Here is a 60,948-nt window from a genome sequence, read left to right as displayed (position 1 = left end):
TTCAATGTCATGCCTCAGTTTCCCTGTTATTAAGAGGTGCACATGCATGCATACAAACACGCTAAATCACTCAACATGTTTCCCATGCAGATTTTTTTACTAGTTACCTGCTGTTCACATAAGGATATTAAGGAGCTAGAAGAAATGCTTAATATTATTTTCCAGAACAGATGCAGGATCTGGTGTTGGCTACTACTGGATATTGCTTGTCTGAAAACATCAGATGAACAATCGATCAAAAAAACCAACGCTGACCTTCTTTTTCCCCTGCCCCTATTCTTCCTCCTTTGCCTAAGGAATGAATCTTAATGTCAGCACAAACTTAGTGTACACGTATATATATGTATATATATACACACACATATATGTGGTTTCCGAAATTACCTCAGGCTGGATTCAGTGACCCAGATAAACCCTTCCACCCTGCCTCCCCCTTGCTTTACAAGTAGGATTTGGGAAGCAGCAGTTTACATTTGTTATCCAAGACTATTATTATTTACTGTTGCAGTAGACATCTACCTGAACTAATCAGGACTGGGGCTCCATTACTGTGGATGTTACACCCACAGAGCTTAAAAAAAAATAAAAGAGAGTTGCTGCTTTAAAAAGCTGACAATCCGTCTCCAGACGGTATTCCACAAAGGCGTGTGCCAGACAGCAGAAAGAAAAGGGAAGGTGAGAAAGCGGGATAATGGAATGGCATAAACCACCTGTGTGCACAGGTTGATGGTTCTGATCCAAGTAAACTTTGCTGGTTTTATGACTCTTCTATGCTCACTCCCCCCCTCGGATTTTTAATGCTTCTCCATTAACTCTCCCCGCTGCTGGTTGGAAAAAGTGACCTGGGGCTCTGTGCACACAGACGTGCATGTCTACGTGCGTGAATATAGCATCATCACATTTTAAATCATGTAGTGCTGCTGGGTTTGTCCTGGACAGTCTCTTCCCAGATGTGCTGCTTAAAAAAAAAGCAACAAAGGGGTGGACGAGAAGGAAAAAGCACGCCTGTGTATGCATGTTTGTGCAGACAGACGATGTACTTGCATCTATAAATTTTCCGCGAGTTTGGGCCCTTTCCTTCTACATAAACCACCCTGCCTCCTGGGGTGTCTTCTCCTTAATTACGTCCACGTTAATTTAAGCACTTGGGACCGGCTCACCCTCTCCCCCGAGCCAGCAGCCTCCACAAACATCCTGAAAAGCAACCTGATCAGATGTTCCTCCTCTAGGCGCTCACACGGATTTTTCTCTCCCAAGCGGTTTGGAGCGGGCGAGCGAGAGCGCTTGGGTTTTCCAGCCTGCTCCTCCCACCAGACACAACCTCCCGCTGCCTCTCCGCCGAGCAGCACTGCTCACACGGCTCCGCCGCGGCGTGCGGGGCGCGGGCACAGCGCTCCGCTCCCGCCGCCGGGGGAAGCAGCGCCTCGGGCCGCCGCCGCCTGCGCTCCGTCCATGGGCCGGGGCCGCCGCGCAGCCCCCGCCGGGCCATGAGCGGGCTGCGGCGCCTCCGCGGGGGCTGCCGGCCGGCGCAGTGAGCGCGGGGCCGCGCCGTCCCTCCGCGCCGCTCCGCGCATGCTGCTGGGGCGCGTCCCGCGGCGGGGCAGCCCCGCGCCCCCCGCGCCGCCCCTCCGCAGCCGCCGCCGCCGCGCCGCGATGCCGGCGGCGGGGCGCGGGCAGCCCGCCTCCTGGCTCCTGGTGCTGGGCGCCGCCGCCCCCGCCCTCTGGCTGCGCTGCGTCCTCGCCGACTTCACGGTGGACAACGAGGTGCACTCCAGCTTCATCCACCGGCGGCTGCGCGGCCCCGAGCGCCGCGAGATGCAGCGGGAGATCCTCTCCATCCTCGGCCTGCCGCACCGCCCGCGGCCCCACCTCCACGGCAAGCACAACTCGGCCCCCATGTTCATGCTGGACCTTTACAATGCCATGTCCGTGGAGGAGGGGGCGGCGGGGGCCGCTGCTGAGGGGGGCGAGGGCTTCTCCTACCCCTACAAGCCCATCTTCAGCACCCAGGGGCCACCCCTGGCCAGCCTGCAGGATAGCAACTTCCTCACCGAAGCTGACATGGTCATGAGCTTCGTCAACTTGGGTGAGTGCCCGCCATCGGCGAGGCTGCGGGGCTGGAGCTGGGATGACTGGGCAGGGGACTGTGCCAGGGGGAGGCTGCAGCAGGGTCCTGGCCACCAACGGGAGGGCAGGGACTGGTGGCGCAGGTGGCCCCGGTACGGAGCTGTTTCCGCAGCGGGTCGGATGGTTGGCAGCCCACTTGGGCGAGGAAGGGCAGGTAGCGGCCCTTGGAAAGGCGGCTGCTTTGCAAGGCAGTAATTAAATGGCAGCAATCTGGACAGGGCTCTGACTTTCTATCGCAGCATTTGGACAGCCACAACTCTTGCCACGTTCACCCTGACACGCTAAGTCATCTTCTCCCTTTGATAGTTACTTGCCGCACCTCACAAATTGGATTTGCAGGTAGGAGTTGAACGGGACGATTAGCAGGTCTGTTCTGCATCCTGCACCGCCAAGGAAGACACAAAACCCAGGCAGGACCACAGGCCGGGCCGGCGCTCGTGCAGGATGCAGAGCTACCAGGGCTGCCGAGATGGATGATTCCGGAGGGGCCGAGCTGCTCACGCGTTTTCCTAATGGTTTGGGAGGGATTCCACAGTAAATCCTTATTTACCCCTGCAGCTTCTTCTGTTGACCCCAGTTTCTGCAACTAACTTGCCTCTTTTCACAAGCACATGTGGATGGGTTTATGCAAATGATACAAAAGTTGGCATGCTTTGTGTGCGGCTCACTAGGCCTCTCTAATTGGATGCCACGGCCCAATCTGAGTTCTGTTTGCTTGCTGTAGACTGCACACCCGTGCAGACTGACTTGGCCGGATTTGAGTAAAACCTTGTCGGGATGAGCGTTCTATTTTAAATATATAATTATAGACCTGGTTCACTCTATCCATTTTTAGACCTCATCATGTGCAGCTCTGAAACCACCACACGTACACATTGGGTGCCTGCAAGTTCAAGACAGAATCTGAATAGTATTTCCAAAACAAGATCAACTCAAACTTTGTCCCAAACAAAGGGACATGCAGAGATCAAGAGGAGCCCACCTCTGGCACGTAACTGGCCAGGGATTACAGACACCCCCATCGCCAGTAAATCCATTAACACCTTTATGGATGTCACTGTTCTGGACACTTGCACTGTCTGGAGCTTCAGAGGCAACAAAGATTAAATCACCACCTAAATCACCACATCTCTAATCCCAGCGCGCTTTAACTAACTGAAAAAGATCAGTAGCTGTAAAGGCTCTGTGACACACGTTAATAATTATTAGACGCGGTAGCCATGCCGGCACAACTCTTGCACGATAGGGAGACACGGGACGCCGTGGGAGATCTCCAGTTTGTATGAGCTGCACCTCCTTATTAACTACCATCAGCTTCACAGTGGGAAGCTCTGAATTACATCTGGCCTGGGGGCTGCGCTCTTCGAGAGCGCTGGTGCTTTCCATTTGGAATTACAGTGTTTGTCTAATCGCTGCTAGGTACTTAAGCTGATCAGCAAATGATACATTTAAAATCAAATATTTGAGCAGCCAGAAGTACCAATGGTGGTCAAATATTTGACTTCAGAGATAAGAGTGATCTTGCTAACACTGTTCTCTGTGGTTCTTGGGTCCTACACCGTGTACAACCAGAGTGCAGGGAGAGTCCCGAACACAAGACAAAGGATGTTGAAATAACGATAGTGAAATTCACACTTCTGTTTCCATTTGGGTAGAGAGAGAACCTTTACCAAACATGTAAGTACCTAATGGGAGGGAGTTTAGCTCTGGGGAAGCAGCTCTGCTCCTCGGCTCTGTTTGCTGCGTGGCTTTCAGCAGTGAAGCTGCAGCGCTCCCGTCCTGCACTTCCCATGGAAGGAAAAGTCACCTTTGCAGCCCATGGACGTTGTACATGAAAAGAATTATGTTCAGGTTCCTGATTATTTTGAGTACAAAGGAGTGAAATCAATCCATAAACTGTGAAATACACATGACATTATGGATATGTCTGTTTCTACCCGAGAACTTTTTGTAGAGCAGGTTTTACCTGTGTAAACTCCATAATCGATAATCAGCATCCCACTGCTATGCGATGACTATAGTGGATATATTAATTCATTTTGACCTGCTGGGTTTTGTAGTTGGTTTAGAAATCCACAAGTGTTCTTTATGCGAAATACTTAATTATCATTTTATTTAATTGCTGTCAGTGTGGTCAGTGAGTAGTAAGAGCGCAGGCAAAATCCAATCGTTTTAAGAAGGACAGGTGGAATTATTAGCAGCAGGGCACATTTCAGAGGTTTATCTGTACTGTTTTGTTCCCTTGTCAACAGTGCATGCCAGGACGAGTTTAAAAAGGACATAGATCTATAATAGCTTTCTTCATCACTGTGCACACCTTTCATCCCATTATAGTCATCGGTCTTTCATCTTCATAGGACAAAGACAGGCTTGTTTATGGACATTTAATGAATTAGACCAGCCACTCACTCCCGTATATAGTCAGATACAACACCTGCTTTGGTATGTACAGTTTTCTATGACATTCAGGGAAAATTAGAAGATCCATTGTAGAACTGATATTTTTCTGGAGACTTTTGACAATGATCCCTTTTAAAGCGGAGCTGAATTGCTAAATGCAGACTGGAGTAAACTGTGTCCTAGTTTTGTAAGAGATACTCTGCGAGCATTGCATTTCACAGGTAGGCTTTTATTACTATGCTAGAGCCATCACAATGAGGAAGTGTCACCACATAATACAGGTTCGTCTTAGAATGGAGGAAGTAAAAGTGAGTAAAGAAACACTACTTTCAAATTTCAATAAATAAAACATGCTATTCCAAGCTTCCAAATGCTAATCTACAAACCCACTTTTTTTTTACTTTGCTCATATTCTTCAAGAATCTGGTTGTACAACTTTAGAGTAAAAAATATTTTAAAAAATTAAAGAGTTACATTGCAAGATTTACTGGGCTATATATTAAAGAACAAAACCAAATCAAACAGCAGCCCTCCCCAGCTGATTTCTATGGAGATACTGTGTTTATTTTTTCCAGGGGATTTATACTGGATATTGGTAGGGAGGAACCAGAATACAGGTGCACCATTTCAGGGTTATGTTGCAGGGAGCTTTGTACTAAGCATGTAATGTTACTGTAAAATCTTGACAATTAATTAGATTTAGATTTATAACCAGTTAATTCACAGGCTACATTTTCTCTTCGCTTACACCTGTGCTAAGATGGATGGGGAATGGATTTGTGTCAAGAATGAAGTTCCATGTAAATGAAAAGAGAGTTTAGCCACAGTGGTCTAAGTCAGTTAATTACTGGCTAATTTTATAAAATTTATTACTATGATTTCAGTATTTGGAATTTGGTTTCAGATCCTGTCCAAGTACAGTTTACAAACTGATCCCTTTTAGGAGCTGAAAAAACGCAAAGCATTGTTTGCACGAGTTTAATTTCAAGTTTATAAACAGCAACTGTGGAGTAAACATCCTCTAGATTACTTAGACCCTCTCTTCTAAAAATAATTGGGTTGTGCTTATGTGGGTGATCTCGCCTTGGTAAACAGACTTGCTTAGAATATTTTTAAAGGAGTCGGCACAAGTGATATGCAATTTGTTAATTTGTCTCGTGATTGATTATAAAATGAACAACATTGTTTAATACTGGCAAAAAATAAGGAGGGGGGGAAATTAGTCATCCTTGGAAGGAGCACATGAAAGTGGCTTTTGTTAATGTATATCAAGAAGCTGAAGAGCCCCCAAGTTTCCTTCTATTTCATACCATCTGGCTATCCTTTTTGTTGACAAGTGTTTGGCATGGAGAACCATCTCTTTGCCCTTTAATAACAGGCTTTAACACTGTAGGGTATTAGAAAAAGATTCTATAACAGTTAAAAAATTTCCTTCGGGGAATACTTTATAAAGTGAGCACGGGCTGCAGGCATTTGCAGCTGTAACCTGGCTTGTGTTAAAATTTGGAAGGGGCTGCCTTGCATTCCAGCTCACTACAGGCCGTCATTGGTGTACAGCCAAAGGTTAATATAGATGTCACACAGTTTTTCTTTGGAGAGCCTCAGATATAAGAGTGCGCGTACAGCTGTGTTTTTAGTAACCCTTTCATAATCACTTCTTTTAAACCTCATTTTCCTGCTTATATAAATCAAAGATTTGCAAGGATATTTGACCTGGATTTGAACTTATTTGATCTTCACATATTTCCCACTTGAAACAAAGCAGATTAAATGTTAGCCCTGGATGCCTGGTCACGATCACATGGTTTGTCCATACATTAGGCCAAGCCCTCAGCTTCTTTTTTGTTTTTTCCCCTCCACCTAGCACTGTTAGGAGCTCTCAAGCCTGAACAGGTACCTCCTGTGATTGTTCGGGACAGTATGGATATATGCAACACTTAGTGGTATAGAATCAGCCAAGGTAGAAGGCTTGCAGCAAACTAAAGGTATAAAGCACACTGACCGTGCAGCCAGTAACCGGCAGATGTTCTTTCAACGTACGGACCTATTCTAGAGAGAAACTCATTTGTTTTCTGATTTTCAGATGCAAAATGGCAGAAACAGAACAGGAACTATTTACCCCCGCCGTACGGGTGCGGTGGTAGCAGAGAACGGAGCAGTGGGCCGAGGGCACACGTCCTCACGCAGGGGAAAGGGATGCGGAAATTGTCCCCGTCCCCTCGCGCGCCCTGGCAGCGGGTTTCTCCCAGAAACCAGGTTTTTGGTGTTTCCTCCGTTCCCACACAGGCTGTCCTGGGGAGGTGAAGCCCCCTCCGGGAACTGTAGTTTAAAAACCAGAACACAGCGGCTTGTGAAGTGCTTTGAAGGAGAACAAGGCTTGATGGCCAGATCTTGTGATGCTCGTCGCAGGAGCTGGGCACAAGTGAAGCGTGCAGGACCTGCACCCACCCGCGCTCGGCTGCTGTGTCCCCCCGTCCCCCTTTTGCAAAGGAGATTTAATGGCCTCTGGGCAGGCAGCGTGACACCAGGCATTAGTTTTTCCTCTGTAAATAAGCTCAAAATGCATTTGTGTGTGGTGGGGGGCAAGATGTGTGAGAGAAGGTTCCCCAAGTGGTTGGAAACATTAATTAAAAAAAAAAAAAAGATTATAACTATTAAAAGGCTGGTCGGAGCTGTTGACAGGCTCCTTTTAAATAGAACACTGCGATGTTTTAGTTTAATACATTCTGGCAGTGTCACCGGGGTTAAGGCTAATACTGGGATGTGTGGATCCTGTCATGTTATTGTCAGGAGGAATGCAGGGATTAGGTTTAAAAGTGGCGGTGGGTGAGTGGTGCAGCTGTGTACACTTATTATAAAAGATTTAAGTCCCACTGGTAAAATCAATATATTAAATTGCAAGAGCCTCTGTTTTTAATTAGTTTAAATCAAATATACTGTTGGTGCCATTATGGCTTCTATCCTTGAACCAAGTGAGGAAATGCTAATATTTATATGGAAACTGTTAATTTGCGGTTAAAATGATAACCCTTTTAGTTTTATGCCTCTAAATTGTTCTCACTGCGTGAATACCAGTGAGAAGTTGCAGTGATGGTTGAATTCATCTGAACAAGAACACCAGTAAGCAAATTTTGATAGCGTGCCAGATAAAGAGCCTACCTGTTGATACACAAAATGAAGAAACCACGATATTTTAAGCTCTTTCCACAGGTACAGTCCTCCTCTCTGGGGCCTGCATCAAAGTACTGGCTTGAATTTACTCTATATATATTTTAACATATATAAAAATAAAACATGCTGTTATATGTGTGCATTTCTTTTTGAAAGGGAAGGGACTTCTAAAGAAATGAGCGAACTGTTTAAATTAGTAGCAGGATGAAGATTTTCAGTCTACAACTGTTTGAAGTAAATGGGACTGCTCCCGAGGACTAATCACATGGATAAAGTTCTGCACATGCATATGTTTGGAAATGGAAACCCAAGAGAAAATTCTTGGCTAGGTCTTCATTGGTGTAAATTGTCAAATTTCTACTGAAGCTGCCCCTATGGTCTCATTTATACGAACTGTATGTCCAAAGTAATTCCCATAAACTCTCTGTTGATTTGCACTAGCACAATAGAGAACGGAATTGGGCCAAAGAAATGCCCCTGTGTTGAAATAACGAGCCTGCAGTAGTTTCTGCTAGAGCTTCAAACAGTTTTCTCTCCTAATCTTGAAATTGTTTTGGAGGGAGGCTTCCTTTGCTGCAAAAAATCAGAACACGAACTAGCTCCTATTAGTCACTGCTTATCATTATTAGCCCAATCCCTGTTGCTGAACTACAGCTGAATTCCCATCTTTGCAACCAACAGAATGTAACAAATAACGTTTAACAAAAATGGGAAACTGATATTTCTTAATACAAGACATATTTCGTACGGAGAAACTTCAGTGATGGAAGATTCCTGGTATCAAAATATCTGAATCACAGTACAAATAAACAGTGTGTTGTAAAGGCTGCCGGGCCAAATTCCGTGCTGGAGCAATTCCACTGAAGTCAGTGGCCTTGTGCCAGGAGATAAACTGCCATCTACCTTTTTTTTGTGTACATGTGAAAACCAGAAGCGTTTTAAGATTTTGTCAGTAAACATCTTTGCTAAGAAAAAGGTTGCAGGTAGCAAAGTTTGAACTGATCCTAATTCTAACACCTCTTTGGGAAATCCTTATTTTGTTGATGAAAGCTACAAACTTTGACAATACTCCGTTTTTTGGGGTATATGTTATACAATTCTATTTTTTATAGATAAATTTACCTGTTTTACAGCAGGTAATCTGAGAGGATCTTGGGTTGCCCCACAATACCATGCCTTGCCCGTTCTTTTAAACGTTTGTGTCGACTACATCTTGAACTCAGTGAAAATCCTTTAGTGATCCAGATTGAATGGATTGAATTAATGGCAACTTTGAGACTACAAGTTTTAGTGTAATTGCTTTATTGTTTTGGAACCAAGATACTTACAATCCAGTTCCTGTGCAAACATGTTTAACGTGTGTTAATGTGTTTCAAAACCAGACCCTCTCCGCAAAATTCTGCTTTTCATTAATTGACATCAGTAGCATGGTACAGTATTTCAAAGCACTGGCCAAATATAAACGGTGTTTCTAATTTCCTTACTTTCCTGTGTTTGGAATGCCAATGTTAATTTGTTCCCATGGAAGAGTGAGAGCTGCCAACCACAGTTTTATATAAATGACTTTACAGTGCAGGGCGGCCAACATTAAATGATACTGAGGAATTTTCATGACGTTTTGTATTAATGCTTGTGTGTGTATGTGTGAGAGAAATAGAGGGAGATACGTGGGATATTGAGCAGCCCAACCACTGATGATCAAGGCGAATGTTGGGCAAAATTTATCCTTTGAGTAGCTGTTATTTAATGTTTCTTCTCCTTTATATTACACAGCATATTCCTTCTGCACAGAAAAAACTGTTTTGCAGTGAATTTTGTTCCTAACTATCCAAACAGTTCTGTGGTTCCCCCACCTTGCACAATTTTAGTTATTTGTTAATAGATATGCAGAAGGACTTTTGTTTATGTTGCTATTCTGATCACTATGAAACAGATTGTAAGAATGTGCTGTTACTCAGCATGAGAAAATGTAAAAGTAGAAGAAGCTGCCACAACTAAGGAATGGAGGGATTAACTGATTCAATTAAAACTGCCAACACATTTTTTCTTTAAAAGAATAGGGGTAGCTAGATAAAATCATTTGCTTTCTTCAATAAATCAAAGCATAATCATAGTTTCTTTAGTGGTATGTACTCTCTTTGTACATGAAAAAACTGTGAAATTCCCTTTACATGAATTTATTTTAAACTGATGATGGTGAAAACAAGGCCTGTTTATGTATTTCTCCTTTTATTCCTGGAAGATGTTCAAAATACAAATTGCTCATGTTTCAGTGGATTCCTCTTAATGAGTGCTATGGTTTATCTCTCAGTTCTCCTGTTTTATTGGAACAGGTGCAGCGTCTGCCATCTGTGCCAGCCCCGCGCTGCACCAACAAACACAGTGGTGTTTTGGTTCACTGGATTTAAAAGTCTCCTGAGAGTAAAGAAATGAAAGAGAAAGAATTTAGAAAGTGCCTAGTGAGGGAAAGGCACTTCAAGTAATGTGCTTTGTCACTCAAGGCTTCCCGTAAATTACCTTAAACTATTTCTAAACTGTTTGAAAAATTTTATCCGTAGAGTATTAAGTTTCTGTTGCATCTCGGCGGTCACACGCTCTTTCTTTGTCGTCTTTATCCTACCACAGTGGCTTCCAAGTTGGACTCTTTTGTTGTCAGCTTGAATTAAGTTTTACAGGAGTAAGAAGATTTTTTTTCCTTGCCTGAAAGTAGAAGAATTGGAAATTTTCAGCTTTTCACTGTTTCTGCTTCTGCCTCATTTAAAAGATACTGCAAATAGCTGTCTGAGTTTAAACAAGATTATGTTGTAATTAGACAGACAAACTCATAATTATTTAAGGGCTAAACCAACAACAACAACCCTTTCAGGTTCGTTTTGACAGTGTTTATCCAGTGTATCTGGAAAGGCTTACAATTAAAGCGCCTGAAGGGTGGGGATGAGATTTTTCAGCATGCAGTCAGTGCTGTCGGGTCCACCTGGCCTGGGAAATTATGCAGGCTTTGTAGTAGAGAAAATCCTTTAACTTAGATCTTCATGGCAAGCTCTTAAAAGCTACCTTCCTTTAAAAAACAAAAGAAGGGAGGGAGAGAAAGAAGGGAGGGGGAGAGAGAAGGCACCGCTTTCCCTTTAAAAAACAATTAAAACGAGCAAGTGCCTTCTTAGGTTCTTTACGAGGAGGCAACGCCGTGGCGCTGCTCAGGCTGATAATCTCGTAGGACATCATTTTTAAAAGCTTTTTCTGTTGTGCACAATGAGCAGAACGTTTCCTCTCGTTCTGTTGCAGCCTCCCAGCGCGGTGCTGGTCCCAGTTCCACCGGCCCGCAAACCCACTGGTGTCACTGGGCAGTGTCCCCAGCCCTGGCACGGGGCCACCCCGGCGGTGAAGTCACCACAAGTCACACCATCGGAGGAGCTGGCACAGTGTCTGGACCACGTTTTGGGGGCTGTAAATCAGGTCGAGCTTTGGGTTGGTAATTAGAGCCACTGGGCCAAATCCTTCAGTCACCTTGTGGTGGTGGCACCGGTGGAGCCGCCGGGGTCCGCTGGTTTTACCCATTGTTCTGCCCACAGCACAGTGGCAGTAAAGCTTCTTAAAAGAGACCAGAAGAATCCTGGGAGAGCTACTAAAAATGCTCCTAAAATAATACAGCATCGGTAGTTGGGAGTTATAATTCCAACGGAGAGACCATTCCTTACAGAGTCAGGATTAGGGGCAGGGCTGGCGGGGCCTGAGATGCCCAGAGACTTCAGTGAGTCCTTCAGCACCCCAAGGGAAAGCAAGTCCAGGTTTTTCTCTTAAATGGAATATTAGAGATTACCGTAATTTAGAAATTCTGAATTCTGCCGCTTACAATTTAATACTGTTCAAATACTTTTGTATTGATACTTTAACAATTCACTTACGTCAGCCAAGTATCAATAATGCCACGCATGATAATAATTCACCACTAATGGGATTCAGTTCCTAATTGTGTCTGTTCTACCCACATGCTCAGTACTAGCAAGCTGCTTCTCGAGGTTAAAACTCAGTGCTTCTATCACTAAAAAGTATTCTGAACATTTTAATCTTGCTACTTTTATTTGTTTATTACTGTGCAGTCATTATAATCCCACAGGGACTTTTTAGATGTTAATAAAGAGTGCTGCACATCACTTTTCCTGAAGCTTGTGTGGCACTATAAACATCATGCTGAGTTTAAGGTCCCCTTTCTGACCATATCCTTAAAAAATCCAGCATTTGTTAAGAGAAAAAAGGGGATTTTTTTTTTCTTTTTAACAAAAAGAAATAGAGAAAAAAAGAGGTAACTTTAGCCTCACAATCTGCTAGCTACATAAAACAGTGAATGTTCAGTTGAGGCAGGGAAAAACCAGAACTGTTGGAGATTGGTTGTTTCCTTTTGGAGGAAACAATAAATGTGCCCACTTGTATTTTAACAACATCACTACTGGGCCCCTTAATTACACAAATATACTTGTAATAAACTGCAGAAGAACTGAAAAAGATCTTTCTTTTCAACTCAAAAAGAAGCTTTTGAGTAACCATTCTTTTAAATCTGAGCCTAAATCAGAAGATGAAGATATTTCAGCACTATGGGATGAATCATTTGTCTTCTGAGACAGGTGGAAAGGAGCAGCAAATCAGATGTGTGGTGTAAAACATCTCTTATTGGTGTGAACACAACTTTGACCACTGAATATAATAATTCCTGCAACTCGGTGGCATGCATTATAATCAAATTACAACAATTTTAGAGTCCACATCCACAGAAATCTCTGACCGGTACGCTCCATTACAACCTGATGCAGGGAATAGAGAAATACGTGGAAGAATCCAGAATGATGCAGAAACACGTTCAAGCAAACCTCAAATATTTTTTTTAGAAAACAGTAACTGTCGTTTTGCTCATTAGTCCACAAGTGTGAGATGAGAACTGTTTCACTGCACGTGTTACAGAGTAGGGGGAAAATCTAAGTCAGTGTGTCTAACGTGCCCAAAGTCTTTCCTCCCCATATTGGAGTTGTAGTCCCTCAAGAGATGAGTGACTTGCAGGCAAGAGCCCGAGCTGGAGAAGAACGATCTGTGTTCTTGCTCCTTGGGAGAGTCTTTCATAAATGCCGTACTCTCATTTTTAACAAACTGCTATTTTTAGCAATTGCACGCAACAGGATGTGAACTGCGTTCCCTCCATTCATACCAAACCGATGTGAGGACGCGAGGGCGTATTACAACAGCCCAGCTTTTACCCCAGAACTGCGATTGCAAAATTGCGCTTGAAGACACGCAAAAAGCCCAAACAGAACAGAAAATGCTGTTGTTAGGGGCTGGCTCAGGAGGCTGGGATGGCCCAACCACGAGAGGCTCCGTGTTGGGAATCCAGGCATGTGGTCCACGAGCTGCAGGGTGGTATGTGGGGCCTGGTGTCACCCATGGCTTATCTTGTACCAAAACAACAACAAAATTCCTCTTGTATCATAGGAATTGTGGGTGGGAATTAAACTGGAAAGAAATCTTCTCCTAACCTTCAGATGCTGTTACACTTGGGCCACCCACATTTAGATTATAAAGAGGACAGACGCATGCACACACTTTATACATGCAGATATATGTCTTCCTGAGGACATTTCTGGAATAACAGTTTAAATTTGCTGTCGCTTTAAGACACTGGCATTTTACATCTACCAGCAGAAATATATGTTGGTATCATCAACCTACAGATCTTTCATATTGACAGTTCTCAGGCCCGTACACCGAGTTATTAAAAAAATAAGCAGTCCCCTGCCTGTTTCTCAATAAATGTGATGCACAGCAAACATTCCTAGAAAGCAAAAGATCATATGTATAAGCTGCAAGAGCCATCCCAGGGAAAAGGGCAGCGAGGATCATTTCTGGGCAAGGAGCTCCTCTGCTGTCCCCAGCCCTGGGGACTGTGCTCAGTGCCCCTGGATCTCAGCTCTCTTGGCAGCACCGAGGAAACATGATGATCTCAAGGAAAAATGTGAAACAGGTCACAAATTCCCACTTTCATGAGGAAGGGCACACTGGAGTGTATTTTTAAGCAGTAATTCAAGTTCTCTAATGATTATTCTCCAAAATATTTCCTCCCATCTCTCCAAGCACCGTATTTCTAGCTAATAATCGTGGTTTATAAACTGTGTTAGTATCACTGGACCTCCCGGGTATGGAACACCTGAAAAACCTGCAATAGCTGTAGCAGTAAGGATGCAGGGCGAGCTCTGCTCCCGCAGGGATTTCCCCTCCGGGGCAGATGGACCTTTCCCCAGAGGAGTTTGCTCCCCCCTAATCTGACCAAGAAAGGTGCAGATGTTTGATATTGCATAGACAAGCCCCAAAGGTCCAGCTGATTGCGGGCTTATGGCACAGCTCGGAGTGTGGACATTCCAAGTTGAAATTTTGCTGATTACAGTCAAAGGCTGAGATTCTTATCTGGTGGCCGCGTGTCTGATATCGACTGGTTATTTTGTAATACCCCACAAACTACTTTCTCAACAAAACCAGGATCTGGGATTTCAGCGGACAAATCTAGCAAGTCATATGGTTTAAAACCTGGAAAACTGGTTCTTGACTTATTTTCCTTTTACCACAAAAAAGGCTCGATTCCCGCGCCCGCGAGTGCACCGTGTTCCTCCCAAAGCTCCTGTGCAGGTGGAGACCCACATTCTGGAGTATTTGGGGGGACACTGGTATTGTTGTTGCAATACAATATTAAAGAAGGATTAGTTAGATTTATGTTATTTATTTGGGCAGCTGTTCAGTAGACAAAAGGAAGGCTGATGCGAACAAATAAGCCTTCGGAGGCGACCATGCAGTCACTTGTTGACTCATGTCCCTTAGCGTGGCCGGTGCAGAAACGGGCACATTCTTTTGACAAAAACAAGGCATTTGAAGATTCCATCAGCTGAACTTTCTCTTTCAAGTGTTGCCAGTAGATGCACAATATATACATGTGTTTTTAAAAGACTTTTATTTTGAACTCAAGATGTGAATCTATGGTATTAAGGAAAGCAGAACAATCCTTTATTTAGCTGCACCTGCACCTTAATGCCTAATGAGTTTAGTCTGATGGAATCCAGACCTCAGGAAGGATTATAAATTCTCATTTGATTTCATTTACTTCCAAAATACCTTAAACCAGCTGTACCAGTCCAGAATCCAGTCCTTCTTTCTATATCAGTTTTACAAATGTTGTTGAATCTTTTGCTGTTTATGTAACTTTATGCTACATAATAATACACGAATAGCAATAAGGAACACGTGGCAACTTCAAAAAAATCATGTAGTGGAAGATAATTAGCAACATATAAGCCTGAAAAGCATCGGTTTACGAGCACAGCTTTATAATAAAGTTCTTCATGCTCTGGAAGCAAGATTTGGAAAAAACCTGAAACTAAGTTAGTAGTCAATATTCTCTGTCACTGGCCCGGTGAAAGGCAGAGGTGTCCAGCCTCGCAAGCACAGATGAACACACGCTCCAGGGCACTACTGGTATGTTTAACCATTTCTGTCTGTTTTGTATAAACACGTCAGAGATGCTTGGGCAGTGACCTTCCCAAGATTACTGACTCAGGCTATTTATTATGAACAGTATCTAATTTATTAAATATATTTGAAGCCTTTTTAATTTGCCCCAATGTAGTTACTGGAATGTAAGAGTATAATTTGATGCTGTCGCATCTCTGCATGATCAAATCATTGCGTCAAAGAGTTACTATATCACAATTTGTTTATTCTTTGCATGTCCTCTGCACACACCTTCTCGCAGATCACGGTACCTGTGCTGCAGGCTCCCAGCTTCCTCCTGTTGTACAGACCTTGGGGTAGGAGCAGACACCCTCAAAGGAGCAGGGAAACTACATTCCAGGAAAACTTCCTTGCCTTCTGCCTGATCTGAGGTTTGGTCCAAGCCGAAGAACTGTTTCACACTTGGAATCTTTCAAGAACGACCTGGATCTTTTCATTCCAAATTTTGCATTTCCTCACAAATAGCCCATTTTAGGTTTCCCTGTAGTAGTTGCTCATGCTGCCTTTTATCTTCACTGGCTGAATGCGCATTATTTCTGGTCAGATCTGTTCAGCCACTTGTCTTTCCTTCCTTGGGCCTGGGGATTTGTTCCCATTAGTTGAGGGCTGTGTGTACAAACAGGCAGGGCAGACTGCTGGTTTTTACATCAGTGATTTCTTGAGTGGCCTCCAGCCTCAGAGCAGGTTACAGGAAGCATCTTGAGCCCTGTTTGTCTGCTGGCTGGACTGGGGGATTATTTTCCTCAGTGAACCATGTTGTCACTAACTTTTCTCCCTTTGTGTGCTCTGCAGCCTCCTCCCCCTTGAGACACCCATCACCCTGCTTTCTCCTCTAGACCAGAGCCACCCTGTTCTGTGCTGTGGCTGCCACCATCTGACCCTGATTTGCGATTCCTCCCCCACAGGCTGCTGCTATCTCCTTGACCTTTGGATGCACTGGCAAAGCGTGTGACTTGGAGTTCACACCTAAGGCTGGCACAGCTTCCCCGTGAAGTTGATCTCACCCGATACAACTCCAGTTTCACAGCACCAGGAAAGCAGCCTGGCTGTCCCCCGAATGACAGAAAGAGAGAGAGCAGTGTAATGCAGCAGTCATCTCTGCTAAAAGAGGGAAAAGAAAACTGTATTCCTGCGTCTTCGATACCTCCCACAGCTGCATCCAGAGGGTGTAGGGGATGTACTAGACAGCAGCGCACCTCTGCTCTCAGGCTGCGTTATTCATGCTGTGCATCACGGTGCAGACAAAGAAAAGAACACAGCAGCAATGATGAGTTTCTGCCTGTCATTCTGCTTGCTGCTCAGTTTTGACTACAGGGATGTTTCTAGAGGAGGGGGTAGAGAAGAGCTAAGGTTGCCTTAGGGAGCTGCAGGAGTCCTTGGCTTTGAGCTGCTGTCCAGGTGCATCCCCACCTTTCACATACACAGAGAGAAGCGACAGTTCCAGCCTGTCAAGGGTAAATACCAGCTTGGGTTAACCCACTCCCAGTGATCACACAAGAGCTTGAGATGTTTTGTGTTGGCCACAATGCTGGCCGGTTGGGAGGACATAGGGGGAGCCATGTTTTGCAGCATCCCCACAGTCCCCAGCTTGTCTGTCTCTCTCTCTCTATCCAGAAAATCACCAGCCCCAAGGTGCTGGTGAAGGGAAGGCTGCTGGAGGCAAATCCCCAGGTCAGCAGTGTCTTGAGTCCCCCCTTCCCAGTGAGGGGCAAAACAAGACTTGAGAGGCTGATGAGGGAGACCCTGTGGGAGATTTTGTAATGCTGAATTGCTGGAAGATTAAGGTAGAAACAGAGGGAGCCTGTCTAAAGGAGAAACTTCAATTTCTTTCCCTTGTCACTGCCCCATTTCTCCATTCCCTCACACCCCCGAATCCTGCCGCAGTCCTCCGTGCGTTACAGCAGCTGCAGCTGGGTTGCAGCACCATGTGCTGCCGTGTTGCACGTGCTGAGGCTGTGAATAAGGTATTCTGAACAAATACAACTCTTTCCTGCTTACTTAACTTTGCTTTCCCCAGATACACATACAGACACTGCAAACTCACCGTCAGGATTCACACCACAGTTGGTCTGTTTACCATTAGGAGAGTTTCGCGTTCACAGAACAGTCCCACGTGTAAATTTTTCACGATACCTTTCATCTAGTCTGGCTCTGATTTCAGCAGAGAAACCACAGCGTAAGCTGGTACCGATCAGGGCACACTCGGAAAAGAAAATGGATTATCTGTGGATAACCCATTCAGATATTTCGTGGATGGTCTTTAAGGAGAAATAGTTTTACCATCCAGCATTGCCTTAAAGTGCCTGTGATGAAACCCCGGCAGGGGCATGTGTCCAAGGGCAGAAGGCAGCACACATGCTTCTCTCTGTCCTTTCCCTTCTGATGATTCTGTTTCCCCTTTGCCATCTACCACCCTAAGGAATTTTAACTAAAAGGTCTCCTGGGTGACACATGGGCTGAGAGGATGTGGTGACGTGCAGCATCCTCTCATCCCCCCACGTTCCAGGGTGTCTGGGCTCCCGGGGACACAGGTGGCTCCACATCCCTCCCCAAAGCCCTGCCTGCGGCGGGCATGACACTGACCCTAACACCACGAGAATATCAGAAGGGGCTCAGGCATTTTGTTAGAGAAATAACCAATTTCTGCCCTGAGCCGTCCTTGCTAGCTGAAGTTCAGCTTAGTCAGGAAGAACTTGCTGCTGCTTCGGAGATAATTAAACCCATCTTCCCCCAACCCGCTGTTTGTACACGCACAATGATACCATTGTTCAGAGTCATGCAACACATATGCTGACATTAAAGTGTTTAATCTTGTAGTACAGTATTCCATTATTTTTTGGACATCTGCACATGATAGAAAGGGTACGTATTAAGGGATTTGTTGACAAAGAAATAGCTAATGCTGATACATGTGTGGACTGAAAGGATCTTTCCAAGTTGTGTTCAGCAGTAGGGAGGGTGCTCCTTCCCAGGCCCGAAGCCTGGCACAGATGTGATATGCACCGCTGCTATTACCACTTTTCAATTTATAACAAGGAGTCAGTGTTTAGAAGAATTCTGGAAGCTCCCTGCTGGGTTTGTGGCTAGGTGGTCTTGCTGGCAACACCACCTTCATGCTGAAAGCTGAAAAAATGAAGTGATGGCTAAAGGAAGAATATTAACTCCAGAGGGCTGCTTCTTTTTTTTCTTTCTTTCTAATTTTTAAGCAGAAATGCTTACTCCCAGATCACTCTGTGGAGCGAGCACTGAAGAATTTCAAACCCCCCTGTTCTTAACCTTTGGAGTTGGGGATCAGGATTTATGTAGACTGCCTTTCATCTCATCTGAAATTAATGCATTAGTCCTTCTTTCCACCCATGGACAAGGCAGGACTTTGCCCTGCCACACACTGAATTTACCACCCGAGAAATATCACCTTCACCTCCCTTTACCTCTCTGCAAAGCGGGCACATGAGCGTTGGGTGCAGGTTCTGTGCTGCTGAGTGCTGCTGTGGCTCAGAGCAGCCAAGGGCAGATGGGGACGAGACCATCAGGACAGGGCTTCAGCAGATGAGCCCAGGCATCCCCAAGTGCCTGAGAGCCCATCCCTATGGCTGAAGGACGGACTGTGTTTCTAGAGGTGGCCACTCCCTGGCAATGGGATGCATCAGTGAGTTATAGAAAAAACACAGACAATTTTTCTAGTAAGCTTATCTCACAGACCAAAATAACGGGTGCATTTGTTTTTCCTTGGGTTTCTCCAAAAATCTGCAGTAGCTTTTAGATGAGTTGGAGAGCTGCAACTATCCACCGTAAAAAAGCCCTCCAAACACTGGTTTTATCACCCTTAAAAAAAATAGCCCTGTCACACAACGCAGAATATTTGCTCTACTTCATTTACAGGACTACCAATTTATATTCTTCAACTATTTCTTAAAAAATTTCTCTAACTGCTGTTAATATCAGCATGTAAGTCTTGTAGCCGAGAGGATGAAGCAAATGAAAACCAATCACAGAAGTTCACTTTCCCAGATTCTTGCCATTCTAAATTTACTGCCGCTGGCCCTGTAACTCTTGCTGTCAAGCACAATGAGAAGGGAAACACGTGCCTTAGCAGACCATGGCCTGCCATGACATTATCGCAATCTTTATTGTACTCACAAAAATATAAGGACTGACCTTGCGCTTCTTGCTCAGTTAGGAATCCTGCTGAGCCCAGTGGGCTCTTTCAGGTCCAGAGACCACTGGGTCCTTCCCTAATTGGTTTCCTCCTTCTTGAAGCTCACTAACATATGGAGAAAAGGCCTATATTTCATAAGCAACACGGTTTTATCTACCAATTTGGAGACAAAGAAGTGAGGCAGTAGATAGGAGTGGACCTTGCCTTTGAAAGCAGCTATGGACATGGGCTAAAAGTGCTCGTGGACCCCAGGCAGAGCTGGTGGTCCCAGGGCAGCCAGTTTCGAGGAATCTCGTACTCTACAGCGAAATGATGCAAGAGAGTTTCTGAAGTTTTGGCTTGGATCTCTACAGGTGGTGATGGAGAGAATCGAATGTCATTTTTCTAGGAAAATTCTATCAAGATTTTGTGGTGCTCAGTGAAAATGGTGTAAGTCAAAGTGTACTTTGCCCATTCATGAAAGCACTGAGGCTAAAATCCCAGGCCAGCGAGCCCTCAGCTGTCACTGAAAAAATAGGGCTCGTTTTCTGCAGCTATCGGAGGCAAAGCATGTAAAGACTTTCCTACCCGCTAAACTCACCTACACGACTTCTTCAGTCCCTGGGGCCAGGCAGGCACAGGTAGACTCTCAAAACCTGTTAGACCTTGACGCTGGAGCATGGCGGATTTTTTTTGGCATCCAAATCTCCGAGGGGCTTCCCAGGCAACTGCTGATGGCTTTGCAGCCGCCTGGCCGAGAGGCTGAGGCGAGGGGGTGTTGTCTTTTGGAATCTATTTTCCTTCGACTTATCTTTCAGTCTCAGGAATTCAGGACCTTTAATCTATTTGAGATTAAAGTCCTTTACAAATCCCTTCTGGCCTTTTTTGGGAGCAAAGAAGTTACAGACACCCTACTGCACATTCCTTTTGGTGCTTTTTTTCATTGTAAATGAGAGACAAGTAGCACTCTTAATTGCTGTGAGTGCTATGGTAAATGAGACAACTGCTCTTAAAGTGCCTTATAAAAACAACACACATCAGGTGAAAGTGTTAACAGGAAGATTTAAGTTTTTACTCATTTAAATATTCAAAGGATATTCCAAGTGCGTCACCCAAATGTGCCAGGGAGGAAGAGGTGTGGAATTAACCAAAGCTTCCCGAGTTTGGCAGCCTGAGCACAGAATCTATTCATCTGCTGTTTATTTCGCTAGTGAAAAAAGATATTTTTTTACATCTTCAGAAAACGAGGGTGTAAAAATACTTAGGAAAGTAGATTAGCAAAATTAAGGCCTCCCATGAAATCCATTTAAATTAGTGGAAATATTTCCGTTGACTTCCCTGGGGTTTGGATTAGCTCTTTAACGCTTCTGTAATAACTTATGTTTTAACACAGTGATTCTTGGAAAATTACTGCTGTGATTCAAGGGTTCTTTGCTTGACACATGGAGTTAGTGATTGACGTTGTGCTACTGCACTGGCTAAGGCTATACAAGGGTATGGGTTCTTCGATATGTACAGAGAGAAATAATAACTATGGCGAGCTACCTCTCAGCGTAATTTTGCTGTCGTGTGTCAGGCCTTGCCTACTGTCAACCCACATTACAAACTTACAAAATCCACATTACAGTGGTCCCACCAGCATTTACAGAATTAGCTCAGGTTGGCTTTTCACTTACCAGTAGTGATTTACAAAGTAGCTGAAAACAGCCGGGGCTCTTATTTCTAGTCTCAACATATTTTCTCGTGAAAATGACCCAACATGGGATTAGTTCAAGTTTCCCAGCTTTATGCTGATGTTTCATTTGCTTTAGAAGTTTGGGTACCCTGAAGTGTTAAACCAGGATAACAAGACCTTCTGTCCAACATTACTTTTTTGGCGCTGGTTTCAACAATTCTGGCTGTAACTACACGTTTTCATCCCTGCATCTTAATGTTTTCAAGTTCTGTGTCTGAAAAGAGCACACTTTAAGTCATGTCAAAACAAGTACCAAGGATTTGTTGACATTTTATCTCCAGCTTTCCCATATTTTTGGATCTGATAGCTGGCTACTTCACACCTGAGCACATGTATCCATCATGTTTTCTTTTAACCATGCCGGTCATTGCACAACTATGTGGTCCTGCCTCCTCTTGCATCACCACAATGCCACAACAGTCGGTTTGGAGAGACAAAAGACTTCAGGGAGATCAGAGCCCTATCTGTATCAGATGGATGGGTGCAGTCTGTGCAGCATGCAGATTGCAGACAGATAGTCAAAGCCAGACTTTCAAAGATGCTGAGCTTACCTGCATATTTGCAACAGAGGTGTGGCAAATTTACTGATAACCACTAACCTAAGATATGTGCTTGTTTTGGCTCGATCACCTTAGTCGTCCTGCACACTTTTTGGTGTCTTGCTTATTTTCTCATGAACCTCTTGTGTGCCTCCATGCTACAGCTTTCAAATACCATCGTCTCAACCTTTCCTTTCCCAAAGGACTACGCCAAAGGGAGCGTCTGATGATCCCCACCTACTGTAGCTGTGGTTACTTGCCGCACTCGCCATGCCCAAGAGTTATTTTGCACCAGCAGATTTGGAGCCATGTGTTAAATCAGATCACAATTTGTCTGCAGTGGTTGTACCTCCAAAATGTGGTACCACTTCTAGAAATGAGAAGGAGCACACATTTACACATGCATCACCTGTAAGCAACTTTGCATTTCTTTAGGAGGGGAAATCCACTGTTTTCCCACAGCTAAAGCACACAGTCTGTTCCATAGCAGAATTATTTTTCAAGGGTGTTCTTCCTTTTCCTATTTTACAACCTTTGATTGCACATCCAGAGCTTTGGCTTCCTCTCCAAGCAGCTGCTTTGCCAAGGTGTTTGAATTGTGACAGTTTGTGAGCTGGGATTTCCAGTGTTTGAAATTAGGAACTGGGCTAAAACCATTGACCAAAAGTCTTTGGGTAGCAGTGATTTGTAAGAACTATGAACCTGGGACAAACATGAGTTCAAGTTCTTTGGGCAGATGGGCTATTAAGTATAGCCAGCAAGAATTTGTATTGCTTGATGACTTTTAAGGGAGCACTTAACACATATGGCTGACAAATAGCTGAGATTAAGTCCCTCAAGAATGACCAAAAAGGTTGTCATTAGGGTGTGTTATGTCAATAGGGATCATGGATTTTATAGATCTAACAAAGAAACTACAGTAGTATTCAAAAAGCTGTAGCAATTCTCTTGACTGTTCCACTGGACACTTAAAGTACCACTTTTCCCTAACCTTTGTGTTTGTTTTGTTTTTTGTAAAAATACCTCCCCTTCCCCCTCTGTTCGAACTCCTCAGGTGATTAATTGGAAATGAAGCAGTTGCAGTATTGTCGAAGGTCTGACCAACACCCATCAAACCCAGGAAACTCGGAGTTCCTGAGCACTCCCCTGCTTACCTTGTGCTGTTGTGCTTAAGGTATTCCTGGGGTCTACAAAAAGTGCATGGTCATATATAGTGTACCATATGTTCACAAATACCTGTGCACAGCAGCATGCGTTAAGGATAGGATTTCAGCCTGCATAATGAAGAGTCTGGCTTTTATGAGTTCAAGTCAGACCCTTAACGTTATTTTAACATAGATTTTGGTGTTTAATTATGTAATAAGATTTACTGCAGTCATCTAACAGATGTTGATTCAGGGTCAGTGTTTCTCATAAATTAGTTCTGAAGGGATTTGTTACTTCTGGGTCAGCAGATAGGTCCAGAGTGCAAAGAAAAAGGAGAAAAACAATAAACACCGAGTTGAAGGGTTTCTTGGGATTCTTTCTTCAGTTACATATCCACATATTTTCATGATCTTAATGACTATAGCCACAGGAATGTTTGCTTTAACACTAAAGATGGCTCAGCCCAAAACCCTATATCCAAACATCTGCAAAGCATGGGAAAGTTCAGACTTTGGGGCTCTTTATTTTATGACCCTGACCGTTAATTTTTCATACTAATATGACACATTTTTTCTAGGGCTCTGCAGTGGGAATCACTATGAACTCTAGCAGCACCCGAAAAAGTTTTGTCTTCGTGTGCTTGTTGTCGGACTTTGTGTATGAAGTGCAGCTCAAGACTGGTGTTGGCTGATGTAGTTGTCATCACATACGTACACTGGGAAGGTGCACCCACCCTCCTTTGAAAATTCAGCCTCCCCATGTCTTTGGAAGAAAATCACATTGGTATATCCTACTGCTAGACCTCTCTATAATACATCCTGCTGGTGATGTTATCCGTAATATATTAATAACTGAAACCACACAACATTATGTTCATTCTTCTATAGCTGTGGTTAAAGGAGCTATTCCATATTAAAATATTTATTCCTCCCCTCTGTAATTTAGGTGCAGACAAATTCCTTTGAGACTGAAATCATGCCCTCTGTATCTTATTCTACTGAGAATACCTTGGAGGAAAGGGATTGAGGCTTGTTTAATACTGTTGCTAGCACTTATAGGGCAGTTTTAGCCTGCCGAGTGTTTTACAAACACCAGTGAATATTCGCAGTATTCCCCCACTTCAGGGTATGAGGCACTGATTGATCTTCCTGGGGCCATACCAGATGTTGTAGCTCAAGATGCTGCTACAACTTCATTCATTCAGTGCACTCTAAAACTGCCCAACGTATAAAACTGAATCATCTTTGTCTTGGAAAGTTTAGGGGTTTCACACTTAAAAATCTCCTCTGAGATGAATCCCAGCTATTAGGAAGAGCTCTGAAGCGTTTCCCTGAGCAGCAATCACACGGTGGCAACATCCGAGCCCTGGACTCCTCGCAGAACGACGTGTGAGAGGAGGCAGAGCCCGTGGCCAAGCTGCTGAATCCCGGCCAGCAAAGCTGCGCTGAACCTGCTCCGTGTGAGCCCTTCGACACAGCCGGTTCCCGGGTGTCCCCCCAGTCTGTCCCTGCCACTGGGGGGGCCCTCGCGAGTGCCGACGTGCATTTGTGCCGTGCAGCGCTATAAATTTAAACAGCACTTTCCAGACTTGGGCTCGAAACTCCTCTTTTTCAGGAGTAATTCCATTTAAGTCAATGGATTTACACAATGGATTTACTGCTGCCAGAAGAGAATGAGGCCTGTAGAAAGACACACATTCTTTGCCAAGAAAATCTCAGAGCTAACTACTTGAATTGTGCAGTCGAGCTGCAGGGAGGTCAAGTGGACAGACGATGGGACTGGGACATACGGGAAGTCCCTGGTTCAAACCTCGGCTCTTAAAATGACACGTGGTGTGACCTCTGACGAGTCAGTTCATCTCTTATACCTCTGTTTCCCCGTTTGCCTTTGTCCAACTTGTCTATTTAATTTGGAATTTGTTCCAAGAAGGGCGCTTCACTTCATGTGCTGGGCTGGGGCACTGACACCTCTCCTCCCCCTCGCTGAAGGACAGTCTCAAAATCTTTGTTTCTCGCATCACTGACCCTCCAGTTCAATACCCACGAGCAGTGCTTCACGAGACCATTGGCTGGTCCATCAGAAGACAGGCAGACGTGTCGCTTGGTGGGACAACACACCGTTCTGGCACTGTTTTGGGAGGACTCTGGCACGTCTTGTTATTTCGTAGGCAGGGTGGGGAGAAGGTCCTTTATTTTCAACATTTGCTTCACAGCCCTGATCACTAAAGATGCCTTAAAATAAAAGCTTTGACCCTTCGGAGCGGGGCTGTGAGTTTATGATGAATTCAGCTGGCACTAAATGTGGGTCACGGGCATGAAAAGCCTCAAGGGCTGGAATTCGTGTGTGTCTGTGTGTGGGTGTGCACGTGCGCGTGTGTAATTGTCAGAAGCAGAACCAGGCCAAGAACCAGCACCCTCGAAAAGCCCCATCTGTGTGTTTCAGGTCCTTCCCACAGCTCGGTCGTTATCGGTGGCGAGTGTCCAGAATCACTTGTCAAACATGAAGCTGCCAAAAATTAAACACAACAGTCACCCACACCCTGTACCAGCCAGCTGTAAAACTGTTTCAAAGAGAGTCTGATAAACACATATATGCTTGCAATAGCCCAGATAGAGTTGTGCTTTTCCTATGTGCTTTAACGAACCAAACAACAGCACAAGATGCAGCAATCAGATATTCTTGCCCTTTTCTGTTGTGGCAACTTGCAGACGTGTTTGATGGTGAAGGGAAAGGGAACAAAGCAGGTGGCTAATGGGCTGTTTTTCTGTTTCAGTGGAGCATGACAGAGAGTTTCACCATCAGCGCTGCCACTACCGAGAGTTCAGGTTTGATCTCTCCAGAATCCCAGAGGGGGAAGCGGTGACGGCTGCCGAGTTCAGAATATATAAGGATTACATCCGCGAACGCTTCGATAATGAAACGTTCCAGATTAGTGTCTACCAAGTACTCCAGGAGCACCCAGGAAGGTGAGTGACCCACAAGTTGATCCCAATGAAAGCGCAAATACAATATGCTCCTTCCAAAAGTTCTGTCTGATACTTTTCGAAACAGCGGTGCCATCAGCGAACACGTCTGAAAGGCTGGGCTTAGGCGTTAGGGTTGTAGAGTGAAATCTCAGTGCTAATGTGGTGGCCGCGGAGCTGCCACATCTGGCCACCCGCTGAGGACACGGGGCGAAGTGCCCCCGGGAGCGTCCCCAGCGCTGTTGCCCTGGCCCTGGGAGCGGCTGGTAGCTCTGGCCCTGTGCTAGTGCAGGAAAAGATTGTAAACTCCAAGTATTTCAGGATTTCTGGAAGAGCTGCCCTCCTGCTGCTTATGGATCTTGAGGTGGCAAAACCACATCCGAATGCTTCCTTTCTAATTGTAGCTTAATTACTAGCCTTTATTACCCAAGGCGTTCAAGATCCCTAATTAACAAAGACGGACGACATCATGCTTTTTATATTGACCGATTGTTTTGTGTGTGCAAAACTACAAGACGAGCTATTAAATCCCTTCCAAGCAATTATTAATGTATGCCAAGCTCCTTGACAAATCCTCTAGGGAACTTGAATAAGAACATATGTTCAATTTTCTCATCTGTTTTTAGTTCCAATTAATCAACAATCCCAAACCATTTATCAAAGGCACTTAGTTTCATTGCACATATTTCTTTTCATACAAATGCTACCAAAACTGAGATTGCATTTATTTACATGAAAAGCATTTACAGTCACATGCTAGTCAGAAGTTATTCTCCAGGACTCCTAAATATGGGGTAATAATACTACAGCCCTAATTTAGGTTTATGAGAGGAGAAACACTAGGGATTTAAAAAGGTGAAAGTCCAAAAGGGTAAAAAATAATAGTGTAATCAGGACTCTGGCTTTATATTTTTATAAGGGTTAATAAAAAAGCGGGGAAAAAAAAGTTTTCATTTTTTGAGCCTTTAAAATATGACAGCAAATCTTATCAATATTTTTAAATGCTGAGAATTTCTACCAGTTTTGCTGTATGGTAAAAGTATTTAAACACTGGTGTGTTCTCTTCCACATCTGAAATTCCAGTTTTATGGGTCAAAACGTAGGGTTCACTTGGCGTTTCTAATGACGCAATTATTTGCAGGGTTCAGGGGCTATGCTAATACTAATCTGTTTTTATCAAACAACGATAATCCAAACTATACATTTTAACCAGGCTTTCTTAAAGGAGAAGGCAACGAGCCACAAATGTGTGTAGAACCAGTTAGTTGTCCTACTTAATACAAGCATTTAAGTTTATTCCATCTTAGGCCCTCCCGGAGACAGAAGCCTCCCTTTGCTGTATTTCTGGAGTAGCTTATATAGGTACAAGCCTGCAGGGATGACTTTTCACTCTTGGGAAGAGCAGAAACAAGATGAAGAGGCCGTCAGCAGTGTGCCAGGGCATTAGGGGATTGCCAGAAACCCGTTCTTGGAGTAAATGTCCTTCCTCATCTGATGCCAGGGACATTCTCCTTCAGATCCTGATGAGTGAGGTGGGTGCCCACGAGGAATCTTACTGACAGAGTTTGGATGACATTTATTACCTTAAATTTACAGTGATACATCCACAGGTTTGTTAAAACCATGTTTGGAGAGGCCTGCAAGGAACTCACTGGGGATAGTTATGCGTGGAGCAGCAAGAGTTCCTACAAACTGTCTCCTTTTCCAATTCTTATTCCTAAAGCAAAAATGTATGCAAAGGGCAGGCATATACATGAACCATTGGCTGGAAGAGGTGAGGAATCTTGCTAATTATGCAGATGTTCCAGTTACAAGTTTAGGTACAATTTGACTGCATCACATTCACCACAGGAACTGTGTTTTTAATGAGTGTTTGTGTATATTCGCCCTTTGCATACATTTTGGCACAGGAAATGGTGGGTTTTGAACAGTTTGTGCTGAAGAAATATTCCTGTTGGTTTGGATTGACCAAAGGTAAAAATATTGTCACTAACATTTGTAAAAATATTTGCTCTTTTTCTGCATTTTTCCACTGGCGTTTTCCAACCGGCTCTGTCACAAACCAGTCATCCAAGCCCATGTGTCACTGGGCAAGTGGAGAAAGAAAACAAACTCTCTCCAACGTTGATCAAAAAACACCCATTCACTTTGATGCTTCCTTGGCTGTTTGTCTCATCCTGAGCAGGCTGGAAAGTCAGGCCCATCTGACGCTGTTAGCAACGAGAGCAAAACAAAGCCAAACTCTCCCCCCTACACAGGCAAGAAAACCTGTGCTCACGTTGGGCTTTGGAGAGTCCCGTTCCTGGAGCACAACAGGTACAACGGCCAACAAAAAACCAGGTGGTTTTCCCTCTCCCTGCGCTCTTACAATGACACAGGAGCAGTGGGATCTCCCAGCAGATTACTGGAATTGCCTTTTGGGACGAGAAACACTAGTTATTCTCCTGGGCTGTGCCCTTCTGTGTTGTGCACCAAGACACAGCAGCTCGGAGGCAGCTACAGCTTCGCTTCTCCTTCATAACAGCAACACAGCAGAGATTGGGACAGTGTTTAGAGCCACAAAACCAGCACAGGGTGCAGCTGAGGAGCCCAAGCTGAGGCTGACTAGAGATTTTTTTCCTTTAAGGGTGAAGAGACCATTGGATATGCTGAAGGCTTAATTTTCAGTTAAACCTCAGATGAGCCTCCAGTTTGGAGGGTGTGATGGTGTGCCCTCGGTTCAAATAAACCATAAGTATGAGCAGTTCGACAATTAATGACTCGCTTTACGAGTTCAGGCAGGTTGGCAGGTATCTAACCAGCAACATCTCTTGTCTGCAGTTTCTTGTTGATGAAAAATACAGGCATAGGTCTTACCAGACAAACAGCTGCGCCCACAGCAGGCAGTTTCTGAAATCCTGCCCCTCTGCCTGCTCCATCGTGGGCAGGTAGACACCTAACAACCATGGCAGTAAAAATGAAAGCCCAGCTCTGTCCTTTCTGGCAGACGAGATTCCACTCTGGGCTTTGGCTAATAGAAATTTTATCTCTGTCAGACTAGATATATTATTACAGACTAAATGATCAAATATTCTTTCTGGCCTTTCCAGATCTATGAATTCATTGCAAGGCAAGCTCTTCAGACTGGCAACATCTCCTTTATAGAACGGTATGCACAGCATTCTTTAGGCACAAAGCATCAGTTATTCACATTAAGCAAACAAGTACATTCATGAACAAAAATGTTCCTAAAATCATAAACACTGTGAAAACAGTTGATGTTTTGACTAATATGACATGTTTCAAAGCTTTTGTGCGCATAACAAAGTCCAGTGACTCATGTCCAACTTCTATTTGGTCTTCATGGTTCACTCACCCAAAAGCCTGGGAAAGAGTTTTATAAAGCCAGTGACTGGCTTGAGAAGGGTACCGAGCAGCAGGACATCAAGTCCCTGTTGTGGTCACAAACCCTGCTAGTGGGAACTAAAGGTTCCATCAGAGAGCTGGGTGCTGCTTGAGCCTCCATCTCCATCCTGGGCACTGCAGGAAAGCAAAGCAGATTCCAGTGCCAGGGAGGAAAGTACCCAGGTAGTTCTGGGGCAGATTATCAGTCAGGACGTGGTCCTCAATTTATTAATGTGAAACTGCAGAAAAAATACAGACTGTATAGCTCCCCTCAACATCAGAGCTCGATCCTGCCCATCTGTCTGCACCTTCAGAAGCTAAAATACCTCATCCCAGAGTCACGTCTCCAGTTTCATTGGACCCCGCACTTGCATTGTGGAGTAAATCACAAACCCTTTGAAGTCGATGAGAGTTTTGTTACTGGAGAGAATAAAGCCAGGTACTTGACCGGCCTTTGGTAATTGAAATGTAGTTGCTACATGTTCACTTTGTGGCCATTATGGATTTCACAGGCTTCAAAGGCACTGAATTATTTGAATGCTCATGTTACTAGCCCTGCAGAAAAATATGATCCTGCACGATGCATTCCTGGGTTTGACTTGCAGCTGGAACACTTTAGTTTGTGCTTCAAATTATGCCACTTCTGCACCCAGATCAAACCTGAGCCCCTCTGCAGACCCCTTTCTCCCATTCATTGGAGTCTGTTTCCATGTTGTGGGTTGAAACATGTAATTCTAGCAACTAAGAAAGGCATAGGCCCACCCAGCCTGCGATGCAGATGTGCCTTCTTTTTGGAGCTTTTTTTAAATACCAGTGTGATTGTTCTAAGGATGGTGCAGCAAAGAAGGGTATAGCTTGTTTTAACATTGTGCCCCAGCGCCATGACAGGATCTGCAAGTACTGACAGCATCTAGAAAGGTACTGACAATAGCTTTGATTTTCTTCTGTGACATCAACTGTACTCATCCCCATATACTCTTGGGTGCAGCAGCAAGGGAACTTCAGCAAGGAAACCCTGTAGCTTTCCAAGAACAGAGCTGCATCCAGTGATCTCTTTTGGACCATTCCTAAAAGCTACCGCAGCCTGCAGAACCTCTGACAAATCCTGAACGCGCTTGGCAAGGCTCAGCTCTTCACAGGCACTTGGGGAGCTGCAGGAGGCACTTTGCATAACCCAGTGGGCCTTTGCTCAGCTCAGTGATGCACTAATGAACAGCGATTCAATGCTGAACAGGAACTGCTGTATGTAAAGTGTCAAAGATATGTATATAACCTCATTTCTCTCAGCGCTGCTTTTACAAGAGGCTTCATATTTAGGGAACATGTTGCATCTCACTGTAACAAACTGCCATTGCCACTTGTAATCTGTTTTTGACACCCAAATCTTACCCTTTTCAAACACCACATAGAAAAGGGAGCAAGCGTACTGGAGACACACAAAACAGAATTAAGAATCTGCTGACATTTTTGAAGTGAGTTTAATGTCTCCTAAGGTTCAACAAAATTTACACAGATCTGTTTTACTACCAGCACAGCCAGTTTTCAGACCAATCCTTGTTGGAAACCACCTCCAGCAAGCCCTTCTGCTGTGGCTATCCCCTCACCCAGAGGGGCCCAGCCGGTGCTTGGGGAGGGTTTTTATCGGCACGGAGGGAGAGGAGAGGATGAGCGGGGGTCCCAGGGAAGGGAAGGTGTGGGAGGAGGGCTGCAGCAGGTTTGTGTACAGAGGGTGTTGCAAACGTGCCAGGGAGAGGCCCAGGGAGATCCTGGGGCCCTCTCAAAGTAGGAAAATCTGAAAAATATTTTCCTAAGGTTGTCTTTGGACAGCTGCAGCCGACTCTAAGCAACGACACCAAGCAAACTGGAGTCTGGATACTGCGGTTTTTAACCCAAACAGATGTCCTCTAACCCCAGATCTTCTCTCACCCTCCCATGGTGGCCTTTCTGCCTTCTCCTCCCTCCACCTGCTCAAACCTGGATGTGAATTGCCCCAGTCCTCCCGTGCCAGCTCTGTCCTTGGGCTGTCCATTAGCAAACTCACTATCTTGCACCATGTCTGTGACCCAAACAGCCCCTCTAGGGTTGGAATACCCATCCAGATGAGAGTATTATACTCCTGGCTTAGTGGCTGTGGTTTACACACCGAGTCAACAAGACATTTAACATATCTGTGCTTTAAGCGTTTCCTACTTTAAAACAGAAGCAGGAAAGTTGACCCACATTTGTATTTGAAGTCTCTTGCAAGGTGCCAGAATATGGTTATTGTTTAAAGCACTGCTAAATCTGCAGTTCCTCAAGTTGGCAGGTAGGGATTAGAGCGGTGCAGCTGCTGGGCAGCCTCCGTTTGGGCTGGCAGAGTAGCCAACTGCACGGGGGACAGCAGGACCTGCTGGCGGTGACCCTGGGCTGGACGTGGCCAGGTGAGCCCAAGGCTCCCAGAGTGCCAGCACAGCACAGAAACCCGCTCGTCTTGCAAGGTAGTGAAAGTCACCGCAAGTCACCTTCGCTTCTGCTGCCTGCCCGCCTTCCCATTTGTTTTTATCCCATTTGGAAGTGCTCATGGGTGTTTACTGCCACTTGTCAACCAGCAGGTTAAAATAACAGAGCTGGTGAAGGGGATGGGGAAGGTGAATGAAGAAAACAGATGCACAAGGAGGTGCTATTTGGTAACAGGGCTACTTTAGAGCAGTATAGACCTTATAGCATTATAGTTGCAGAGTTTCGTCTTCTGTTCTCTCTTGCTATTGCAGAATTGCCAGCTCTCATATTTTCACTGAGTCTCTCTTTCCAGTCCATGTTCTTCCTCACGCCCCAGCTCATCAAGGCAGGTGATTAGGAGAGATGCTATACTTCTGATTTTTGGATATGCTACTAACGTCCATTGCTACAAACCAAAGCGCATCATAGAGACTGAAAAAGGACCCCAGCAAAAGGCAAAGACATACTGCTTTCATGAAGCTTCATGGTTGTTAATCCTTTTTCTTGTCTTAGAATTACCACATTGCAACATGACAATTCACTCTTCCCTTTCAGGATAATTTTCCTTGCTTTTTTTGTAGTTTGTCTCCCCTTATTTCTTCTTCTGGTTGTTTCCTCTTCCACTAATCACCTGTGATTCCTTTTCTTAACTCAATCCTACCACCAGCCCTCCATGGCCCTTTGGCAGCTTTAGCCCTTCCACCTCCATAACTCCAGCTGCTTTCCAGACACGATCTCACAGGCACCCTCCCCAGCCACTCTTACTTTGCAATACTTGTTGTTCATCCTTGACCGCAGAGAACACCAGGTTTTCTGAGGAAATTTCATAGCGCACATAGCAGTTATGTGACATGTAGACAAATTTTTTGGGAGTGTTTCTAACAGGGGGTACCTCTCCTTTCTGGCATCCAACACCAGACACTACCAAAGTGATCAGTAGGCAAGTGCCGGCCTCCTGTCCTTATCTTAGGCTCTATCAACATCTCAATGTGTGAGAAAACTGAGCTGAAAGTCCTAAGTTTTATCATTGCTAAAAGCTTTGACACTCCCACTGATGTAAGTACTTCATATGCTGAGCTATTTTGATGTGGTCTCAACAAGACATACTTGTGGTCTGGATCCAGGCTTCATCATTCGTGTAACTCTAATCTAGACATGAACATTTCCATGTCCCAGCTTAATTTTCTGTAAAATGAGGATCATGTGCCTTTTCCTATCTCTTGGTGTGGTGGTTCTCTGAAGTTCTCAAATAAAGGAACTGAATACAGGGCCAAGGAACCAATGTTCTTTTCTGCCTCCTGGTTGTAGAGCCATTATTCACATTGCTCCAAGAATGCATACAGTTGGTAGGTAATGTACCACAGGGCGAGACGTGCGCTAGAAACCTTTTCCCTTTGTGCTCAGATGTTTATCTCAAAGCTAAAACCCAAACCAGCCACATTAGTTAGACTTAACTAGCACTACCTTATATGACGACTCATTAGATAGGAACCCTCAGAACAATTTTGTTTAAGTCTAAGCAGAATAACATCTCTTTGCCACATTTATTATATCTTGCCCAACAATTATGTTTAAAGGGCTTGCTGCCTATTAGCTAGTGATTTAGCACTGTTTGCCGTAAGTCTTTGGAGAGCAGGGCATTTCACTTAAAGAGAGGTTGTTCTTTTGAAAAGAACAGGAGGTTTCTTTTCACCAGAACATGCGCCACAATCTCAGTAGCCTCTGCTTGCAACACCACTCAGGTTTTGCATCTCATCCCTGGCTGCTGCTGGTGGGCCACAGTGGAAAGTGCTAATCCAGGAGTGCTTGAACTTCTCCAGAGCATCTGACACGGGGCCTTTTTGGGTCCAAATGTTCCAAGTGTGTGTGGGAAGGACATTTCCCTTTAGTGGGTCCCTTTGATCTCTCTCACTTTGGGCTTCCCCTCCAGGCCTATTGTTTGCACATTGCTGTAACTACAGGAAAACAAATGCATTATACAATTTCCCAGACTGACTCACCCTGGTACTTGATGCCTCGTGTTGTCTGGTTACCCTGATTGCATCATGTCAGCATGGGGAGCTTAAAGGCTGGTTTTTCTGAGTAATGATACTGCAGTTGAGCAGTAGCTAAAAACAAAAAAGTTATCATTATTGCTATTATCTTCAACCTGCAAATTACAAGGGAATAAAACGAAGCAAGCCAAGTCCCTATTAACTAAACCTTGTGTGAATCATGAGTTCCAGTCAGGGGCCATGCTTAAATGATGCAGTATGTGAATATAAAAACCCTTTACTTCTGGAAACTTGGCCTCAGCCATTGGAACGGGCCAATCCGTACTACTCCCTCGTCCCCGGCTCCTCTGGGATGCGTTTTGTTCAGCATGTTGTAAACAGGGAAGGGCGGGAGATGTCCCCACGGCTGCGTCATGCACAGCGGGATCAGGGCCATCGCTGCTGGGTGGGGATGGAACCCCAGGAAACGTGTCCCCTGGTTAGAATTCAGGCATCTTACATTTCTGTAACTAATGCGTGTGTGGAGGGAGGGGATTATCTGTACCACTGATCTTCAGCTGCCCGAGGTGCACCCAGCAGTTCTGATGTAGACCTTCTTCCAAAACAAAAACTTCCTGTAAATGAAAGCAAAACTCCCTCTCCCATGCCTTCCTCCATGGCGGGGACATGCCGGGCGAAGGGAGGAATCACAATCATTATAATCCTCTACCTGCAAAACGTCTCTTGTAAGCATCAGACCCTGCCTCCTCTTTCCGAACCGAGCTGGCACAGAAAACCGCTGCTTTCCCTGCAGAACTTGCTGTGCCCTCAGCAGCATTGGCTCTATCCACATATTCAGCCCTGTCAGTGTCGTATCCGTATTTAAACAGCATCGTGCATTGGTGAGGAAAGGACAGAATCCTCCTCGATGTCCTCACGTGCTCTGCAGGAACTAATTTCAGAAGTTTAATTTCATGTAAGCCAGCACAGAGCCAGAGGCGGTGACATCCATTAGCTCACGGAGGAAAGCCGTCATCTCTTATACACCCTGCCCCACAAAGCTTGAAAGGAAAGCTAGATAGTGAAAACATGGCAATAAAACTCCATTTCTGTTCTGAGTCAGCTGTGTGGGGCAAAAGCCTCTAATTTCTTGGTGTCGCACAGGGAAGGGAATCACTAAAAGCTATGAGACAAAAGCCTCCATGCCCACAGCGCTTCTCAGATTCATTTTTGATCGCTTGATGTTTCACGCAAACAAGAGGCACTGTGTAAACCAAGTTAAATACATACATATTTGTACTGACAAATCAACAGTGACAAAATTGATGAGTCCTTCTTTAAGCTTGGAGGACATGGTTAAAGGGTTTCCCAAGGATATTTCAACAGGATATAATTAACACAAGTTACCACGTTTGCGCACTGTAAGTACAAAAGCAGCGTTTACGGGACTTGTCTAGACACTTCCACCATGTTTCTTTGTTCTTCTTGTAAAGTCATTTTTATAAAGGAACTGCGCCACTATCCAGATTTTTAATCCAAGTTTTATCTCTTTTTCAATTTCCGATATGAGAAGATTCCTTCCTTTAAAGAATGAGTGTTTGCTCAAATTTTCATTCTACAGAAATTTGCCAGGAAATGTTTTATAAACACAGAATGATTTCACCTTTATCAAATGCACAAAATCCTCCCTGTTTCAGATCTTTCTCATTTTCTGGTATTAGTTCTTCAACTAGAATAACTCAGCAATTACCTTTCAAAAATTAAGCAATGAATTGAAAGAAAATTGCCACCCAAAGTAATGCAGAGCTACGATTGTGCAGAAGGTTATTGCTTCAATCAATTATCTGTAACCTCAGATGAACAAATTTAAAAAAACCATTACATATGTTAATATATGCACACCAGTGTTCCAGCTGGCTTGCACCAATGCTACAATTATGCATAAAAGTCTGGAAATTATGTGTGGAAAGGATAATGAGCAGCATTGTCTGCCCAATTACCAAGTTTGCATCCGCAAACAACAGTTTTGCAAATCTGTGCCTGGCAAACTTTTTTTCTGAAGTTGCATCAGCAGCTCTAAGGTGAAATGTAACAGCAAAGTAACCCAAAACCACCTCAACCCACCCTCCCTTTTTGAAAGGAAGAAAAGCACTTCGTCTGAAGGTGATTAGATGGGAAATCACGCCAGCACAGCTCTGGCATCGTCTGCCTGTTGCTGAACAGCCGACCAAGCGTGTTGCTTAAAGTGCATATGTGAACACCTATAGAGACCCTGGCTAACTGGGAATTACACTTGTTTTTTTTCAGGGATTCAGATTTGTTCCTGCTCGACTCCCGGACAATCTGGGCTGCAGAAGAAGGGTGGCTGGTGTTTGACATTACTGCAACCAGTAATCACTGGGTGGTGAATCCCCAGCACAACCTGGGCCTGCAGCTCTCCGTGGAAGGCATCGATGGTGAGTGTCAGACACCAGCATCAGTCAGGCTCCATTCCAGGTACATGATTCCAGCCAGGGGAACCCTTCAGCATTCAGGACTACTTCCTTTGAGTAGGATTTCTTAAGCCTGCTTTTCCTGAATTTGCCAAAGATGGAAATAATAATAAGAAAATAATCCTTAGGGATATTTCAGGTTAGGAGTGTACTCAAGTGCTTCAATGGATTGGTAACCTGTCTGCAGTAATTTCACTATTAGCTATGTGCGCAGCCCTGTCAAGGTAAGTATAGACTGCTGACTAATTTGCAGATAGTGCAGTCCAGTCAAGGAGAGAGCAAGAAACTGTGCTATGTGCAAAAAGACGTAACTGAGTGATGTAGAAGGCTGGTGTTAATTGGCACAGAAGTCCTTTCAAATTCAGAAAACAGCTAGGAACCATCCTCATTTCCTTTGTGGCAGTACAAATGACCAGTAAAGTCATGCCTGGTCTGGACTCCAAGGTCTGCATCATGCTTATGGTACAAACCTGTGAGGTTTGGGAATGGGTGCGAAGACCTGGCTCTGAAACATCTCCATAAAGCATGTGTTTAGAATCAGGTGGGGAATTTTCCTAACCAGGTCTTAACTAGAAAGTCATACTGCTTTGTCTTAAATTAAGATTCCTGATGCTCACTTGGAGACTTGCGCAAGTAAACCCAAGTATCCTGGATCTTCTGGGGGTTCCCAGTACCTGGAACTGTCTGGCTGCCCCACAGGAGAAGTTTACAAAAAACCCAGCTCAAAACTATTATAAATACTCTGAATGTAGTGATGTAAGGACAGAATTTCATTCTCCAGATATGCATCTGTGGTATCACTCATTATTGGTTTTATGCAACAGTCTGAGTGTTTCCAGTAAGTAGTATTTTGTATAAAGACTGTGCTAAACAGTTTTGAAACAGTCATTTACATGGAAGGGTGATTTTACTCATGTGAGACCTGCACACAGAGTGGAGCACAGGGTTTGTTTGAAGCTGCTCTTCGAGTGATCACTGAACACACAAACCCAAACACAGATACAAAGCCAGAGCTTCCCCATGGTCTCCACCCCAATACCAGATGCCTTTTGCCCTCTTTGTATAAAGATTCAAATTCAACCCTATTTACAAGTTACTCTTATCTCTTCAAACAGTAAGGCATATTGACAGCCAAGAGCAGCTTAACCCCTTTTCAAACACTTGATTTTAGATTCCAGTTTGCCTCCTAAATGAAATACTTGGGAGGACAGAAGTTGTGTCCATAATCGCCACACATTCATTCAGTTGTGGTTCATGCATAGGAAAACTATCAAGACACAGCCCAGAGTCCACAGAAAAGCAATAGCTGGAAGTAGGTTTAATATCTCTAAACACTATAGATACTACAGTATCGCTTACACTCTTCTACCAATAAAGCCTCCTTATCACTCTGTCTGCCCCCATCATGACCTAGACACTTTACAGCAAAGGTCAGCCCTGTTTTTCAACATTGAGGAGGGAAGAAGCTGATTTATCAATACGTTACAGATATCAGTGGAGACTTCTCAGGATCCTGCATCCAAGGAGATGCTGCAACTTTGCACATGCAGTAACCGTCTGCTCTGCTGGAGCAATTAGAAGTGGACCCATAAAAGCATAAAGCCAGATCTAGCACAGAGAGCTTTCAAAGACAGAAATTCCCAGGTTCAGTTATAAATGCATTCTCTGTTATTCGATGCAATGAAAATGAGGAATCTGATTTCCTTTTGCACTCCAGAGAAATCTAGCTGGGTTTGCAAAGGGTTGAAATCATATACAAAGTGACTTGCTGCTTTCTCAAAATAGATTAACAAAATACTTTAATCAACCTGTCATTTAAGTTAGAAAAGCCAACTGCAGTGTTTAAAAAGTAAATACAGAGGTACAGGACCCAATTGTCTGCTTGTCTGCTGTAACCAAGTCCCCTGACAGCACACCTTTGCACTCACATTTCTCCACCATACATGTGAATTTTTCTTTTATTTTGAATGGCAAGGACATGTCCTTCCTTGCTCCCCGAGTTTCAGTTTGGATTTAGACCAACTGTGTACACTAACAAGAAAGTTGCTTTTACGCCTGGAGTTGATATGAAAATCATATGCTGCAAACACAGCAAGGTTTTGATGCAACACTATATGCTTGGGCAATCCCCAAAGCTTTGAGTAAATTAGGAAAAAAAACCTCAACTTTTTGTATCTGTCATTACATGCAAAGATCTGCATTCATGAAGCCAATACAGTCTATTTTAAAAAAAATTTGATGTCAGTATCACTGTCCAGATGAAATTGTGCAAAAGAAATTAATTTAACTGATCTTAAGCAGAAGGTGAAGAAGTTGTTGATGTATATTCCACATATACAAATCTACCTGCATGAGTTTTTGCATTTGCTGTTTTCACCCAAGCTTTCCCGGTGCCGTGTCCTGAGGTCAGTTTTGCTTTATCTGCTTTGCAAGGCCTGGCCATGCTGGGCAGTTGTCCTGCTGCCAAGCTCCCCTCAAAACACCTCTCGAGCCAGTCTTCCCCACCAGTTCCATATATTGCAGCTGGGACTCACTTGTGGGGCTGCACACTTTTAGAAAAAGAGAAAATGGGCTCCAGCCGAGGCCGCTCCATTTCTTGAGCTTGGACCTCAGCCCCTTTTTTCTGGGTCTGTCACATTTATCAGCCTTTTGTCCACGTGCAAGAGCAAAGATGGAAACACGTAGACAATAACTATAAACCTCGGCATTTAGTCGTCTTAAAACCAGCAGTTATGTAATATTAACTAGAAGAACCTCAGGTTACCAGCTTCTTTTCACATGGTAGTCAGAAGCTAATAAGTTAAGGACATTTTTGTCAGTGGGCTGTAGAGCCCATCACCTGCTCTCCCCGGCCTTGCTGCCTATCAGGGCTTCTCTAGGCAAGTGTCCACTGTCCTTTGGCGTATTTGATTTGTGGCTGACAGGGCCCAGCTCTGTCATTAGCTAAAGGATCAGAAAAGCCATAAACATAACTTTGACTTAGCAGCAGTACTCAATAGCTTGGAACAGAAGAATTCTGGATATCACCCCTGCGTTTCACAACAGCACCCAGACATCCTTTGGAGAAATATTACATTTCCCACTGCCACCACTTCTCGCTTTTTTTTTTTTTTTTGTAGTAATTGGTTTAATTCTACAGAGAAACCACTTAATCATCTTTTACCAAAAATCAAATTATTTTAAAAGCCCAGGATGAAGGAAGCAGAATGGTTTTGCAACAAAGTTATAGGATACAGTAGTGCTGAGATACAGCAACAATCAAAATGTCTCTAAACATCTGAACTATTTGTTTCGCTCAGCTAAAGTATATCTGGAACTCTGTCAACATTTCATACAAGGTATTTTTATTTTAAGTTAATAACCTTCCAGTGGGAATTTAGTGCTCCTATGGGCTGACTTTTACGGCTCCTTTTATAGGATCACTTCAAATTATAGGTTGGTGAACTTAAAGAAACCCCTCTAAAGAATGCAGGAAAAGTTAATGCTAAGCGGATTTAGGGTAAAATAATTATACGTAGGACTATTTTATGTAACTTTTACACGCAGATATAAAATGGAGTTAGATGTGCTGAGCTGCTCTTTTCAGCTTTGCCGATTAAGCCCAGGCCCTGTGTGGATCGACGCATAGAGACGTGCTCAGGAATCACCCTATACCCAGCAGTTCTCATTATCCTCATCATGTCTGCTGAAAATGAAGCGTTACCACAGTCCCTCTTACCAGCCTGTTCTGTCATTAAGGGCAAAGCATCAATCCCAAACTGGCGGGTCTGATCGGAAGGCACGGCCCGCAGAACAAGCAGCCCTTCACGGTCGCGTTCTTCAAAGCCACCGAGGTCCATCTCCGCAGCATTCGCTCCACGGGAGGGAAGCAGAGGAGCCAGAATCGATCCAAAACGCCAAAGAACCAGGAAGCTTTCCGGGTGTCAAACATCGCAGGTACAGCGCAGGTTGCGGGGTCAGTGTTCCTGGGTGCGGGATGATGTGGGAATGGTTTCTCCCACGTTCAGTCTGCTTGTTGTTGGGTTTCAGAGCCAGTAAGGGATGTAGAAAATAGGTAAAGGGTGCTTTTCCCTATCATTCCTTTCACAGGTTCTATTTTTATATAATTGGCAAAAACCAGATCTCTTTGGTTATTGCCTATATGAGGTCAGAGGAAGCCCAAGGGGGGCGAGGGGAAAGTCTACTTTCCCAGGCATTTTTTGGCTTTCCACAAAAAGCTAGAGGGACATTTCATGTTTATCAAACCCAGCCATTATTTTAAGACTAAAACTGAAAATGTTTAGGGGGAAAAAAAAAAAAAGCAGCCACAAGTGCAAGAGCTGAGCAGTGATGCCTCTCCCTGTCGGGGCATTGCTGAGGGCCGCGGGTGCTGGGGCGGCCCAGCATTACAAACTGTCCCCCTTATTCCCCCCGTGCAGAGAACAGCAGCAGCGACCAGCGACAAGCCTGCAAGAAGCACGAGCTCTACGTCAGCTTCAGGGACCTGGGGTGGCAGGTAAGGGCTGGGAGCAACCAGGGTGTGAGCTGGGGTGCCTTGACACATCACTGCCACAGCAAGATCAATAACTGTGTAGTTTTTGTAATCCCTAGGGGCAAAATAATTGTATATTGCCTTTAGCATGCTTAAGAAATGCTTCTGCAAAGCAAGGGTATATAAATATTTAATGTGAGACTGGCTAGAAACTCTACGTACTTCGGTCCTTTTGAGAAACTGTGGTCCTGAATCTCCTCAGGCAGTGCTGAATGCTCAGATGTCTCTCCATTTTCGTCTGGCATTTTGTAGACCTGGTTAAAGAAAGCTTGTACCTGTATTTCAGTGATGAGTGAAGGACACTGCTGAACAAATGAAAAAAACTAAGCCCTGAAGTTTAGCACTCTATGGGCACATTTGCAAAGTGAGATATCCCTCCGGGAAAAACAGCCACTTTTAGATGAGTATAAGACAGGATTAGAAAGGCCGGCATGCCAGATTTTTATTTTGCAGGCTACTGTAATTGTATTTAGATGTACAAATTGTTAGATTCATGTGCTGTTGTCCTTTCTGTTTCACCGCACAAAATTTCTGCCTTTTCCCACAATCTAATGTCTTTAATCAAGGACTGGATCATCGCTCCGGAGGGCTACGCTGCGTACTACTGTGAAGGAGAATGTGCTTTCCCATTGAATTCATACATGAATGCTACAAATCATGCCATTGTACAGACACTGGTAGGTGCATTGTAGCTCCTAGTATAGAGTTATTTCTGATAGGTGCTACTCAGAAATAAATTTAGGCACAAATCTCTAAGCTAACAAGAGAAGGAAGGTCTGTGTTAGCTCATTAAGATGCCTGCAGCATCTGGGTAAACATGTCTAGCCAAGTGGCCTAAATTAATAGTTGGCTAAGAGTTACCCTGTGTTTGCTGCAAGCATTGACATGCTCTGCAGTTTAAAAGGGCCCTACGAGAGGCTTGTTAATGGTGGGACATACAGTCCCACTGCATGGGAAGGCGAGAGCGGGATGTGCGGCCCACCATCAGCATCTCTTGGAAAAACTCCGTAAGGATCTGCTGTGTGCTGCTGCCAGAAGAGGATTTGGGGGTAGACTGAGGAAGGGGTCAGTGAATCCCAAAATTACACAGCCCAGCTGCTCTGTGGGTGTATTTGTTTTATGAAATCGTGCAAAGATGTCCAGATGGGAGCCCCGAGCTGGCATGTCCTCGTGACACAGCGCCTGTGCTCTGGCTGGAGGCCACCCAGCCCAGCTGTGTCACCAAACCAAGGCGCCAGAGCTCTCGGCGTGGGCCAGGAGACGGTCTGGTCCCCAGCCGTCCAGCTCACCTGCCTGGACACCCCACCCATTCATTTACATTTCATGTCCTGTGCACATCTAAGGACAAAGTTGCAAAAAGTATTAGGGAAAACAGAAGCGCCTGCATTTCCAAAGGAAGAAACATCTGTTTTTCTCCTGGTAGACTGTTTGTTATTTATTTCCACCCCTTCTCCCTGAGGTCCTGCAGCAGGGAGTGCAGGGGACCCAGAGCCCTTGGCCCCAGCTGGGTCTCGGTGCTGCCAGCCCCAGGGACAGGCACCCACCCAGGACCCACGGGGTTTCTCACCAAACCTCGTCCGCACATCCCGCAGAGTTTATCGTAACCGATACACTTCTGCAGAGCGCTGACTGCTCTGACAAACAGGAATTTTCTAATGAAAACCTGCTTCAGTGCAAGATTTCCAACTAGATGTGACATGGGTGCGTGCGTCAGCCTCCCTGCGCAGGGGACATCTCAAAATGTTTGTACACAAAGCCAGGTGTTCAAAACATGTCTGAGTGTGTGTATGGGGCAGACATAAGGTTGCCTGGGGAAAAAAAATACGGGGGAGGAGAGGGGGAAAAAGTAAATCTTAACATGCCTCTACTTCCATTCCTCAGGTTCACTTTATAAACCCAGAGACTGTGCCGAAACCCTGCTGTGCTCCTACACAACTCAATGCCATCTCAGTGCTCTATTTTGATGACAGCTCCAACGTTATCTTAAAAAAATACAGGAACATGGTGGTACGAGCATGTGGCTGTCATTAGATTTGTAGGAAATGAAAAACAAGTTATTTGTAAAGAGTGGGTTTGTGCGGCTGTGTGGGGGAGGGGAAAAGGTTAGCGCTCCGGCAACGGGTTTAAGAAAAGCCCAAACAGTTCTTAGGACCGGGCTTCTGCAAGTTCAGACAATGGAACAGTTTCTGGATCTAAGTGGCATTTGAACACATTTTGTTTTAGTTTATTACAGACAATGAGCTTGTAAACTGAAACAAGCCAGAGAAACCATTTAAGACCAAATCTGCCTACAAATTGGCTCCTACAATACATACTTCTGCAAATGAATCTTTCTGAAAATTGCAAACTCACCACTGTTGATTGTGAGTTGAAAAATAATAATCTGTCCAAGGTGAGAATGTGCTGTGACTAATAAGCATGTGTAGTTCCTGTAACACAGTTTGCAATAAAAGAAGTGAGCAAAATATACCTGGAGTGAACAGGTATTTTGTTAGAGAATTATAGCTTCCATCCTTTTGTTTGCTTCCATTTCATAAGCAAAAGCAAAGATTAATTACATGCAACTTCCAGTTTTAAAGTACAGTAGCAAAATCTGTATTCTGGATTGACACTCATTCAAAGGACGGATCAGTCTAAGGCAAAAAAAATGTCTCTAGTTGGCAAGCGAAAGAACTGAAGAAAATAATTCCAAAGAGCAAGACCTTCTGGGTATACTTTTTTTTTTTTTCTGTCAACAGGGAAGGAAATTTCCTTTAGCAACCAGAAAGAATTTGAATTTGAACTTGAAACAGGAAAGCAGCAAAATGTTAAGAAACAGGCATTAAGCCTAAGGTTTAGCTGGGGTATCCTAAGCAGTTACAGAGTTGTGAAAGACAGAGCTAAAGATCCTGCTCCTGTTTGGAAAATGTCCATTGACTTCACTGACAGAACAAGTTCGATGCTTTTATGGAAATATGGAGGTTCAAGCACAGAAGGCGCCGTAAGCACCACACAGACAGGTAGAAACCAGCTGGGAAACCTTACTGCCCGGAGTCAGCGTTTGCAATAAAGCCCCTGCTCTATTATTGGCTTTACCTTTGAAACAAAAAAATAAAAACAAATAAATCCCTTTCAAGAGCCACAGCAACAAGCTGGAACCAGGAGCAAGAAAGCATCCCCTCAAGGCTTTTCTTTTCCCTTCTTTTAAAAATCACAGGTTACACAAACATCACGCTTAGGTAATTAAAACTCAATTAACGTTGTGAATAAGAATGCAACGTAGCAGTAACCAGTCACAAACCGATCCAAAACTTTGGCATACGCTGCGATTGTAATAGTAGTATTGACATAAATTCTGTCCAATAAAACACCAGTTTGCCCAGCACACCCAGCTCTCAGTCTCCAAAATTCAAAAACCTAAACCTCCCTCAGATGGGCCCAGAACACAATGAATCCCTGGAGATGGTTCTCTCTGTGCAGTGAGTGGACAGGGCAATGCAGCCGCAGTGGGAACTGCTCCATGTGCGCCCTTACAGGGGAGTTAGAGAGAAATGAACACAACTGCCCGATTCTGGCAATGGGTCACTGCTCTTCTTCCTTTAAGTCGCAGATCAAATCCAGACCACACCCCTTGCTTTAAAAAGAAAAATAAATTCCTGTCTATGAAATAATGAATTGGAAGCTTGTTTCTGATGGTCTAATTCTAATCTCATTTAAGTCAATTGGTGTTTTCCCAGCAGTTTTCTCAGTAGCAGGATTAGGCTTATGAGAAAGTAGAAGTCTGTCCATGCCATTGGTAGGGTTTGGACCAGGGCCTCGGTGAGCAGTTGCCGCATGGCCAGCTGTGCCCACTTCCACCCCAGGCAACTCAGACATCTGCAGGACCAGCCTGGCTGTGATGCAGATGCTCCGCAAGCACGACTGCAGCAAACGTCCAACTGCCCCGAGGTGAGAGCTTGCCCAAAGAGTTACAGGCGGCCAAGCAGCAGGAGAAGAGCTGAAGCCAAAGGACCATCTCTCCCCGGAGCCTGCAGACAAGGCCATCTACAATAAACAGCCCAAACTGCCCTCAGTGCATCGCTTATTTAGATTGAGGCACTGAAATAATGCAGATTGGACGTGTCTTCTGACGTTGTGTACGTATATACACCAGTGCTTCTGTAAACCTCCTAAAGGAAGTTAAGGTGCTGCCCAGAAAGTTCAAAGCTAATCGTGCCTTAACTTCTACTATTTAGTAGTCAAGGATTAGGTTTTCTTGCGGGTGTTTCAGTGTTGGTGGTCACTGCATTGGTGTATTGCATTTTTAACTTGGACCACGGTATCTTGCTGTATAGGATTCATATATTAGATATTATGTGGGGATTGTTTCTGTTTTGTTTTGGTTTTTTAAAAAACATATTAACAGGATTTCTGTTGCTAGGCTCAACATCAGCTTCACTGTTTGTACATTTTTATGTAAATAGTTGTCACAAGCGGAAGAAGAATTATTTATTTCCATCTCTGAATTCCTTTTCAATCACATCCAGGAAAAATGCGTCTCAGTTCCTAAACACATTTGTTTCCTTATTTAAGAAGATATTTATTAACAGTTGGCAAAAATGCATACATGTTTCTGATTCTTTTCATAGAGCAGTTGTCAGAAGCCTTTTGTACAAACTAGTAAAATAAATCATTGCAACTTTACAAAGGATATCCCAACAACTTTGTGTATCTGTGTGGTTATTTCCCCTATATTCAAAGAACCTTTTTGGTTGGGCAATGCTTAATCTTGAGCCTCTGTTTGCATGTAGATCAGTGTCTATGTACAGGCAAAACTGGCACATGTCGCTATTTGGTGCTGCTCCTTCAGTCCAAATACAACAGAGAGGGAAGAACACAGAAAAATATGAATATGTTTTGCAGACTGCACTGCAAAGGTCCATGATTGAATTATAGTGCAGCTGTCAGCAGCTGTTTCAAAGAAGCAGGGGGTAAATTAGTTCTGTTTACTGCTAACATAGTTCAGAGATTTAGTCATCCCAATAAAATTATAGAGGCACAAGAAAGGAAAAAAGAAACTCCAAAGGCACATTAGCCAAGAAGCTGACATTTTCTAATTTAGATTGTTTTAGCATATTTCAGAGATGCTGCTGGCATGAGATTCCCTACTGTGGATACCACACTGCATTGCTATGGAGGCAGCTGAAAAAATAATGGTCTGAATCCCTGTATTAGCTAAACATTATATCTTCAGGCCATAACAGCAAGTTTTGGGTTCTTGTTTACTCTTAACTGTGAGCAGAGTCGTGCCAGTTTATGCAGATGTATTTGCTGATCCAGAGGCTCAAATCACCAGCATTTTGGAGTTAAACCACAGTCTTTCACAAGTGATTACAAATTCATAAGTAAATTTGCTTCGTGCACTGATCTGAAATCCAGCAAAGCATCGGTGGAAACAACTTTATTGACCGAAACTGATGCCTGCCCAGCTTTTGTATGCCTAGACCGAATTTGGAAGGAGGATTCTCTGGTATTTCTTAGAATGGTCCCAATTCTCTGCATTTAGACCCACTGTAAATCAGAGGTGGTACCAGCAAGGGGAGGAAAACCAATAATAAAAAAATAATAAATAGAAAATCATCCTCCTTCAAGTGCCAGTCTTGCAGCCAACAGAAGCTTTACCACTAACTTCAACACATCCAGCCTTACACCAGGAAACATCCGTTGGTTTCCAGCTCTGCCACAAACACACACAACTTGCTGGATACGCTTCGGAGCAGCTTTCCCAGCCTGGGAGCCAAAAACTCCGTTCCTGAGCTGGTTGCAGCCTCCCCTCGGTCCCCAGCGCTGCTGTGGCTTCGTCTCATCTACTGTTCTGGAAGAGGAATGCCTGACATGAATATGTACGCTGCCATAAACTGGCAGGGCCATAAAACTCTAGTGAACCAGCTTCAAAACAGCAAGATTTATCTGAGTAATGACATTTTAAAGCACATTTAAAACATTTTATAGATCAGTTATTTTTAACTTCCTTTCGGGCCAAACTTTGAGGATGTTATGTTTGCTTAATTGAGCTGTTTTAGAGCTGTTCCAGTACTGACAATAGGATCCTTTTGTCCCCATGAAGGAAACTGCATCCATTGCTGCCAATGTTCATAAAATGAAAGACGATGGTTTAAGTAAGCCTGAGTATAATGTTAAGATTTCTGATTTTTATGGAAGCGTCAGCTGTAAAGCCTAAAAGCAGAGCGGGGGAGCAGAGCTCACACAGGCGCAGCTCAGCCCCTGGGATTCCCTCTGCTGCTCCTTCCAATCCTTTCAGCTCTGCCTGGGATGGGAATCTGGTTCAGTAAAACCAAAAAGACTCATCTTTTGAGTGCAGAATTTGCATCCTCTCTATGTTTCCATCCAAATACCCTGCTTGTTGACTTCCATTGCTGCCACAACCGCATTATTCTCTGTATTCAGCTGTTTCTTTGGAGAGAAATTCTGCCCAATTAAGCTAAAAGGAGCTTGTTTGAAGTTTTTATTTATCAGGTAATGATTGACAAGACCTTGAGGCAAAAAACTAGAAGCACTTTATACTACAGTCATTCATTATCCAAGTACAAAAGCAACAGAAATGGGTTATTATGGCCACTCTGAGTCACTCTGCTTTAAGTAAAAATATCTATTCCCTTCTGCTTAATGCAGCAGAATTTATATTCCTAAAGCAGCAGCTAAGAAAGATCAGAAGTTTTGGATAACACATGATTTGTTTCCTAGCGTGGTTTTCCTAGGGCCTGTTTACTGACCAGGCAGTAAGAGCAGACTTTTTCATTTTAATGTTTTAAGAGTTACTTGGGTATTGCAAGGTTTGCCACTTCGGGACAAATCTGCTGTTTTCTCCAATTAATAGAATCCTGATACTTGAATTAATTCCATAAATAAAGACAGCACGGTTTTTAGACGGCTTGAGTTGGGTTTTATGTTTGAAAGGAAAACAGGACAAGTCAGTCAGATTCGTCAGCTTCACCTTTTTTTTTTTTCCAATCAGGAAAAAGTACTGGGAAAACTAGGGGAGAAAAGAACGTTACAGCCTCGGTCCCACAAATCCCTGAGAAAGGTAGCTTTGCACTTGACTAATTTTTGCAGGCATGGTTAAGCATTTAGCCATTTGCAGGGTAAGACTCTACATGGGGCTGCTTGAATTAACCTCACCCTCAAAGAACTGGCTTGCTTTTCTGCAATAAAATCCAATCCCAGGCCAGTCAGCAGCAATTTGGGGAATGGAGCATTTGTGCCTGGAATTGGGAGGGGGCAAGTGGCTGCAATCACTGCAAGGTCCATGGGCTTGCCCATAATTAAAAACATGCACTTACCCTTTCTGAACGGGCAGCTGGAACAACTCCTGAGCCAGCAGCTCTGTGCTGCTGATAACTTGGGGCTAATGGTCTTATTTTAAGCAGCTCTTAAGAAAAAGGAGGGGATGCCAGAACCTCAGCAGATCTGTATGTTTTTTGCATGTCAGTGCCTGCAAGCTCAAGCCCAGGACTTCAGGTTTATGCCAAGTTTCTGAAGCAGTACATGAAGGTTGGAGGTGTCTCTGCCAAGGTCTAGAGCAGGCAATGGCCCTGGTAGCGGCCGGACACTAATGGGGACACCAGCAAGGTGACCTTTGGCTTGGCTAATGAAGGCAAACCATTGCAGGCTGCTGGATTTATTCCTGTGTTATTTGTTGCTGCTGTGTCAGGTGCTTCATATAAAATATGTGGAAGCAGAGACGTTCAGTGTCTGGATTTGGTTATGGAGGGTCAGAGCTCAAAGATATCATTTCTCAGGTCCCAACATTTTAAGCCATTTTGATCAACATTTATAACAAGCTGCAGACAAGAGCAGAGAAGTTGATGGCTCTACATCTGTCTGCCTTGGGTAGAAATACTAGTCAGTCTCTTTGTATTGCCCAAAATATATTTGGGCAATCGCTTAATGAGAACAAATTCCTCATTTTAGTTTGAGTTTTCGACTATATACTAAGCGTACAAGAAGAGGGCACAAACCAATATATGCAGCTGATCCAAAACTGACTATGAGGAGTTTTGCTTCTGATTTGTTTATTCATTTCTCACAGTGATCTACAGCCGCTTCTGACCTATATTTGGCTCCCAAACCTAGCATCTAGCTCTTAAATCCACTGGATTGGTTTGTTCTTCCTTATCAGGGAATGACCTGGCTGGACTGCAGTTTTAGGACTTGGTAATTACTCCAAGGATGTATTTTCCTGAAACCTCAGGGCTAGATTCTGGAATGGACAGCAAGCAGAGGTAGGGTCAGGCATTTGTGAGAAGTGTGCAGCTACTAACACTTTGCAACTGTACAACCAGGTGTTGAAATCCATCTTGCAGGGTTCCCCTGAAAACCTGTCCAGTGGTTCCTGGGAGAAGGAACATGACACTCATAGAGGTTTGGCCACTATTGACTTGGAGCAATTTTAATCAAAAGGTATTTTTCCTAACAGCAAGGCAAACTTATTTTTTCTCTTCTTTTTTTTTTTTTTTTTTGAATTAGAGAAATGCAAGAATGATTCCAAGTTCAGCCCATCAGTTGTTTTGGTTTCACATGACTACTGAGAAATCAACTGTAAAAGCTGGTGCAGTTATATACACACATACCATGCACAGAACATGAACTATAAATACTAGCAGGGAGTCTGGTTTAAGAAGCTGCAGTTAATATTGTGTCAGAACAGCCCTTGGAACCCCCATTTCCAGAGATTTATATTGCAGGGTGTGGGGAGGGAATAAATCCGATTTTGCTGGAACATTGCCTACAACTTCTCAGCCATAAAGCCTTTATTTATGGCTGTTACACAGCATGAAGGATTCAATTTGTCCTTTGTTATGAATTTCAGTGGATCATGTAACTGTTTATTTACAGACATATTAAAAAAGTTGGTATTTTTGGTTTGCAAGAAAAAACAAAGCTCTTCATACTAGTGGGGACGTGTTTAGATCGCACTTGATAGAAACAGTATGCTGGGTCCACAGACGATGAGACAAGGTAGTGAAGGACTTCCATGAGGCTGGTGTGCGTGGTGATGAAGCACAGGCTCTAGGCTGAGATGTCCCCCACCACAACCACCTCAGTTGCTCAGCTGTGATCTCACAACCATTTCAATGCTTGGTGAGGAGCGGCAGCAGCTCCTTCCGAGAGCTGCTGGAGGCGCTTCTGCTCGGAAGCAACAGCTCCAGCTTCACAGGAGTAGGTGGAAAATCATAATCAATTCAAGGCACAAAACCGTACCAGCTCTTCCCAGCTTTGAGAGATTTCCTGCTTCTAGTAGCAGCTGAGAACAACATGCTCAATTAAAAGAAAGATCACAACCAGAGAGAGACAAACGTCTGTAGTGACACAGTGCACTTTGCAGCAGCAACATGGCATCGCAGTGACAATGCCATTAATTACCACTTGCAAAGCACTCTCTCTTCAAAGCATTTTTGTTGGTATTAAAGAGGAAGAAGATTGTATTTTGCATTCATTTATTTCATGTTTCTCATCTGTCTCAAGAACAAGGCTTGAGAAACCTGTTATTTGGGCAAGAGGTAACAGCCTCAAGTTAAAATAGATGGAGACTCCTTCCTGAGAGATGTGGGAGACTGACAGCAAATTAAGCCTGCAGGTCAAATATTATGTTATCCAGATGGGAGTGACAGTCTTTGAGGAAGCAGATCTGGTTTTCTGCTGCAGCACCTCTCAGAAAATGAAAAGAAAAACATATCCGCCAACAACCGGCATTGCTTTTGCCTCATTTCCAGACCATGTGTCAGACATACTCTGATGTCTCCTTAGATGTGTCCTCCTTCCCTTTATGAAAAGAGGTGGAAGACCAAGGAAGTATCAAGTCCATGATTCACCTACCTCCTCTTGAAAGATGCTCAGCTAATGGAGAACTGGAACAGATCCTAAAGAATGTCATTCTCTAAGTCAGTCCTTGGCTGATCAAACACAGGAACACTATTTGGTTGGTAAGAACATGGCACAGACATTCTGCAGCCTCTTACCACGCTTGCAAGCAAAACACAACATCTGTCTTCTACATGTACGCTCACATTAATTAAAAATCTTCAGCGCAAACTACCAAAGAAAAGTGTAAGCTACAGGCTATCAAGAAGGGAGCTGGGATGCTGATGTCCCTACAGCAGGAGCACTTACTAGACAAAGACATGAGCACAGCACCCTGCATCTGGTGATAGAGTGGCCTCCCTTTATTATGAGGACAACTGTTTTTCAAGTAGGGCTCTGAAGCCAAATACTTCCTATTTCCCATTAATGAAGCAAGCATTAACGAGCTTTGCTGTTCCTACCACTTCTTGATGGCAGCTGGGTCTATTTCTCCCATCAGTGGGGAAAGCAGTAAACTTGATCACAGGCTACCAAACTCTACGGCTCTTAATTAAACCGTGATGGCATCAAGGATGACACTGTTAGAGAACAAGTTTTTCAATGTTGTTTAGAAGAGAAAGGATTTCGGGTGGCATGGGCACCACTGGGCACCAGCAGTGAAGGAAACACCCCAGGCAGGTTGATGGGGAGGCGCTGGTTGTACCGGCTGGTTGCAGAGAGGAGCAGCCACCGGGGAGGCCGGCACAGACAGTTCTTTCAGCGCTTACAAATGAGCTCTGACCCTCCTGATGTTTATTTTCCAGCACTAATTTCAAGCCATCTTCCTGAACTGCCTGATTTTTTCCAGCTCTTAGCCTGCTTTGGCAAGTCCTTGTCACTGCTGTGCTTTTGATACCCTTGCAGTTGTTTGTGTGTTTACGTGTTTCTAATACATACGTGTGTGTACATACAGTTAGGAAAAGCGAGGTAACTTGACTACTGCCCTGAGAACTGCGGATTTGAACCCCCATCTAGGTTTGGAACAGGGCTTCAAATCCTATAGTAGCTTCATGTAAAGCCTAGAAAATAGCAGAGAGAGGGGGAAGAGGAGGAAAAAAAAAATAAAGAGGAATAAGCACATTGTCCTTTTGCCAGACAACAGATTTCTGTGGATCAAACTGAGTATTTCTGCTGATGGGCGTAGCCTCAAGTTGCACACTTATGGGGAAAGGTAGAACATACCCAACATGTCTTTTGTTACATCTCTAAAACACCTTCCACAGCACTGCCTTGCATACCTGTGAAGGTGCCACAAACAGAAGCAGTTTGGCCCTCACTGGTTCCGCTGCCACCTGGGCTTTGATGTGCCTGTTCAGGCTCCCTGGTTCTAGAGCCGGGTGACAATAATATTTCATCTGATTTAGCTTCAGCTTTCATATCTCTGAAAGCAGCAGAAACAACCCTATGCATAGGTTACCACAGAGAAAACGGTTGATACCCAAATCTCTGTTTACATACGCATTCTGAATTCGGCTAGACTTCAATGAGGTTTTACTGATTTACAGAAAACATGACTTCCCATACACACTATGGACACAAGGACACCCGGAACATGACACATGTTCAACAGCTCTTTCCTGCAACCTTCCATGTGCTATGTGGTCACAGAACATCAGAGAGGCTGTATTTACTGCTCCTACTGCTTAAGACTTCAAAAAAAGTCATTTTGGTTGATTTATTGTCAGTATGGCAGTCGTGACCTCAAGGGCTTTTTCTAGGCTCAGGATCCCCCAGTTTTGTCAGTCTTTAGCTGAAAATACACAGATTAATCGGACAGAGGCATGACAAACCTTTCCACCTCCCTTCCCTGCCTCTGAAGGAAGGGTAAGAACAAGCAACTTGCCAGAGGTCACACACACATTTGCAGAAAAGTTTACATTTAATCAACATCTGCCTCTCCCCCCCTCCTCTACATATGAGAACCTTCTGGGAAAAATAACAGTTTACTCAATCAACACACAAATATTCAGCTACAGCTCTTCCCTCTTCAGTTGAGCTAAGGAGAGACCTTTTCTGTACAGTGACAACTGACAAACGCCGTGCCCTTGCTGGAGGCCTTTGTTGCTGGTGTCTACCTTAATCGCCGCTTCCCGTTTGCTTTGGCCTCTTCTCAAAGCAAGCAGCATGTGTAATTGCACACTGAGGGAGATGTCTGCCTCTGATCCGCCTGACCAGTTTCTCCCAGTAGTAATTTAGGAGTGTCTCTGTTGGTAGTAGATTTAACCAGCAAATGAGAGCAGCTTTGAGATTCAGCCATCTTCCCCAAACTGAAGGATTTTTCCCTGTTCAATAGGACGTCATCACGTGGCTACTAAAACTGTTTATTGGGCTGTAAGCTGTTGGCCAAGTTGAAGCTCAGCCGCTGAAGTTGTACTCATTGAGGCCGCTTCATCTTCGGGAGCCAAGTGCCATGTCCCATATCTCATCTGCACCGTGAACTCGCAGGGAGCAGACACGAGCAGTGCAGAGCTGGGTCAGGCATCCCCAGCACGTCCCTCTGGGGACAGCCCACCCCACACACCCAGGGCTGCGCATCTCGGTGACAACACCCCGGGGTTCTCACTGTGCCCCGGCCTCTTTGACCTCTACGCCATTTGCTTAGCTCAGGGGAAAAGCCCAGCACGTTCACAACTACGTAACTGTTCAAGGAGGAGATGCTGCTGGCGCACACCCAAACCCCCAAAGCCTGGCAATGCAAGCAGCCGGTGTCCCCAGCAGCCTGCCAAGCTCGTCCCTCTGCCCCCTCCATTTTCTTCCCCCATTTACTTGATTGCATTAACATGAAGAACAACATCAGAAAGTTTGTGGTGATGGGACTGGAATTCCTCAGTCAGGTTTATTTTAACACATGTAGAATACTAGATATCCACTGAGCTATATATAGAGATAGGGTTACAAAAAAAGCCCTATACTTCTGAAAGCCACAAGGCCATGAAGATAGATTATCTGAATTACTGTCATTACTGAAATTGCTAGCTAAAGAAACTTCCAAGCACCATGCATCACTCTAGCAGTTTGACTATGGGAACCACTGTAATTACAAAGTATTTTAAATCATGCCAGTACAAACAAGATCTGGAAATGGAAAATACCGTGCTAGTCATCACATCTGGAAATTAATGGTTGGCATGGAAATGCATGGAACTGGTTACTCATGCTGAGCAGTGGGCACAGTGAAGTCATGTCCACTACCGCTCCTGACTACCTTCAGCTAAGGTTATTTCCACAGTCTCACCCACACTTCTGGCAGCCTCCAAATACAAGTCCTGTGCCTCACAGGGAGAGCTGGCATCTCCGTTAGGGGAATCTCAGCTCAAAACATCCCCAAGTGCCAAGAAAGATGTGACACGCGAAGGCCAAGGAGCAACACAAGCCACATCAACCCTGTTCCAGGCATTAAGTAGGTGCCCTTCACTCTGCTGGACAGCTTACACAGAGGTGTAGTGGATTCCTGGTAAGGACCAATGCTTGACACATGGTGATTCACACTCAGAGATTACCCACACAGGATCTATTTTTATCCCCTCCAAAAGCTTTGAGGAGAATGTGTAACTATTTTCCTACTAAAAACACATACATCTGACAGCTTTTTCCAGTCTCTGCAGAAAGCCCAAAACCAACATTGCCCAAAGCACCCATCTTGAGCGAACGTTGTCATTCTCTTTTGCAAGACGAAAGCAACATTGAAGTCAAGTAATGCACAAAGGCCTTTTAGTGAGCCTATGTGGAATAACATTTTAAGAACTTCTTACTAAAAACTTTTAGAGAAGTGTTTATACTCAAGTAATTTTCAATAAAAAGGCGGCGGGGGGGTTGGGTGGTGGTGGTGGGGAGGAAATCACAGCAACTTCCAGATTCGGTGTACATGCGTCAGGTTTAACTGGTGAGAATAGCATTTTACCTCATTCTCCATAAGAGGAAAAAGTTATGGGCACGCAGCAGAGCGAGACAAAGCAGAAGTTCGCCCATTTACATCACACCCAGTGTGCCACAGCCCCAATAAACACACAGAAAGCTTCTTTCCCCAATGCTGCTGTCCTAGCGAAAGGCGCGCACACCAACAGGACCGTCTTGCCTTTGCGGGCTGCGCTCCTCCATTGCACAACGTCCCGAGGACTAATCTCCAAACACCATCAGCCTGGAGAGTGCCTGTCCTTATCTACTGCAGAGCAGCTGTTGTGGACTTCTGTCTACAAGATCAAAGGCAGGCTTATTCCAACAAGCCAGCATTACTCAGAAAGCTGGAATCAACTCGCTCCGGGATAAAGCTCAGCATGTCCTGCCCAGGGCTAGAGTGCAGACCAGCAGTATCGCTCCAACCAGAACTGCAGGCTGAGCTCTGCTGGCCCAAGGACAAGAGCAAGCCAGTTCCCAAAGGCAAAGCATCAATTCCTGCTCTTGTTGCTGCACTCCTTGTCCCAAGCCATGCTTTTGGTCCCCTACATGGATAAAGAAACACCCACTCTTCCTTAGAGGACAAGCTCATGACACAATAGTAAAATCCAGAAGTTCAGGGTTATTTCGTCTGCAGGGTGGGAAGAGCTTGCAGGAACCTTCCCTACTCTGTGTTGTACCCAGCCCTGGAGACAAGTAGAGCAGAGAGGGCAACAGGGGACCAAGGCACAAAACACGCAGGCAGCAAACAGATTTTGCCAACCACAGCAAGCGAGGCAACTGCCTCTCTTGCCCCTGCACATAACCAGCCCCAGACCTGGTCATGACCAAAATGAAGGTGAAACCAGAGCAAATCAAGCACTTGAATAAGAATTAATATAACATTACTCTAAAAACACTGCACAGGAACTCCTCTCACAGGATTCAGATGATTTTAATTCTGTTCATTGATCAAACCCAGCATATCAACACCTCTGCTTCCAGACTCATAACCAGGCTGGTTGCAGACCAACAGATACAGGTAGAAGCTGTTCACCTGCTGTGTCCCACGCAGGGTGGCAGGTCTGCCCAAGACCACACTCCTCCAGACCCTGCTTCTGGCCACTCCAACAACCACGCTGCCATATTTCTCAGTCATCCAAACTACTATATCATTTTATTCAGGACCACAAAAGGTGAAGCAGAAGTCACCTTTTTCATTTCCACCACACAGAATCTTCTCAAGAGAAGCAGGCTGCAACACTGAGGTATCACCAGCACTTAGAGTTCACACCTTCCTGAAGCCACCAAAGCCCCAGAGGCCAGAAGACTTTCCACCTCCTCAGGACAAGCCCTACCTTCTCTAAGCAGGCCTGCAGCACCATGCTCTCAGCTAAACTTCTCAGCAGCTAGTTCAAAGTCCTGTAACTCAGTCCTTTCTGGGAGCTTCTGATTTTCACCTCATTTGGTGATAATTTACCCATCAGGTTTTCTCAATCACAAGGCATCATTTCCTCTCCCCCAGGTGGTATAGCTTCAGTATGGAGGAGCCTATACCTGCCCTTTTCAGAGGCTCCAGCCCCAAGGAGCTCACTAACGAAGCAAGCATCTGGTGTTCACCTGCACCTAATTGTATTGTGTTGTTACACAGCCCTTCACAGACTCCTTTGCTGGCCTCACTATGAAGGGACTTTTTACCCTGTATCACTGTAGGGACCAAGAAGAACCTGCCTGTCCTGCTCTCTTCTCCCTGGGGTTTCTTGCAACCAAGCAGGAGATCCAGGCCTCTAGGTGAGGGCTTGGATGCCTTCAAGCGGCCAGTTGAGCAGTCTGGGGTGTTTCTAGTGAAATCACTGGTTCCTTGGAAAGCCTGGTGTAAAACCAACAGATTTTTAACATCACATGGCTCGTTTGTAACAAGGGTTGCTCCCAAGATAGACTTCTTCCAAGCTGGTCTAGAAGGTTGGCAGCCCCACATCTGCAGAGGGCTGGAGCCCTGCCCGCACGTGTGGGTGTATGTGCACAGTCCCGAGTGCCCAAAGCTGCACACAAGAAGGTCTGGTAGAGGCACAGAAACCTTTGTCCCCTCATGTGTTATCTGAAAAGCAATTTTAGGCTGCGCTATCTTATCGCTAGTCCTGCCTCAGCCTCCCAAGCACTTCCGCATCTTCCTCTAGAGCCACAGCTTGTATGATTAGCATCACTTTAATGTGGTCTTTGTTATTTTTGCATCTGGGTTCCACATTTAGGAGTTCAGCACTTTGCGATGCAGTGGGGATAGAGTGACAGCAGGCTGGACCACTTAACTGATTATTTACCAGTTCCCCTGTTTTCGGCACATTGATTTTCCTCTGGTTGAAATCGATAGGCAGCACTTCCCACACGCTCACAAGGCTGTGTTTTAACAGCGAATGTGTGAGTCTAAGGATTGTGTTAAACCACACAGCGTCTTAACGCAGCCTTTACTGCATCTTAAATGATTAACACAACAGAGTATTTCAGATCCTACTACAGAAGTTCCTATATTGAACTTTGATAATTGCTACACTTCTGAACTTTAAACAAGATGTAACTCGATATGATATGGAAAGAGTTGGATTTGGAGTTGTGATTTTTATTTCTCACTATCTTCCACGTAAAGTTAGGCAGGAGGCATCAGCCATCAGTGCCTCAGTTTCCCTGTCTTTACCATTTTTATCTTGCAGATGTGGCAGGATTTTTAAAGGGACTGATACGATGAGAGGGGCTATAAGGCGTGCGAAGCCCTGGCACTGCATGCGGGAGGGCACAGCTGATGCCAAGGAGCCTGGCGAGAAGTCGCACCCAGTGGCCGCATGTTCTGCCCAGTCCAGTTGTCCCAGACCAGTAACCAGAATGCCTGGGTTGGGTCACTTCCAAAGCAATAACAACTGGGAAAAAACATAGCAAGTCAGAAATTGGGAAGTGTTCAGCCATCATCCACCTGTCCTCACATAGGCAATGAAATTGCTTTCTCTCTGCTACCTTGTTGAATGGAAAATTTACCCTCTCTAGATATTTGTGATGTGTCACATCTCACAGCCTGGCATACAGGCAGATCTGCCAGCTGGGGATTTCATTGTCCATTAGAGAGAAGGGAGTGAGCTGATCCCATGGTTATGAAGAAAAAATTGAGAGGTTTTGTTGAGTAAGATTCAGGAAACAAAAAAAACCCTGGAAATGGCCAAGTGTCCTTATTGAAATATATTTCAAATTTTCAGTTGTATCAATAATTTGCTTTTTATCCACTGAAAACCACTTCTGAAATTAAAAAAAAAAAAAAAAGTATACATGAAGTACATATATGGGCAAGAATTATTTTAGGCATAAACTTTCATCAAAATTTGAAGGAAAGCTGTGTGAAAAATCTTTAAAAACATACTCATTTTAATCAGAGTTTTATGTTAAAATGTAGTTGCCCTTTTTTGGTTTGTTCTCCATAAAAGAGCAAATTTGAACTTTTCTGGACCTGCAGTTTCCAGAAACCAGTTTTAAGCGTAGGCATAAACCAATTCCTACCAGTGCCAGGAAACAGCAGGAGCTGAATCTGTTGATGGGAAAGGTGGACACAGCAGCTATTTTAAACTCATGTTGGTTTAAAAACAAAGTGTGTGTTCGGCTGTCTTTGGGATGGAAGAAGATTTTGGCTCACTCCTTAGCTGTTTAAGGGATTAATTCATCCATGGAACACAGCGGGCCCACGGGAGTCAGCAGGTTAGGAAGGAGTGGTGCCCCCACCAGCTGCTCTGAGGGATGGAGCTCCCTGAAGCAGCACCCAGAAAGGGACAAATATTCGGCAAAATTAAGAACAAAGAGACTGTGTAGTGGTGCTGGGGAGATCTGAGGATCCAGTGGGACTTCTCTGTCACTCCGCGACAGCGACCTGGGACAGACCTAAATCATCCGCATGGTTTGCCACTGCCTTGTACATGCTCCTGAGTTCACATTTCTCGAAGAGAGTTGATGCTACTTTGAAAGCTTGCCTTGTTGTCCCTAATTCAATCCGGAAAGCAGTCATATTAATACCAACAGATACCGCCCACGCGCAAATCAGAAAAATTAAAGGGCATTGCAAAAGTGACTGTTTCCAGTGGTCAGATTAGCTGCAGACGGAAGCAATTCAAGATGCATTAAAACTAACAGGCTGTAATTGTCCAGAGGCATTGTCTCGCAGTGCAACACTTCTCTTTGGCTCTTCAGAGAGATTTCTTGGAATCTTTTCAATTGCTCTTCTGCTTGAAATACACGCTACATTTCAGATCTTTCCTTTCCATGTCACAAGAGAACGAGCTAAATGTTCATCAACAGCCTATAGCAACACCTCAGCAGAGAAACTTGAAGTCATTTCTTAATGCCCTTTCGTATTAGCTATCATTATTGTGTAAATGTTGCAAGTACGAGAGCACAGGAGGTCTGCTGTTAATCATTACAAACCTTGGTTTCTCCCTGCCTAGCAGTTAAACCTTCAGAATAGTTTCATTTCTTTAAAATATACAGAAAACGAGCTTCTTCCAAACTCTTGGGTGTTCTAGTGAATCATACCCTGAACTTAGCTCTCAACCAGCTTTCTTTAGTTAGTTAGCTAGTTAGATCTTCTATTTAAAGATAAGTTCCATCCCACCCTTCTGCAATCTGGTTATGATTACTGGTTACTGCCACCCGCAGACTGATAAACTTATAACAGCTGCATTGCAGGAAATCACCTCCAATTCAACCCTGATGTTGTATGGATGTCTTTAGTTAGCTTAAATAGCCTTTTAACATTCATTTTTTTGTGTGCAAAACACCTATCATTAATTTTGACTAGAGAGATCAAACAGTTAACAATGTGTTGATCCTAGCTTACTTTCAAGTGATGTATTGTATCATTTCTGAGAGTTATGAGGGGTTGATATTTTCTTTTACTAATGCATCAAAGTCGATAAGTGAATGGGGCAAACCTGCGTCCTGGGAAAGGAAGCTATTAACAGCTCCGCTCGGAAGGTTCTGAGGGCCACATTGCGTCATAGCCCTTGAGTTTATTGAATGTTAACTCTTTTTTTTTTCCCTTAACCAAAGGAAATGAGTTTGTATAATCCTCTGCTTTGAGCTGCATCCTCAGTGGGGTAATGAAAAATGACCTACGCCATTTGATAGCACACTACTTTGCACACAATAGATCTTCACAAGAGCGAGCACAACGCGACTCCGGCTTTTTCTTTTTCTTCTTGTTGAGACACACAATGAATTTATTTATTGCTGACCTAAAAGGCACTAGAACAGAACGGGCACAGCAGGGGAATCGCCCAAGTTTAACTTGGCACAGTAAGAAAGCAGTCCCAGAGAAAATGACCAATGTTCAGACCTGGGAGAGCAGAACTTTTTTATAAGGAGGATCTTGAAACGGTGGGTTCATGCACATGCAGAGAGCGAGGCAAATTGGTTCCAAGAACAAGGCATCCGCTTCCTTAAAACCTTTTTTTTTTGGCAGAATTTGTATGTGAGTTGGGCATGTTGAGTGATTTATAGGGCCATTAAACATACACTAAATCAATCTCTATTAGGAAAAAAAAAAGTGCCATGTACTTAGAAAAGGCCCTCAAGCTAGATTTCTGAACCCAAGGTCTGATGTTGCAAGGCAAAATGGTCATTGGTAATTTGGAGATGTAACATGAACTCAGTCAGTCAATTCAGATATGATAGTTTTTAATGTTCCATGAATCTAGCAAAATGTGTATCCAATTAACTACTACTAAAGGACCTTATTTATAAAATAATACTTTTGCGGTCAGGTTGCACTTTTTCCATCCATTTCTGTACACAGTTTGGGTTGCAGATTGTGCGTCTATGATTAATAAAAACATCCGCTTGGTGCTGGCTGCTATTGGCACTGTGGCTGGGCAGCAGGGCTGCAAAAAGCAGTTTTGTCCCCATTATCACAGTATTAGGCTGGGAGCGGAGGTAGAAGAAGGGTTTCCTGCTGGAGCTAAGCAGCAAGAACTAAACCAAGAGGTTGTCCTTTAATGAGGGATCTCTCTAAGTGGGAAGATATGAGCGCTGGAAACACTGAGTTGGCAAAAACCTCAACTATTTACTTAGTGCCATTTTGGAGCTGAAGAAATTAGTAGGTGGTACAAACGTGTCCTTCAGTCCATAGGAAAAACACCCTCCTTTGAAAACATACCGGAGTTACTTAAAGGATGTGTGCAAAATGTATGCATCCCCAAACGGTCCCCCTTCCAATGTAATTTCATTTGAAGCCCATGCAGTGGGCAGGCATTCACAAATTCTGGCAAAAAGAGGTTTTACAAACTCCCCTATGAATTTCCTATGCAAACAAGCATAACATTCAAATGGAAACAGGCCAGAAGTATTTTGTGAATAGAGCATTAAGATATTTTCTTCTTGACATGGTTAGGGATGGAAAATCTGTAGCAAAGTCCTACATCTTGTCAGAGAAAATTCTCATATGTATATGTATGTGCACACACAAGTGCATGAAAGAGTGACCTGTAAAGTTTCTAACGCACTACAAGATGAGATGTCAGAAGCTGAGGAATGCCTTGTGATTCCAAGACCATTT

General features: G+C 44.3%; 1 protein-coding gene across 1 annotated transcript; it reads left to right on the top strand.

Moving 5' to 3' along the window:
• Positions 1 to 1,557: 1,557 nt before the first annotated feature.
• Positions 1,558 to 45,296, top strand: BMP7 (bone morphogenetic protein 7). Its single transcript, XM_065850000.2, has 7 exons — positions 1,558 to 2,086; positions 25,569 to 25,761; positions 35,901 to 36,049; positions 39,824 to 40,021; positions 40,504 to 40,580; positions 41,183 to 41,293; positions 42,498 to 45,296. Exons 1-7 carry the CDS (start codon positions 1,573 to 1,575, stop codon positions 42,645 to 42,647), a joined length of 1,392 nt encoding a protein of 463 aa, XP_065706072.1. The 5' UTR covers positions 1,558 to 1,572; the 3' UTR covers positions 42,648 to 45,296.
• The last annotated feature ends 15,652 nt before the right edge of the window (positions 45,297 to 60,948 follow it).

This window comes from Patagioenas fasciata, chromosome 16 (genome assembly GCF_037038585.1).
Source record: "Patagioenas fasciata isolate bPatFas1 chromosome 16, bPatFas1.hap1, whole genome shotgun sequence".
NCBI classification, from domain to species: Eukaryota; Metazoa; Chordata; class Aves; order Columbiformes; family Columbidae; genus Patagioenas; species Patagioenas fasciata.
Note: the sequence above shows the minus strand (reverse complement) of the source record. Positions and strands in the feature narration are given on the sequence as shown.

Excerpts from the sequence above, each read along its gene's own strand:
- BMP7 (XM_065850000.2), top strand. The coding sequence starts at position 1,573 with ATGCTGCTGGGGCGCGTCCCGCGGCGGGGCAGCCCCGCGCCCCCCGCG. Across the intron at positions 25,762-35,900 it reads CTCCAGGAGCACCCAGGAAG|GGATTCAGATTTGTTCCTGC; the intron begins GTGAGTGACCCA and ends GTTTTTTTTCAG. Across the intron at positions 36,050-39,823 it reads CTCCGTGGAAGGCATCGATG|GGCAAAGCATCAATCCCAAA; the intron begins GTGAGTGTCAGA and ends TCTGTCATTAAG.